The sequence below is a fragment of the Pongo abelii genome, chromosome 12, assembly GCF_028885655.2.
Source record: "Pongo abelii isolate AG06213 chromosome 12, NHGRI_mPonAbe1-v2.0_pri, whole genome shotgun sequence".
NCBI classification, from domain to species: domain Eukaryota; kingdom Metazoa; phylum Chordata; class Mammalia; order Primates; family Hominidae; genus Pongo; species Pongo abelii.
In genome coordinates this window covers 75,031,914-75,104,002 of record NC_071997.2, presented here as the reverse complement: position 1 = coordinate 75,104,002, position 72,089 = coordinate 75,031,914, and the positions used below count along the sequence as shown (strand labels likewise).

General features: G+C 34.4%; 1 long non-coding RNA gene across 1 annotated transcript; it reads right to left on the bottom strand.

Annotated features, from left to right (window-relative positions):
* Positions 1–19,360: 19,360 nt before the first annotated feature.
* On the bottom strand, positions 19,361–61,025 carry LOC134759664 (uncharacterized). The gene is made up of 3 exons (XR_010136215.1): positions 60,870–61,025; positions 59,985–60,138; positions 19,361–19,912 (listed from the first exon to the last, which is right to left on the bottom strand). It is a non-coding gene; the product is annotated as an uncharacterized LOC134759664 (long non-coding RNA).
* Between the last annotated feature and the right edge of the window lie 11,064 nt (positions 61,026–72,089).

Genomic DNA, 72,089 nt, shown 5'->3' with positions numbered 1-72,089 from the left:
GACAAACCTGAGAAAAGCAAGCAATGGGGAAACGATTCACTATTTCATAAATGGTGCTGGGAAAACTGGCTAGCCATATGTAGAAAGCTGAAACTGGATCCCTTCCTTACACCTTATACAAAAATTAATTCAAGATGGATTAAAGACTTAAACGTTAGACCTAAAACCATAAAAACCCTAGAAGAAAACCTAGGCATTACCATTCAGGACATAGGCATGGGCAAGGACTTCATGTCTAAAACACCAAAAGCAATGGCAACAAAAGCCAAAATTGACAAATGGGATCTAATTAAACTAAAGAGCTTCTGCACAGCAAAAGAAACTACCATCAGAGTGAACAGGCAACCTACAAAATGGGAGAAAATTTTTGCAACCTACTCATCTGACAAAGGGCTAATATCCAGAATCTACAATGAACTACAACAAATTTACAACAAAAAAAACAACAGCCCCATCAAAAAGTGGGCAAAGGATATGAACAGACACTTCTCAAAAGAAGACATTTATGCAGCCAAAAGACACATGAAAAAATGTGCATCATCACTGGCCATCAGAGAAATGCAAATCAAAACCACAGTGAGATACCATCTCACACCAGTTAGAATGGCAATCATTAAAAAGTCAGGAAACAACAGGTGCTGGAGAGGATGTGGAGAAATAGGAACACTTTTACACTGTTGGTGGGACTGTAAATGAGTTCAACCATTGTGGAAGTCAGTGTGGCGATTCTTCAGGGATCTGGAACTAGAAATACCATTTGACCCAGCCATCCCATTACTGGGTATGTACCCAAAGGACTATAAATCATGCTGCTATAAAGACACATGCACACGTATGTTTATTGAGGCACTATTCACAATAGCAAAGACTTGGAACCAACCCAAATGTCCAACAATGATAGACTGGATTAAGAAAATGTGGCACATATACACCATGGAATTCTATGCAGCCATAAAAAATGATGAGTTCATGTCCTTTGTAGGGACATGGATGAAGTTGGAAATCATCATTCTCAGTAAACTATCGCAAGAAGAAAAAAGCAAACACCACATGTTCTCACTCACAGATGGGAATTGAATGATGAGAACATATGGACACAGGAAGGGGAACATCACACTCCGGGGACTGTTGTGGGGTGGGGGGAGGGGGGAGGGATAGCATTAGCAGATATACCTAATGCTAAATGGCAAGTTAATGGGTGTGGACACCAGCATGGCACATGTATACATACGTACCTAACCTGCACATTGTGCACATGCACCCTAAAACTTAAAGTATAGTAATAAAAAAATTAAATAAATAATAAATAAATAAATAAATAAAAAGAAAGATGAATAAAAGTATCAGTATAAGCACATAACGTATTCCAGTTTAGCGATGCAGGCGGCCTGAGCTTCTCCCTGCAGCTTAGGACACCAGACAGGAAGCAACCATCCCTAGACAGGTAGTATCACCAGGTGTACTCACAGACCCCCCACACTCACTCCGACTGGGACCATTAGATACTCCAATGAACTGAATGTGTATAACTTTGGAATGTCGGGGCAACCTGGGTACCCAGAAAAAAACCCATCCAGACATGGGGAAAACATGTCTACCCAGACAGTGAACCCTAGTGGGAATATATATATATACATATATATATTCTTTTTTTCTCATCAACGTTATAAGGAAACGATGTTGAATGAAATGACTGTTATTCAAAGACCTGCTGTACCTGAATCTGCAAACAGAGAATTCAATTTTGGAAACATTCAATCAAGCAGGATTGGCTACATTTGGAATCAACTGAATATATTCTGAAATATTCCTTTCTTTGTTCCTGATGATCTTATTTCAGAACTTCTCCTACTCATGTGCTGTGAGCAGAACTGATATGATATGATAGCTGTTCTATTTATATTGGTGATCTACACTAATGTAGTCTCATTGCTTGGAACCTTGTTTTGAGCCATCATAAATGTCCAAATTGATTCTGTCAAAGGATGCCTTTAGAGGACTTCATTGTGACCGCTACATAGAATGTGAAAGTTCACAAATATTATCCTTGTAAACCCCTAACATTATGGGGTTGGAATATATGTATCAGGTCTGTAGCGTAAGCAGCCACCTTGCATCCAGCAGTTTTGGTTGTTGTTTGGAAATGCAAATCTGCAAAAGACATAACAAGTACTTCAGTTTGTTTTTTTTTTTACGTGTTCTATAGAATTATTGAATGAAATATTAAAGTGATTTAGAAGAGTCTTGACAAATGATATTAACCTTTCAAAAATATTTTTTGAACTAATGAATAGCACCTTCTGAGCCTAAAGGCAGCATTAATTCAAACTTTGGTAATGAAAAAAATATATATAATAGAAGAAAAAGTCGACATTTATTGAGTGTATCCTGTGTGCCAAGAACTGTGACATTTGTTCTACAAATGTTGTTTTATTTTAACTCCACGATGACCTTAAAGCTAATACTATTTTATAAATAAGACAATCACGTCTTAGAGGCTAATAATATAATAAGTCACAAAAAGAACTGGAGTTCATGACTTCAATACAGGATTATGAGATGTTATAGTTTATGTCTCTTCTTATATAATACACGTACCTACAATTTTAATACAATTCATAAGCCCTTTATAATCAACTTTTTAAAAACTTAACAATATAGTGTATTTCATTTTTTCCTTATCTTTTTGTATTTTATGATCAAATTTAATTTGCTTATGAAACCTTCAGATACTAGAAAAAGGGGAAATACATCCCAACTGATCTGAAGACTTTTGTGTAGTAGTTATGCCAAATCAGTGATTAAAGTAAGATAAAGTTGTACATCAATCTAAGCATATACATAGAAAATTCTAAACAAAATATAATACTGTATATATCTTAAAAAATCAAGTTGAATTTATCTGAGAAATTCAAGGATGATTTTACATGAGCAAAACTAAAACTAAAACCCATGTAATCATCTACATAAATGCACAACAATGATTTAGTAAATGTCAACTTTAATTTGGGACAAAAATTGAAGAAAATCTAGGCAAATCATGAAGTCTTCTTAATCTGATAAAAATGATACTTAGAAAATAAACTTTGAGTAAGCATTATTCTAAATAGAAAATAACACAATATTACATTTAGAAACAGGAACCAATCAAGGTGCTCCCAAATCTACTTTTATTCCTAATATTATACAGGATATTTTGGCCATTATATTAAGGCAAAAATTAATTCAAAGAATAACTTTATTAAAAGAATAAATAAAATTATTACCTACAATGTGATTTTAAAATACCAAAGTTTTGAACAAGAAATTCTATTGCTGGGATTCTTTTCACTAGGTGCACTTGAATATCTGCAAATAAATATCTGATCAAAGATTATCATTTTAGCATTGCTCATAGTAGTGACAAATTGAGAAAAATATATTAATAAATTCTAATTAATAGAGAATTTGGAAAGTAATATTGTTTTATATTGAATAAGAAAAACAAATGAAAGGATTAAATGAGCAGGTTGCTTACAAAATAATTCACACAGTATCATCTTATCAAATGCATTCATGTGTGTTTATGTGTGCACACGTGCATGTATAAGATGGGGAATAGTTAAATACATTGAACAATATTAGCAGCAATTTTAACAATTAAGTAGCTCCAAATATAGTAACACAAAATGTCTCCAAGATATTAAGTCGGGAAGAAAACATAATATGCTTATAAAGCATGGACATAGTTATAGAAGAATGTTAACTAAAAATTGCCGATATTCAGATATGCTTACATGAATTTTTATGCACAGGAATACACTGCATCATCAGCAGTGTTTACTGCTAAAGGAGTAAGGAGTTGAGAGAGAATGATGTGTTTTAATAACTCTTTCCAGTATCAAAATTTATATTATTTAGTTTTATTAGCATTAGGGAAATGTAAAAAAACTAATTTAATTAAAATGTACTATATTATCTCTTACAGAATAAAATAACAGATATAGGAAAAAAGCTAAATTTTTATTGTTTTCTGGTTGAAAATACATAATTTTAAGAAGTCTTTGTTTTCCCATGAATCCAAATGTTTCCTTTCTTTAATATACCACGAAATTATTTTAACCTGTTTCCTCCACAGTTTGGCACTTCCATTTGGCATTAATCTCCTCTGTGTATGTCCTTCTTCAGCTTGAGAGGCTCCAAGGAGACTGAGAGAAAAGACTGTAACAGGCAGCTCAAGGCTTGTGCAGAGTTTGAGATTTTACCTTTCTGGAAGCCATGATATCCCTGGGTCAGAAATAAAGGACTACTACTCAAGCAATAGCAGTAGCATGTGAATTAACATCTGCTTGTGCCATTTCACTGTGTCCAACTTCTGTTTTGTTTTTTGTTTTTTGTTTTTGTTTTTTGAGACAGAGTTTTCCTCTTGTTGCCCAGGCTGGAGTGCAATGGCAAGATCTCAGCTCACTGCAATCTCCGCCTCCAGGGTTCAAGCGACTCTCCTGCCTGAGCCTCCCGAGTAGTTGGGATTATAGGCATGTGCCACCACACCCGGCTAATTTTGTATTTTTAGTAGAGACGGGGTTTCTCCATGTTGGTCAGGCTGGTCTCTAACTCCCGACCTCAAGTGATCCGTCCGCCTCAGCCTCCAAAAGTGCTGGGATTACAGGCATGAGCCACCGTGCCCAGCAGGCTATGTCCAACTTCCTATTGGGAAATGCAAACAGAGTCAAATGACATCTGAACATACAGTGAACTGCATTACAGGAGAGGAACTCTGAGCTCAGAATATAAATATGTTATAAAAGGTCAGTAAGCAAGCCTGAACATTGCTCCAGAGAGAAACACTATTTCTATCTGCCAAACTTGTTTATTACAAAACAAAAAGTCTGAAAAGATAGTCCAGAAATGAAAAACAAAATGAAACAAAACAACAGTCATTGCCTATGCTTGCAAGACAAACATGCCTAAATGCAAACTGTCAAAAGACATATAAAGGTTGTTTGGATAAGTCACTATTGAACACTGTTGGAAGGGTCTTTCATATAACTAATTTTTAGAGTCATATTTATCATAAGTAAATGCTGTATACTATTTAATTGGATGATCTTTGATAGTATGTTAATAGATGTTTAAGAATATATAGAGCAGAAACCTAATTGTGTAAAATCTTAGTGATAGGCAAGAAAAAAGTATTAAAATTTAAGATGAGGGACAGTCTACTTCTAGTAGAAATTGTCCAATAAAAAAATATTGTAAGACAATATTTCAAAATAGAAATAGAAAGATATTTGGGGAAAGTAGGTTATATTCCCCTGCATATTGTGAGACTACATTAAGAAATTAAGTTGAAAAGTGTTTAGTAAAATTAAACTAAAGATATTTTTAACTCATTTTTCCTTTCTCCTTGGAAATTCAGTTGATTTCAAGCATGTGCTTAAGGAGAGAGGTATTTTTTCCGTGGAGAAACCCAGAAGACACCAGCTTAACCAAGTGATCAAGGTTGAGGTCAATGCATCACTACTTATTGACATCAAGTAACTCCTATTGGACACACTAAGAAAGGCACATCACTTCTGTGGTATTCCTGCCAAAAAGGCATATGCTTTTTTTCATCTAATGATGAAAAAGCATCAGACGAATCTAAATTGGAGGACATTTCGCAAAACAACAGGCCAGTTTTCTTCAAAAGTGTCAAGGTCATGAAAGACAAGGAAAGATTCAGAAACTGTCACAAGTTGGAGAAAACTAGGTGGAAGCAATAATATGGAATGCTGGATTGGATCCGAAAAGAGAAAAATATATTAGTAGATAAGTTAGTGAATACTGAATAAAGCATGTATTTTAGTTAATAATATGCACTCATGTTTAATTCTTAGTTTTGTTAATTGTTTTGTGGCTAAATAAATGTCAACATTACAGGAAGTGGGTGAAAAGCATATAGGGACGCTTCTTAGTCTTTTTTTATGGTTTTTGTTTTCCTTTCTTCTGTAAGTCTAAAAAAAATTTAAACATGTGAAACCAAAAACAAAAATATGAAAAATAAACCATTTTTTACATATATACCAGTCTCACGTATACTGGGGCATTATAGTAGATTATTAATTTAATGGATGTCCCCAATGAGTCATACCTTCCTGTATCCATAGCTTTACACATTGACTAAGGTTTTGGCCATGTGATTTGCCTTGGCCAATGACAAATAAAAAAACATGAGGCAAGTAGAGAATTAATGAGCACCTGAGCATCAGGACTTGCTCTTCTAGAATGCTGTTACTGCTATATTCTCCTACAGGCTAACCTGCTGGATGGGCTAATAAAAGAAGAATAAGTCATCCAAAGAGCAGCCACAACTAACCACCAGAAATGTGAGTGAGACTTTTATGGGTCATCCAGCCCCAGTCAAGCTACCAGATAACTACAACTGTAAGAAAGACGAAAGACAAGACCAGCAGAAATACCAGCCAGATGATCCACTGACATTGCAAAAGTATGAGCAAATAACTTATTGTTTCAAACTGTAGGTACAGATGTTATTTCTTGTGAAAACTATTCAACTGTGTAACTACTTTGGTGTTTCTCTATGCTGAATAAAGTGAATGTAACAAGCAATATTTTCTCTTTAAATGGGTATGCATCAGTTGTAGTCTAACATAACTAATGTCAGAATAATGGCCATGGCCTCTTAAATAACTTGTATGCACAAGGATTTTCTATTCTCTACTTCTATCAAAAAGAAGGTGAGTAGTATCACTAAGCAATGGATTACTTCTCATAGGTGTCTGTTCATGTAGGAAGAAATAGTTTATCACTGTGAATGAGAAATGGACAGTGTCTGTTTGACTATTGTCTACTTGTACTGACAGATGCTGTACTTTATTCAGTACAAACCTCTAGCTATAAAAGGAATGGTAATTTAATGGAATATTCAAAGCTGTTGCTTAAAGATGTGACCTTTTACCAGGCACAGTGGCTCATGCCTGTAATCCCAGCACTTTGGGAGGTCAAGGTGGATGGATCACCTGAGGTCAGGAGTTTGAGACCAGCCTGACCAACATAGAGAAACCCCTTCTCTACCAAAAATACAAAATTGGCTGGGAGTGATGGTGCATGCCTGTAATCCCAGCTACTCGGGAGGCTGAGGCAAGAGAATCATTTGAACCCGGGAGGCGGAGGTTGCGGTGAGCTGAGATCATGCCATTGCACTCCAGCCCTGGCAACAAGAGCAAAACTCCATCTAAAAAAAAAAAAAAGAAAGAAAGAAAAAGATGTGGCCTTTTAAATAGAACAACAACAACAACAAAAGAACAGATTAAGGCATATCTGAATCTTTCGGTCAATTATTTTATCTGGATTTACAAAATCTCTGAAGCATAACACCTACCTAAAAGTGTTTCTGAAGTTTCAGTCTCTTCTTAGAATTGTCGTGCAAAATGCTTCTGACAGGCTCTGATTCAAGGTAATAATGATGTTTTGGAAAGGAAGCAGAGATAGCTCCTATCTTCTGCGTACAACTTTAAAGTATTCTTATTGTTGCTCTTTTAATCCCATGCCTTTATTGATCAATGTCAGTCTTCATTAGATCCTCTTTGCCAGGAACTCTTGGATTCCCCTGAAGCCCACAGCTCAAGAAGAAGACCGCAGGTGCTTCTGTCATCAGTCATTCTGCCTTCTCCTAAGGACACAGATAATTAAACATTGGACACTTTCTTGAGACATTCTTAATATGTATTTTTTAATTACCAGCTACTCTTCTTCCTTTCCTTTTAAATGTGTTTTTGCTTTGAGGAATACTGCCATGCTGATATAGATAATGAATTGTAAAGAATTCTCTTTTTTTCAAGGTGGTGTTTCAAATGCTTCACTCTTTTGATGAAAAAAATTGTTTGATAAAAATGTAAAAAGAAGTGAAAAATAAATTCATAATTGTTCACAGATGATATACCATATATTAAAAATTCCAAATAATCTATTGATACATTATTATAATTAAGATGAGAATTTATCAAAATTCTTAAGTGCAATATTAATATACATAAATATATCAACAGTATTTACTATAAACTATCAACAACAATTTGGTTAATGAAATACTAGATGATGCCATTTATAATAGCTTCAAAGATTATCAAATGCAAAGCAACAATGAAGCACTATTACATAAACATTATAATTTAGAAAAATATAAACATCAAATGTTGTTAAAGGTTAGGAACAACCAGAACTCTCATACATTTCTGGTTGGAGATAAAGTGTCAGAACTAATTGGGAAATAGTTTCGGCAAAGTCTTGTAAACTTAAATAGTCATCTTCTCCATTCCCTAATCTATCCACTTTTAAATACTTATCCAACAAAAATGAAAATATATGTCCACACAAAGACTTAGACTAGAATATTCATATCAACTTAATTCATCATAGAACACAATGGAAAACTACCCAAAATATTATAAACAGGAAAAAGCATAAACAAACAACAATTATTAATACAGTGGAATAGTGGTATATAATGAAAATGAAGGAGGTATTGGTAACCATGATGATATCAATAAAAATAGCAGAAATAACCAAACCAAAAGATTCCAGGAAGAAATGTGCCTACTGCATGAATGAGTCCATTTATATATAATATGCAAAATTAATCTGTGGATTAACTGAGAAGAGGCAGGGATAAATTTCTGGGGTAATGGAAATATTCCATATCTTGGTAGAATTATTTTTATACTAGTAAACGTAAAATTTATCTTTAAAAGGAGATGGCTAAAAAATCTTTGAACTCTAATTAGTAAATAATAGATTTTCTTTACAGAGTGGTATCAATCAGAAATTTTGAAACCCATGTTTTCTATAAATTTGATTTGATTCAATAAGGAAATATATTAAGGATAGAAGATAGGATTTAACTGTTGGAAAAGGGAGTTACACATATGGAAGGAGAAAGCATACACAATATATTTCCTTTTGCTCATAAATATTATTTTTCACTACAGGCAACCAAGATTCTTTGGAGAAATGCCTGATTCTAGGATGGAGCAGAGAAAATATAAAGTAAGCCTAGAACCCTAGTTTTACACTAGAAGCTAAGTGTAAAACTAGCTTCTCAAAGAGTAATGAGCTGTTTCAGAGGACTCAGGAACCAGCCTGAAATATTTTTCACTGACTACATCTGGGAAAATTTGAGTTTCAAAATAAATAATGATACAAATGGATTATAATTTTTTGATGAAATAACAATGCATAAATTCATATCAATGAAGGAAGGAAGGAAGGAGAAAGGAAAGGATAGAAAAGAAAAAAAAAAGAAAGAAAACGGTGACAGTAAATGCCACCTTGGCATTGAAGAGTTTGGAGGAAACTACTTTGCCCAACAATCTAACTTAGTCATATAAGAGCTAAAAAGAAATTATCTAGGCAGTCAGTGAAGGTAAGAGAGTCCTCGGTAAGGTTTTCCTTTTAATGAAAAGAATCATCGTGAGGCTATAGTTTTTAAGATGATATGGTATTGGTGAGAGAAAAGAAAAACAGAGTAGCAAAGACTCTAGAAACAAGTCCACTTATATATAGCCTTTAATTTTGCCAAAGGTGGCACTCAATTAAAAGGAGGAAATGATAATTTTATGAAAATGGTGCTGTAACAATTGGATATCCATAATGAAAAAATAACATCTTACAAAATACATAAAAATTAATTACAGGTAGATTGTCATCCTACATGTCAAAGGTAAAATAAAAGGCTGAGAAGAAAAATATAAGAAAATATATTCACTTCCTAGATTAGACAAATGTTTCTTGAACAGTGAGCAAAAAGCAACCACAAGTAAAAGAACAAAAAATTGAACTTTATTAAAATCAAAATATTTTCTTCTTCAAAAGCTTACCATCAGTAAAAGAGGTCAGTTAAAGGCTGGGAGATAATACTTGAAAAATATTTATCTTGCCAATAATTCAAATCAGTAATATATTTTTTGTGTACACATAGAGATAGGGTATGGAATATTAGACACTGGATACTTGGAAGCGTGGGCAGGTGGTGAGGAATGAGATATTACATAATGGGTATATGGGTACACTGTATACTATGTAGGTGATGGTTACACCAAAGCCCAGGCTTCACCACTATGCAATATATCCATGTAACGTAAATGCACTTAGACCCCTTACATTTATACAAATAAATAATAATAATGATACATTTTTAAGAATTCTCACAAATCAATGTAAAATTATTGGTTCAATTTAGAGTATTAAAAATATGTAATGGGAATTAAAAAATCCAAATGAAGATATGAAAAAACGTTCAACTTCTTTGTTCATTATTAAAGTGTGAGTTATAATTACAAAGAGATAGCTTTACACAACCACTAGGATATCTAAAATGCAGTTGAGTAACAATATCGAATAATGTTAACATAGTTGAAAACATTGATATTTTTATGATTAGGGATATACAATTAGATGCAACCACTTTGGAAATTCATTGGTCAATATTTAACAAAGTTGAACATAAATTATTTTATGACTCAGTAATTTTATCCCTGGAGATGAACCCAAGAGCAATACATGTTCATGAATGCAATGAAAGACATGTACAAGAATGTTCATAGAAACTTTCTGTAGCACTCATGAAGGTAGCAAACATAAATAGTTTCAGAGTAATGCAATTGAACCCTTCAGCAATGAATATTACAGATTTTTTTTGCACGCAACAGTGTTCTTCAATAAATGAAATCAGATATAGAAGAGTACATATTTGTTTTATAAGGTTTAGAATTTGGGAGACTATAGTAACAGAAGTTCGAGGCAGTGATTATCTTTGGTTAAGGACTAAGAGATGCATTAGAAATTTCAGCATCTCTTGTAAGTTTTGATTTTTATTTTGATGCTGGTTCATAGGCATTTTCCATTGTAAAAATTGCGTATACTGAATTTATAATCTGCAGACTTCTCTGTACAAGTTATACTTCAATATAACTAAGCTTACCTAAAAAATAAAACTTATACACCTCCCCACCACCATAAAAGATTTCTATTAATATTTAGAATGGTGCTCTTGTGCAGAAAAAAAGCTTCCAGGGATATTTCTCAGCAATATGAAACATAATAATTATTTTAAAAATAAGAAAGATGCTTTCTTGCATTAGAATACTCCAGAAATCAGTTTCTTGTTGAGTAAACAAACTTGCATATTTGCTCTACCACAAACAACAAATACTTCACTACATCTGAACATGGACTGGACCATCATTTTATAATGTGCACCTTCTTTCCATCTTCTCTCTGACATAGTGGTGTAAGAATGTTTTCGGGTTTAAACTCCCATTTCAGATTCCATCTCTTCCAAGCAGATTTATCTTACTCTGCCGGACAGAAGCAATCCTGATCTCCTGTGAAATCACTTAGATATTTAATTACACCTTTGTTGCCACATATTGTGCTATTTTCTTGAACTGCATTTTGCGTTTTTTGTAGATTAGTGTTTTACTTGTCTAAATATTGTACTATCAAATAGATAATGTCAATTACTAAAAGAAGGGGCTGCATGTGGTACTTGTCCATGTTCCCCATGGTACCTCATATTGGTAGGGTGTCATTCATAGGGTTCCTTGAAAGGATGTCAGGTGAATCTTTGACTATACAAAATATGAATTATTAACTAAGGAGGAGTACATGGTCACTGACTACACGATTTTAACTCCCTAGCTAATATAATCTAGCAGCAGTGTAAAGAAAAATGTTGCATCATATGACCAGGTTTTGAGACCTATAGATGCTGTGTGAAATTAGATTAATTCTCTTAGCTTTTCTGCATCTCTGAATCTTCATAGAAACAAGAAGATTATCAAATCTCAGACTGTGATAGTGATGATAAAATAAGGTAATGTTTATGAACTAAACGAAAAATCGCATTATTAGAAAAATGTAATAAAGATAAAAGTTATTGCTGATTGGGGTACATGGCACTGCTGTTTTACAGAGACTATATAGAGCTAATATAAAAATTTAAGTGTCAGAATCTTTTAACTTAAAAGAGTTAGTAATATTCATTAATTTTTATTATAATGCTCATTCAAATCACTTGGATAATTTGCTTCCCTTAATTCAAAGAAGCAATATATGACAAGAGAGGATACTGAGGAGAGCTGTTTATCAGGTTCCTTTTATCTATTAAGTCCACACAGGTCTTGGGGAAGTCTGACATTGCTGCACAACAATTTCAGCTTCTGTACAGTGAGATGGTTAGGCCAGACATCATCTCTTAATTTATTTCTTACTTAATATTTTTTGATATTGAGGAAAGAGCAGAGAGACACTAATCAATTTATTTTATGCCATTTTTTTCTCTTTAATTATCTCTGTGTTTCCTAACTCCCCTTCCCCCATACTAATGTAAATTACATTGGGTCCTGAATATTCCTTTTAGCACTGGTCATTTCTTCCACTCAATAGGGGAAAGAGTGGTCCCCACAGTCAGAATATAAGGAAGAGAAAATTGTGTTCCTAGTATTTAGAATTAGAAATATAATTATCATACAAATATAGTTTCCAACATTCTCATTATTTTCTAGTTGTAAGTACATTGTTAGAAGAAAGAGCTGTCATCCAGGAACTGGAAGACATTATGGTAAGCGAAATAAGCCAGGAACAGAAAGTTAAAAACAACATGTTCTCACTTGTATGTAGAAGCTAAAAAAAAGTTGATCTCATAGAAGTAAAAAGTAGAGCAGAAGATATGATACACTGGGAAGGGGAAGGGGAAGGTAGGGGATAGGGAGAGATTTGTTAAAAGTTATAAAATTACAACCAAATAGGAGGAATGAGTTATAGTGTTCTATACCATTAGAAGATGATCATAGTTAACAATAATATATAGTTTCTAATAGCTAGAAGGAGAATATTGAATGTTCCTAACACAAATAAATGACAAATGTTTGAGATGATGGATATGCTAATTGCCCTTATCAGATCAATATATATTACATTATTGAAACATCACTGTGTAACTCATGAATATGTACAATTATTATTTGTTAATTTAACAATTAAATTTTGAAACAGGAAATTAAAAAAAAAAGAAAAAACTGTCATCAATTTCCAAAACCCAAATTCTGCACCATTGTATGTGTGTGTAAATATATATAAATATATACACATATATATAGTTAAATACATTTATAATTTATATATTATATAGTATATGTTTATATATAAATATATACTTATATGTAATATGAAAATATATATGTACACTCATATAGGGAAATATATAATTATGTAGCCACACTCCTATAAGGAAATCATATTTTAGGTTGAAACCACTAATTAACAAATAAGTAATTTGCTCGGAAGTTCCCAGCTATATAAGCTACCATTGGCTTTCTGACAAACACAAAAATATACATAAAACAAACACAAAAAAGCAGCTTTATTGGTATTTTCTTACAAGCACTATTAAAGATGAACTAATACGCTGCTAGAATATGATGCTGTGAGTCAAATTTTTTTGTCAATTTCTTCTTGTCTGTTCACATTCAAAAATGAATTGAAACTCACACTATTTGCCAAAAAGTGGCAAATAAGAGAACAGCCCTTCACATAAGTAAATCGCACCCTAATGAATTTTAATAGATAAGTATATTTGAATACTAAGTATAAAAAAGTGTTTGTGATAACACATGTACTTTTCCTTCATGCATATAAGTTTGAAACAAATTTGAAGGCAAAAGTCCTTCTTCATGTATAGAAACTAGAACCTGTTAACTGGATACCTAATTTTTAACATTGTTTCTTTGTTTTACAGAGAAATATTTTATATACAAGATAGTTAAAGTAAATGGCTGGTGTCTATGTGACATCTCTCTGAAATTTCATCCACAAATGAAATTTGAATGTCCTTTTTGAATTAATCACTTGCTTTATTACCTTTTACTGTAAGACATAATTTGTTATTTAGTCACAGCCATTATTAAATATAATATGTGAGATTATCAAATATTCTTATAAGAGTACCAGACAGTGAAGGGGACCAAACAATAACTTGCTGAATGTTTGAATAAACGTTAAAGAAAGTATGCAATTATTTTATCTAAGAACAGAGAAGAGACACTCAGGAAATGAATATTATTACTTGTTATTTAATTAGTGCATCATTGTTATTTACATCCTGAGAGAGGCTTTGTTTATCGATATTTGTCTGCTTCTGAGTCCAGAAATTTTGTATAATAATGTAAAAACTTTTAAATATTTCTATCTTGTCAAAAATACAAAACTGAGTTCACCTGGCTGAGATAATTTTCCCTCTTCTCTCTTTCAAGTGATAGACTCAATTCTTTATTCCCTTTTTTTCAGAGAATCATACACTTTTGTTAGCCTTGAAGGTGATAAAACTACATTTATTGCATGCTAATAGAGACATCAGAAAATCCTACATACAATCATGCTTCTCATCAGTTTTTACTCTTGCTTTGCCCTTTGCCTTTTGATGTTGTTTGTTTGGTCTATTTTTGTTTCCCCCAACTCACCCCAGTTGCCATATTGCCCAGTGGATCTTTCAAAAAGAAATAACGTTATATTCTGGGTAATAAAATTTTTACACATGTAGTACTTTAATATTAAAAAGTTTACTCTCGCCGGGCATGGTGGCTCACGCCTGTAATCCCAGCACTTTGGGAGGCCGAGGCAGGTGGATCACAAGGTCAGGAGATTGAGACCATCCTGGCTAACACGGTGAAACCTTGTCTCTACTAAAAATACAAAAACACTAGCCGGGCATGGTGGCAGGTGCCTGTAATCGCAGCTACTCGGGAGGCTGAGGGAGGAGAATGGCATGAACCTGGGAGGTAGAACTTGCAGTGAGCCAAGATCACCCCACTGCACTCCAGCCTGGGCAACAGAGCGAGACTCCAACTCAAAAAATAAAAAAAACACTTTTATTGCCTTTAAAGTAAATCGCTGAAGTTTGATGCATTCCAGAGTTTTCTAAATATTTCATATTATGGAGACTGTGAAATTATTCTCAAGTTTTCCAGGAAATGTACAAGGGAATGGTTTCTCAGTGATGCTTTTTTTTTTCTTTTTTTTGGCTAGTGATATTCAGACAAATTTAACTAATATATTTTCCTAATAGTATAAAATAGTTAATAAAATTAGAATTTCATGATATTTTGTTTGTTTTTTGAGACGGAGTCTCAATCCATCGCCCGGGCTGGAGGGCAGTGGCGCAATCTCATCTCACTGCAACCTCCGCCTCCCAGGTTCAAGCAATTCTCCTGTATCAGCATCCTGAGTAGCTGGTACTACAGATACGCACTGCCACATCCAGCTAATTTTTGTATTTTAGCAGAGACAGGGTTTCACCTTGTTGGTCAGTCTGGTCTTGAACTCCTGACCTCAGGTGATCCACTTGCCTCGGCCTCCCAAAGTGCTGGGATTACACGCATGATCCACTATACCCAGCCAGAATCTATGTGATATACTTTTATATTGTAGATATCAAATGTTCCTGATTCATTAATCTGTCACTTATATGCCTCTGAAATTTTGCAAAAACCTACTTCTTCCATGTCTTCATGTATTCGTACATGCATTCGTTTGTTCATTCACTAAGTGCTTATTAGCCAATTACAGAATTGCAGGCTCTGAGCTGGTGTCTAGAGATCAAATAATAAACAGCAAAGTGTATTATTTTCAATGGTAAAATAAGTCTTTATTTATATAAGATATGATATTTATATAACACATGATATAAAAACATTTTGCTTTTATATTTGTGTGTTTTCTCTGTGCAAATAAACTAGAAAATCTAGAAGAAATGGATAAATTCCTCAACACATACATCCTCCAAAGACTAAACCAAGAAGAAGTTGAATCTCTGAATAGACAAATAACAGGCTCTGAAATTGAGGTAATAATCAATAGCTTACCAACCAAAAAAACTCCAGGACCAGATGGATTCATAGCCGAATTCTATGAGAGGTACAAAGAGGAGCTGGTACCATTCCTTCTGAAACTATTCCAATCAATAGAAAAAGAGGGAATCCTCCCTAACTCATTTTATGAGGCCAGCATCATCCTGATACCAAAGCCTGGGAGAGACACAACAAAAAAAGAGAATTTTAGACCAATATTCTTGATGAACGTTGATGCAAAAATCCTCAGTAAAATACTGGCAAACCGAATCCAGCAGCACATCAAAAAGCTTATCCACCATGATCAAGTGGGCTTCATCCCTGGGATGCAAGGCTGGTTCAACATACGTAAATCAATAAATGTAATCCAACATATAAACAGAACCAAAGACAAAAACCACATGATTATCTCAATAGATGCAGAAAAGGCCTTTGACAAAATTCAACAACCCGTCACGCTAAAAACTCTCAAGAAATTAGGTACTGATGGGATGTATCTCAAAATAACAAGTGCTATCTATGACAAACCCACAGCCATTATCATACTGAATGGACAAAAGCTGGAAGCATTCCCTTTGAAAACTGGCACAAGACAGGGATGTCCTCTCTCACCACTCCTATTCAATATAGTGTTGGAAGTTCTGGCCAGGGCAATCAGGCAGGAGAAGGAAATAAAGGGTATTCAATTAGGAAAAGAGGAAGTCAAATTGTCCCTGTTTGCAGATGACATTATTGTATATCTAGAAAACCCCACTGTCTCAGCCCAAAATCTCCTTAAGCTGATAAGCAACTTCAGCAAAGTCTCAGGATATAAAATCAATGTGCAAAAATCACAAGCATTCTTATACACCAATAACAGACAGAGAGCCAAATCAAGAGTGAACTCCCATTCACAATTGCTTCAAAGAGAATAAAAACCTAGGAATCCAACTTACAAGGGATGTGAAGGACCTCTTCAAGGAGAACTACAAACCACTGCTCAATGAAATAAAAGAGAATACAAACAAATGGAAGAACATTCCATGCTCATGGGTAGGAAGAATCAATATCATGAAAATGGCCATACTGCCCAAGGTAATTTATAGATTCAATGCCATCCCCATCAAGCTACCAATGACTTTCTTCACAGAATTGGAAAAAATACTTTAAAGTTCATATGGAACCAAAAAAAGCCCGCATCACCAAGTCAATCCTAAGCCAAAAGAACAAAGCTGGAGGCATCATGCTACCTGACTTCAAACTATACTACAAGCCTCCAGTAACGAAAACAGCATGGTACTGGTACCAAAACAGAGATATAGATCAATGGAACAGAACAGAGCCCTCAGAAATAATGCTGCATATCTACAACCATCTGATCTTTGACAAACCTGAGAAAAACAAGCAATGGGGAAAGGATTCCCTATTTAATAAATGGTACTGGGAAAACTGGCTAGCCGTATGTAGAAAGCTGAAACTGGATCCCTTCCTTACACCTTATACAAAAATTAATTCAATATGAATTAAAGACTTACATGTTAGACCTAAAACCATAAAAACCCTAGAAGAAAACCTAGGCAATACCATTCAGGACATAGGCATGGGCAAGGACTTCATGTCTAAAACACCAAAAGCAATGGCAACAAAAGCCAAAATTGACAAATGGGATCTCATTAAACTAAAGAGCTTCTGCACAGCCAAAGAAACTACCATCAGAGTGAACAGGCAACCTACAAAATGGGAGAAAATTTTCACAACCTACTCATCTGACAAAGGGCTAATATCCAGAATCTACAATGAACTCCAACAAATTTACAAGAAAAAACCGAACAACCCCATCAAAAAGTGGGCGAAGGATATGAACAGACACTTCTCAAAAGAAGACATTTATGCAGCCAAAAAACACATGAAAAAATGCTCATCATCACTGGCCATCAGAGAAATGCAAATCAAAACCACAATGAGATACCATCTCATGCCAGTTAGAATGGTGATCATTAAAAAGTCAGGAAACAACAGGTGCTGGAGAGGATGTGGAGAAATAGGAACACTTTTACACTGTTGGTGGGACTGTAAACGAGTTCAACCATTGTGGAAGTCAGTGTGGCGATTCCTCAGGGATCTAGAACTAGAAATACCATTTGACCCAGCCATCCCATTACTGGGTATATACCCAAAGGACTATAAATCATGCTGCTATAAAGACACATGCACACGTATGTTTATTGAGGCACTATTCACAATAGCAAAGACTTGGAACCAACCCAAATGTCCAACAATGATAGACTGGATTAAGAAAATGTGGCACATATACACCATGGAATACTATGCAGCCATAAAAAATGATGAGTTCATGTCCTTTGTAGGGACATGGATGAAACTGGAAACCATCATTCCCAGCAAACTATCGCAAGGACAAAAAACCAAACACCGCATATTCTCACTCATAGGTGGGAATTGAACAATGAGAACACATGGACACAGGAAGGGGAACAACACACTCCGGGGACTGTTGTGGGGTGGGGGGAGGGGGGAGGGATAGCATTAGGATATACCTGATGCTAAATGAGGAGTTAATGGGTGCAGCGCACCAACATGGCGCATGTATACATATGTAACAAACCTGCACGTTGTGCACATGTACCCTAAAACTTAAAGTATAATAATAATAAAATAAAAAAATAAAAAAATAAAAAAAAGAAATGAAAAACACAGTAAAAGTGATGAAGCATGCCTTCAACAAGCTCATCAACGAACTCAACACAACTGAGTAAAGAACGAGCAAACTTATTCCTTAAGATCAGGATCAAGGCAATGATGATCTCTCTCACTAGTTTCGAAAGTCCCTAATAAGTGAAATAAAACAAGACAAAGAAATAAAAGTCATGGAAAATAAAAATGGTAAAATAAGTCTATTTATATAAGCAAGATATTTGCATATGAATTCACAGTCTTTAGATCTATAACAAAATCTCCAGATTTAGTAAAATAATTTTGGAATGTTCCAGGGTACTAGGTCAATTACATGTTTGCATAATGGGCATGAACAAATGGAAATTAATTTTTTTAAATTTTAACTTAATTGAATTTTTAGAGGTGGGGTTCTGTGTTGCCCAGGCTAGACTCAAACCCCCTCCTGGGCCCAACTGAGTCTTTTGCCTCAGTCTCCCAAGAAGTTGGGACTATAGGCACATGGATATTAAATTTTAAAGTAACAGTTACAATAGCGTCAGGAAAAATAAAATATGTAGGTATAAAGTTAACAAAAATAGATACAGGATTTGCATGTTACCTATGAATGCTGAATAAGAAATCAAGAATGTCTTAGTAAATGAATAAATATATTGAGTTCATAGATTGGAATATTCACTATTTTTATAATATTCAATATTCTCCTAATCTATAGAATGATGCAAACCCAATCTAATTTGCTGTATATATTTTTGCTGTATTGACTAGCTTATGCTAATTGTATGTAGAAAGGGACAGCATAGATAATTACCAAAACAAATGGAACAAAGTAAAACAAAGTTGGAGGATTTACTAAAATCTGTTGTATTGGGAATGGTAGTACCTATCCTAGGTTTAGATTTAGTGAGAAAGTATCTTTCTCTGTTTCAGACTCAATGAGTACATCTTCGTTCTGCTTAAGCATTGTGTTTCAATGGCCCTCAGGCATGCCCCTAGTTTTTGATATTTCAGACTTCATGGAGGAGGTGTCAGGGTCCTTCTACTGCAGCACTAGTTGGGTGCTCATAAGCCAGTTTCCCTGCATTGTCTTTCAGGAGGGACCATGGTGACAGATGTCCACTACTGAAACAGATCTTGCTTTGCATCTTTTTGTGAGTAAAGTAATTTTCCACCAAGTACTTGACTTGTGTTTTTTTTTTGGTGACTCCAATACTAACAGACAGTGGACAGAAGTATCTGGACTTCTATTCCTGGTGGCTGGTATTGTGATGAACTTCATTATCCTCCGTATAGTGATAGTCCTCTTCTGGCATTAGTAACTGGTGCACAGTGCTCTGCTCTACATGTGTTATCGTGTTCTGGGCAAAAGAATAACATAGAACAGATTAGAGAGCACATAAATATACACATAACATACAGTCTGCTATTCATTAATAACAATGCAAAAGAAATTCACTGGAGAAAGTTTTGTTCACTCAACTAGTGGTGCTTAACTAACTGGAACTTCAATACATACAACTAAACTTATGCAAACAGTAAATCAATATGAACCATAGACTGAAATCTAAAATGTAAAACTATAATTCATTAATTATATAATATAGAGAGAAAGTATTCATAGCCATATATTAGAAAAAAGGTTTCTTTTGTGCCACAGTACCCATTACAAGAAAAATATAGATAAATTGGACTTATTCAAAATTAGAACCTGTTTTTTCATGAATAAGTGAACTAAATCCTCTTAAGTGAATGAAAAGACAAACCATGCATTGTCTAGTAAAAGGAATCAGAGATTCTTGAAGTGGTTGATTCACCTGATGATTAGGAGCATCTTCTGCTGTCGGAGAATAAGGAAATATCCAAAAAAAGTCTGGAGATATGCCTAAATGGAACAGAAAACAACCTAAAAAAGCTCCTAAGGGCTAACATTAGAAAATTTTAAGTAAAAATAAGTAAATAAATAAATAAATACATTGGATTATGACCCAGAAATGTTCATTAAATAGTGAATGAAAAAACAAATTGTAGAATACCTAAACAATAAAATATTACTCAAAAATCAAAACAATGGGCAACTAATACATAGATAAGGTGGTTAACTGACAACCAATGAAATTGAATTGGGGAAAGCTTGATGTCAACAGCCCTATACCATTACAAGAGCCGCTGATAAAACAAAGATATCTGTGTATAGAATTGCATAAAAATAAAACATAACAAGTGAATCATACTGTTTGGTTCTTGCTCTAAATGCAAAATTTAGCAGTGTCTAACCCAGCTAGGGTCTGGATTATTCAAACCCTCTCCATAGTTAAATGAAATAGGAACTGATGGAGCATAATAATAGTAATTGATTTTTTAATAAAATTATCTTGTAATTTATTGGAAAAATGAACAGAATTTAAATTATATTGCACAGCTCTTGGATAATATATTTACTATAGGTCCATCCAAGTGTTATTAATTGACCATTAAGTGTTCAAATATTAATTGAGCTTCTATTTTGTCTCAGGCATTTTGTAAATTTTTGAGGATATAACAGTAAACAAGACATATTTCCTTAACTTTGCAAGCTTCCTATTTAATTAGAAAGACATAACAGTTTTTCTGTCAACCTCACCCCCTTCTTTCTCCCTCACACACACATACACAAACACAAAGATATAATTTTTAACAACCTCTATTTGAATTTGAGGAATTCCAAACTCTAATCAAAGTCTCAGCATCTTCTTATCTTCTGAAACACAACTTTGACCTATACATCTTGAACTTTCTAAGGTTCCTACATGTCCTGTAATGATGCATGAATAAAAATAAAAGTACCCATCTCCCCTTTCATTGCCTAATGAATTCAACACATTCAACAACCAGATTTTTGAGGAAGATAAATTAGGTGCAGCTATAAGTTCATTTCAGGGCTGACTGTTGATTGAAACATGAAGGATACTTTTTCAAACTCAGTACTGAGAGAGAATTGATTTATGTTACTTCATCAAAAGATAAACAAGGTGAAATTTTACTCATTAATACAAAATGGGTTTAATCTCTTTTCTACTTGAGCTGCAAACTATTTCTAGGTCTTAATGAAACTAGTTTAATGATATTTTTAGGATTGCAAATGTATTTACACTACCAGGATCTAAGTTAAAGAAAACCTATCTTGAAAATATGATTTTCTAAAATCTTGCAATTTCTGGAATTTAGATCTAGTTTATATACATATATACGTATCTATATCTGTATGTGTGTGTGTATATATATCTGTATATGTGTGTATACACACAGATACACACACACATATAATGTATATGCATGTATAAACAATAAAGAATATATTGACCTTCCAACTTCTTTTAGTTTTTCTTCCTCCAGCAAAGAGAAAGCTGACACATATTAGTCACTATGACTACTCATTAATTATAGTATATAACTGGAACTCATCAATTGTTTTCCCCATTTATTTACCCAAATGGCTAAAATACTGGACTCTCTGATTCCTTGCAGATCAAATCTAAATTTGATCTTGGATTATTTTTACAAAGTAGTCACAGAGCTCAATAGGATAGCAAAAACTTGCTGAATTTTATATGGACTCTGGTTTATAGGATATCCTGGCCCAGCATTAAAATATCTTGTGGATAGTAATTAAAACTACACAACTTTCTTAGTTTGGAGTTCCAAAATACGCTTGATTGATAGTATCTTAGCAGAATATGTGCCTTTTAATTTAATATCTGATTTAACCTGATAATCAAAAATGTCCCAATTTTTCAAAATATTACTGAGATAAATACCTTGACAGTCCAATAGGAACCCATGGACTCAATTTCAAGTATTAAAAACGTAATATATAACTGAGAATCTTATAGAAGTTAATCTCATTTATCATTCAGTATAATATTTCCTTCTACACAATTCTTCAAGATGGTTTTGCATTCGTATAAGCTCCTTACCTACCCTGACTGCAGGGTAGCTTTTAAGTTGAGTATCTGTCCCAGATAGTCTAGGATTATCTACCTCCTACTACCCTGAAACACAGTAATTTGCTTTGATCTAGTCTTCCTCGTTTTTGTCTTGTGCCATGCATCTGAATTCTATATCTTTACCAGTCCTTTTCAGGATCATATCTTATTTGGACTCTTCACATGGCCTGTATTCATTTTTATTAATATATACCTGTAATAAATAAGTTTAGAATATCAACTTGACTAGATTAAGGGATGCCTAGATATCTGATAAAGCAGTATTAGCAGGTGTGTCTTGTAAGAGTGTTTCCACAGGAGATGGCATGTGAGTTGGTGGACTGAGTGGGGAATATCCCACCTCAGTATGGGCCAGGAACCATCCAATAGGCTGGGAGCCCTGATAGAACAAAAAGACAGTGGAAAGGAGAATTCACTACTTGTTTTCTGAAGTTGGGAAAGCCCTCTTCTCTGGCCTTTGGATATGGGCACCAGAATGCCAGGTTTTTGTTCTTTGGACTCCTGGACTTGTACCAGCATGCCCTCACCTCCTGCTCCTACCACATTCACAGGCTTTTGGCCTTGGGCTCAGAGTTACACAATTATTTCTCTGATTCTAAGGGTTTTGGTCTTGAACAGCCATGCTACTAGCTTCCCTGGCTTCCCAGTTTTCAGACAACATGCTATGGGACTTCTTAGCCTACACAGTCATGTGAACAAATTCCCTTAATCAATCTCCTCTCTATGATCTATGTATCTATCTATTTACCTATCTATCTAACTACCTATCTATCTATGTATCAATCTGTTTACATATCTATATCCTATTCATTTGGTCTTTCTGGAAAATCCTGAATAATAAATTGATTACAAATTTTACCAATATAAACAATATGTAGTATACAATTTACAGATGATAAAATATTTAGTACTGCTTCTTGCAAATTTTACATAGCCAGTTGATTCTACCAGAATTATTATATTACTTTTCCAGCTTGAATGAGGTATAATTGACAAATAAAGGTTGTATTCATTTAAGATATACAATTTTATGATCTGATATACATGTACATTGTGAAATAATCACCACAATCAAGCTAATTCAAGCTAATTAACATGTACATTACTTCACATCATTGCTATTCTCTTCTTGTTGTTGTTCTTCTCTGTGTGTGTGTCTGTGGGTGGAAAGAATATTTAATAGCTACATAAATTTTAAATCAACTCAGTACCTTCATTTTATATTACATCCAGATTCATGCTCTGCAGCTTGGCATAAACTCTACCTCACAACTGCATGCCCTCAAAATCTGTCCCCCAAATAATCATCCTCTTCTTGGCTTTTAAAAACTTATTTAAGTAGCTATTGTATCTTCATTTAGCTCTTTCTTCTACAGATAAAATATCCACAGTAGCATCAATGATTCCTCATAAGCCACATAATATAGTGCAATGGTTTCAAACCGTATTGAAAAGATGTCTAGGAGTCATGCAGATCTAATTTTCCATCACCCAGGAGTAGAATGGTGAGGGTTTGGCAGAGTCAGAATATATGTGGCTCTGTGCTCTGCATTTTTACTTCAAGCACAGGTTGCACAGCTCTGACAGTATTTGTTTTAAATACAATATACCTATTAGGCATGTTTGAAGAGTTCATTAAACAAATAGGTAGGCTATAAACTACTCCCAAACAATAAGCTTAAATTTTAAAAGAATAGATTTTGGTGTCTGACAGACCTGAATTTAAAACACAGCTCAACATTTACTAACCACTTACCTTGTATTACCTTAGATAGTTTAAGCCCATAGACACTCAAGTTTTTTAACTGTACCATTGGGAAAGCAATCCATAATTTATATGTTGTAGGGACTAGGAAATTTATTTGTGTTTTTAACACACTGATAAAAAACATTTTCATATAATAAATACTTGAACAATTATTACTTGAAATTAAGGTTTTGGCCATACTGAATCAATGAGTGTCTCACTTATGCTATAAAAATTTATAAAACTGAACAAAATCTATGAAGAAACACTTTTCAAGTATTGAACAACATATCATGCAGTGGTTTGATCATTCAAAAAACTAAAACACATTAGAAGAGCTATACACTACTTACCTTACTATTGGACAGGGGAAAAATTCAAAACTAAGTACAGGGAAGTCAAGCTCAAATGAAGGGATCAGTGGTTTTACTAGTTGGAGAAAAAGAAATCAATTTTCATGACTGCTGAGGTGATTGGAATTTGCAGTTGCAGCCATTGGAATGGAGGAATATTCACAGGGAAGGAGTTTCAGATGTGTACCTTTAGTTGTTTTTCGCTCAGCCAAATACTAATCTAACAGAGCAAAAGACCATGTTAGAGCACCATAGTGGAAAAGCTGAGGTGAGACACAAGAGGTTGCAAAATGCTAGTAGTCTTTGAAGTTCTGACAAGAGTGGAGTTGATTTTGTGACTGATAATAATTTGAAGAGCCAAACATAACACAGATGTTGAAATTAATAGCCAAGACACTTAAGCAACTATTATAAATACTTACAAGATACTCAAGCAAAAGACAGACATAAATTGTTGAAAAAACAGACTTTGAGGAGTAAAATTGAAACAAAAAAGTCACAAGTGAAATTATAAATGCTTAAACACAATGTCTGAAATTAAAAATGCACTGGATTTTACTAAAATCAGATTGTAGAGTGACACTACATCTGCATATAGGGCAATAGACACTATTCTAAATACGACATGGAGAGAATAAAGATTTTAAAGAAATTGACAATATTTTTAATTGTGTTTATTTGGATCTTCTCTCTTTTTTTCTATATTGTTATAGGTAGCAGTCCATCTATCTTTTTAATTCTTTCAAAGAACTAGCTCCTGGAATAATTGATCTCATGTGTGGTTTTTCATGTCTCAATTTCCTTCAGTTCAGCTTTGATTTTGATTATTTCTTGTCTTCTACTAGGTTCCTCTAGATGTGATGTTAGGCTGTTCATTTGAGATCTTCGAACTTTTTGATGTGGGCATTTAGTGCTATTATAGTCCCCCTTAACACTGCTTTGGCTGTGTCCCAGAGATTCTGATATGTTGTATCTTTTATTCTCATTCGTTTCAAAGAACTTCTTAATTTCTACCTCAATTTTATTAGTTACCCAGAAGTCATTCAGAAGAAGATTGCTTAATTTCCATTTAATTTTATGGTTTTAAGTTATTTTTCTAGCATTGATTCCTATTTTTATTGCTTTGTGGTCCAAGAGTATTGTTGGTATTTTTTTTTGTTTTAATTTGTGGAGGGTTGTTTTATGCCCCATTGTGTGGACAATTTTAGAGTATGTGGCATGTGTCAATGAAAAGAATGTATATTCTGTTGTTTGGGGGTGGAAAGTTTTGTAGATGTCTATTAGGTCCATTTGTCAAGTGTTAAGGTCCTGAATATCTTAGTTTTCTGCCTCAATATTCTGCTAATACTTTCATTAGGGTGTTAAAGTCTTCCACTATTATTGTGTGGTTATCTAAATCTCTTCATAGATCTCCAAGAGGTTGCTTTATGTATCCGGAATGACAAAGGGGACATTACCACTCACCCCACAGAAATATAAAAAACCCTCAGAGACTATTACAAATAGCTTTTTGCACCCAAGCTAGAAAACCCAGAAGAAATGGATAAATTCCTGGTAAAACACAATCTTCCAAGATTGATCAGGAAAAGATCGAATCCCTAAGGAGACCAATAATGAGTTCTGATATTGAATCAGTAATAAGAAGCCTACCAACCAAAAAAAAAAAAAAAAAAAAGCCCAGAACCAGACAGATTCACAGCTGAATTATACCAGATGTATACGGAAAAGCTGCTAACATTCCTACTGAAACTATTCTAAAAAATTCAGGAGAAGGGACTCCTTCCTCATTCTCTGAAGCCAGAATCTTCCTGATAGCAAAGCCTGGAAGAGACACATCAAAAAAAGAAAATTTCAGGCCAGTAGCTTTGAAGAACGTAGATGTAAATATATTCAACAAAATACAAGAAAATTACAGAAGTACTTCAAAAAGCTAGCCCATCACAATCAAGTAGGCTTTATCCTTGAGATGCAAGGTTGGTGCAATAAATGTTATTCACCATATAAACAGAACTACAAACAAAAACCACCTGATCATCTCAATAGATGCAGAAAAGGCTTTTGATAAAATTTAACGTTCCTCTATGTTAAAACCCTCCAAAAAACTAGGCATTGAAGAAATATACTTCAAAATAATAAGAGCCATCTATGAAAAACCCATGGCCAACATCATATTGAGTGGGTAAAAGCTGGAAGCATTCCTCTTGTAAACCAGAACAAGACAATAATGTCCTCTCTCATCACGCCTATTAAAAATAATATTAGAAGTCTTAGCTAGAGCAATCAGGCAAGAGAAAGAAATAAAAGACATCCAAATAGGAAGAGAGAAAGTCAAACAATCCCTGTTTGCAGATGATATTATTCTATACCTAGAAAACCCCATAGTCTCTGCTCAAAATCTCCTTGGTCTGATAAACACCTACAGCAAAGTTTCAGGATACAAAATCAGTGTACAAAAATCAGTAGCATTCCTACGCACCAACAACATCCAAGCTGAGAGCCAAATCAAGAACACAATCCCATTCATAATAGCAACAACAACAAAAAATACCTAGGAATACAGCTAACCAAGAGGGGTAAGCCCTCTACAACAAGAATTACAAAACACTGTTCAAATAAATCAGAGATGCCACAAATGGCAAAGCATTCCATGGTCATAGATAGCAAGAATCAATATTGTCAAAATAGTCATATTGCCCAAAGCAATTTATAGATATAATGCTATTCCTATCAAACTACCAATGACATTCTTCACAGAATTAGAAAAACTCTCTCTCTCTCTATCTCTCTCTCTCTATATATGTGTGTATATATATATATGAGATATATATATGATATATGTATATCTAATATATATATTAGATATATATGATATATACATATATATACACGTATATATACATATATAATATATATATGATATATACATATATATATACATATATATACATATATATATGTATATATATATATGTATATGGCAATCCTAAACAAAAAGAACAATGCTGGAGGCATCACATGGCCATACTTCAAACTATACCACAAGGCTACAGTAACCAAAACAAATATGGCGTGGCATATGTGTCAGGTATGAAAACAGATACATAGACAAACGGAACTGAATAGAGAGCCCAGAAATAAGGCTGTGCACCTACAACCATCTAATCTTCCACAAAATCAACATAAACAAGCAGTGAGGAAAGGATTCCCTGCTCAATACATGGTGGCCACATGCAGAAGATTGAAACTGGACCATTTTTTTATACCATATACAAAAATCTATTCAAGATGGATTAAACACTTAAATCTGAAACCAAAACCTACACAAACCTTGGAAGATAACCTAGGAAATACCATTCTGGACCTAGGACTTGGCGAATACTTCACCACAAACGTGCCAAAAACAATTGAAACACAAACAAATATTGACAAATGGGGTCTAATTAAAGAGTTTCTGTGCAGAAAAAGAAACCATCAACAGAGTAAACAGACAATCTACAGAATGGGAGAAAATATTTTCAAACTGTACACCCATCAAAGGTCTAATATCCAGAATCTATATGGAATTTAAACAAATTTACAAGCAAAAACACACAATCCCCTTATAAAGTGGGCAAAGGATATGAACAGACACTTCTCAAAAATGGACATTCATGTAGCCAACAAGCATGTAAAAATTTCTCAACATCACTAATCATTACAGAAATGAATGTCAGAACCACAATGAGTTTCTCACACCAGTCAGAATGGCTATTATTATGAAGTCAAAAAATTACAGGTGCTGGCAAGGTTGTGGAGAACAAGAAATGCTTATTTACTGCTGATGGGAGTGTAAACTAGTTCAGCAAGTGTCAAAAGCAGTTTGGCAATTTATGAAAGAATTTAAAATAGAATTACCATTTGACCTAGCAATCCAAATATTGGGTATATACTCAAAGGGACATAAATCATTCTACTATAAAGACACATGTATACATGTATTTATCATAGCACTATTTACAAAAGCAAAAGCATGGAATCAATCTAAATGCCCATTAATAGTAGACTAGATAAAGAAAATATGGTGCATATACACCACGGAATGCTATGCAGCTATGAAAAAGAATGAGATCATGTCCTTTGCGGCAACACAGATGAAGCTGGAGTCCATGATCCTAAGCAAACTGATGTAGGAACAGAAAACCAAATACTGCATATTCTCACTTATAAGTGGGAGCTAAACATTGAGTAAATATGAATATAAAGAAGGGAACAACTGACCCTGGGACCTACCTGAGGGTGGAACATGAGAGGAGGATAACAGTCAAAAAACTACCTATTAGGTACTATGTTTATTACCTGGGTGAAAAAATTGTACATTAAACCCCCATGCAATTCACCTATATAACAAACCTGCACATATACCTCTGAAAATAAAAGTAAAACAAAAAGAAATTGACATAGCCTCATTGACTTGTAGGGAAAATATTAAGTAGCCAAATATGCATGAGAATCTCAAAAAAGAGAAAAGATATGAAGACCATAAAAAAAGAAATTTCCAAATTTGATGGGAAATAGCAATCCACATATTTACAATACTTATAAATCTCAGGCAGGATAAATGCATACATACAAATAGACAAATGAAAGTAAGGACATCATAGTAAAATTGTGGAAAACAAAACACAGTCAGGGGATAGTGGGAGGTGGGGGTGTTTAACAGGTACAAAAAATATAAAGAGTGAATAAGACCTAGTATTTGATAGCACAACAGGGTAACTACAGTAAAGAATAATTTAATGGCACATTTAAAAACAACCAAAAGAGTATAATTGAATTGTTTGTAACACAAAGAATAAATGCCTGAAGGGATGAATACCCCATTTTCCATGATGTGATTATTATACATTGCATACCTGCATCAAAATATCTCATGTACCTCATAAATATATACACCTACTATGTACCCACAAAAATTAGAATTTAAAACAATCTTAAAATGAGTAAGAAAAGATTGAAAAATCACACAGATATCTATATGAATATAGATCAGAATAACTGCCCATGACTTTGCTATTGTAAATAGTACTGCAATAAACATACGTGTGCATGTGTCTTTATAGTAGAATGATTTATATTCCTTTGAGTATATACCCAGTAATGGGATTGCTGGGTCAAATGGTATTTCTAGTTCTAGATCCTTGAGGAATCTCCATACTGTCTTCCACAATGGTTGAACTAATTTACATTCCCACCAACAATGTAAAAACATTCCTATTTCTCCACAGTCTCGCCAGCAGCTACTGTTCTTAACTTTTTAATAATCACTGTTCTGACTAGTGTGAGATGATATCTCATTGTGGTTTTGACTTGCATTTCTTTAATGATCAGTGATGCTGAGCTTTTTTTACATATGTTTGTTGGCCACTTAAATGTCTTCTTTTGAGAAGTGTCTGTTCATATCCTTTGCCTACTTTTTGATGGGGTTGTTTGTTTTTTTCTTGTAAATTTGTTTAAGTTCTTCGTAAATTTTGGATATTAGACTTTGTCAGATGTATAGATTGCAGAATTTTTCTCCCATTCTGCAGGTTGCCTCCCCTGTTCACTCTGATGTTAGTTTCTTTTGCTGTGCAGAAGAAGCTCTTTAGTTTAATTAGATCCCATTTGTCAATTTTGGATTTTGTTGCAGTTGCTTTGGTGTTTTCATCATGAAGTCTCTGCCCATGCCTATGTCCTGAATGGTATTGCCTAGGTTTTCTTCTAGCGTTCCAACCCGTATGCCTATCAGTGATAGACTGGATAAAGAAAATGTGGTACATATACACCATGGAATAATCTGCAGCCATTAAAAAATGAGACCATGTGCTTTTTAGGGACATGGATGAAGCTGGAAGCCATCATCCTCAGCAAACTAACACAGGAAAACAAACAAACACCACATGTTCTCACTCATAAGTGGGAGGTGAACAATGAGAACACAGGAACACAGGGAGGGGAACAACACACACCAGGCCATGTTGAGGGGTGGGACACACCAGGCCATGTTGAGGGGTGCAACAAACCACCATGGTACACGTATACCTAGGTAACAAACCTGCACGTTCTGCACATGTGTCCAGAACTTAACGTAAAAATAGAAAAAAAGAAAAAAAATTGTGAAAAATTATAGAACTGTGACACGCAATAGAAACATATTAATTTAAGATACTATGATTTTACATTAAATGTCCAGTATTCTTTTCTTTTCCAGTCTTTTTATGATCTCTAGCTCAATTTCTCAAAGGCCTTATGAGTTTACAGATCTAAATTAAGAATTACTCATTTGTCCATTAAATCTTTGAAAGCTGCATTGTTCAGGTTTCAGTTGAAGTAATGTTACATAAAAATAATCCAAATTTAGTGGTTTGCCACAATACGCATTTATTTCCTTCTCATGGATGTGCAAGTAGGCTATAGTTCTGTTAGGCTTGGCTGTAATCAGCTGAAGTCATCTTCTGGATGACATTTGGGTTCAAAACTGCTTCGTGTGTCTACCTATAATTTTTATTACTTAACCTGCTGTACTTGCTGTTTCTCTTGTATAATATTAAATAGAAGTGGTGATAGCAAGTTATCTTTGCATGATTCACTATCTCAGAGGGATAAAATTACTTTTTTTGCCATTAAGTATAACATCTTTTGTAGGAACTCTTTATCAGTATAAACAAGTTCCTTTCCTGCTTAGTTTGCTAGAGTTTCTATTACAGATGCTGAAATAGATGATGAGCTTTATGACGTATGTTGAAATGGTTTCATCATTTGTTTTCTGCTGATAATATAGTGAATTGTATTATGTATTATTATTTTTTGATGTTGGACCAAACTAGCACTCATGGAATAACTCAAATGTTCGTATTTTATATAAATTATAAAATTCAATTTACTATCATTTGAAGTAGAATTTGTGTTAATAATGGGAGATTAGTCTGAAATTTTTGCTTCTTTTCATGTTATTGTCAGATTTTGACATCAAATACATGCAGGCCACATGAAATGAGTTGGAAAGTATTGTCTTTCTTCAATGTGTGTATAGTAAGCTCTTATTAAAAATATGTGTATATACATGTATATATATTCTGAGGTTTCAGAAGGTGGACATTACTTAATTTTAAAAACCTTGGAAGTACCTAAAACACAGGCATCTGAGCCTTATGATCTATTTGTAAAAACATTTTAAATGCAATTTTGATTTATTTAATAAAATGGGCTTAGATTTTCTTCTAAAAAAAGAATAACTGTCAATTTCTCATCAGAAAAAAATTACAAACCACAAAGAAATAGAATGGCACTTTAAAGTACTGAAAGAAGAAAAATATCAATTTAAAATTTTATAACTACCAAATCTATCTTTCTAAAATAGAGCCGAAATAAATAAAGCTTTAAAAATGAACAAAAGCTTTCCATAGTCAAACCATAACCTTTAAAAAAGAAAAAAAAAAAAAAGAACAAGAACTAAGAGGACTCATTGCCAGAAAAATTCTGCCCTACCCAATATTTTAAACATTATTTAAAATAAGAGGAAATACTATCAAATGGAAACATAGGCCTACATGATGAAAAGAATTGTATATTTTAGATATTGAATATCTAAAAATATACAATATATAAGAGAAATATCTTTTAGATATTGTATATCTAAAAGATCATTTTATTTTCTTACTTATTTTAAAATATATATGGCTGTTTAATGCAAAATAATGGCAACATATTATGGAGTTTATAAAATACATTGAACTTAAATATGTGATAATAATAGCACAAAAGGTGGAAGCAGAATAAATCAATGTATGCTGTTTTAAGTTTCTTAAATTTTGTTGTAATTTCTAAAAATGCTATATTAACTTGGTGAAAAATTAAGGATGGACACTATTGATATTTTGAGCTAACAATAAAAATATAAACCAAACACCAGTCAGCTAAAATGTTAGTAAATGAGATAGAATTATAAAAATAAATGCTTCATTTAATAAAAAGATGACAAAAAATATGAAAAATTAAAGAACACATAGAACAATAAAAATAGCAAGATTGTACACTTAAACCAACAGTATCAATAATTATTTGAAATACAAATAAACTAAAACTCTCCCACCCCCAAAAACACAGCAGAGATTGACAAGTCAAATAAAAAGCAAGACTCATCTATGCTGTTTCTGAGAGATAAGCTATAAATACAGCACTAAATAGTAAGATATAAAGGAGACAAAAAGATGTACTGTGAAAACTCTAGTCGGATTTTAAAATGACAGGTTTAAATAATTTCAACCATTTGTGTTTTAGAGCAGAAAAAATTACCATAGATAAAGGCATTCATAAAATAATAAAATAACCAACTAATCAAGAAAACATAACTGTCCTAAATGTACATAAATGTAATAACAAAGAACTGAATTATACAATACAAAAACTGAAAGGACTAAAGGAAGAATTAAATCACAAGAACGTGGGAGATGTAATAAATTCTCTTAGTAACTGACAAAACAATTATTTTTATAAAAATCAGTACCTGGTGTCTGTGTGTGTATCAACCTTTATAGAACATTAGATCATAGAAATGCCATGACAAAACAGAGATTTTTTCCAATCCAATGTACATAGAAGATTCATCAAGGTAGTTCATATGCCAGCCTATAAATTAAGCTTGATTACATTTTTTTCAAAACGGAAATACATACCAAATGTTCTTTCAGGAAAAAATGTAATTAAATTTGAAATCAATAAAAAAATAAGACACCCGAAAAATCTCCCAATATGTGGATTAAGCAACACACCTACAAACTGTGTGAATCAGGGAAAAGCATTCTACCTTCACTTCACACTATGAACAAAAATTAATTTTATATAGTTTATAGATTAAATGTAAGGACCAAACATATAAAGCTTCTAGGGAGAAACAACCAGGGTAGACAGAAACAGCTTTTACAGAACAGAGAAAAGAAAACTCACAAGAGAAGCGATCGATAAATTTGTCTTCTTCTGTCTCAGAGAAGAACAATAATTGACAGAGTGAAAAATTTGGCTTCTTCTGAGAGAGAAGAGGTATATCCTATATATATATACACACACACATATATATGTGTGTGTGTGTATGTATAAAATATATGAGCTATATATCTCTCTCTCATAGATGTATATAGATTATCTAATATATATATGAGATATATATGTCTCATATACATAAGATATATATGAGGTATATAAAGCAGATTAGAGTCAAGAAGGTACAATTACATATATATCTCCTATATGAGATATATTTCACATATATGCATATCTCATATTTATATCTCATATATGTATATCTCATATACTAAAAATATATCTCATATATATGTCCTATGTCATATATCTCATATCTCATATACATATGTCCTATGTTAAATATATGTATAAATATATGACAACTTGTGTTGACACTTTTAGGCATCAAAGAAATGCAAATTAAAACTAAAGCAATATTATTATAAACCCATTCCATATGTATGAATACTAGAATGCCTAAAATGTAAAGACGGGCATGACCAAATGCCAACAGTGATATGGAACAAAGTACATTTCTTGTGAGTGTAAAATTTTGGAATCACTTGGGAAAACAGCTTGGCAGTAATTCATAAATTTAAAGGTATGACTACCCTGTGTTTGTGATATAGCAATTTCACTTCTAGATCTATAGTTAGAAAATTAAATAAAATACAGTTCACAAAAAAGACTTTTGACAAAAATCTTCCTAACAGTTTAATTAACATAGACTCAAAATGGAAATAGTTCATCAATTGGAAAATGTATAAACACATTGTTGAAAATTCTAATAATAGCATATTATTACTTAGCAGTGAACAGAATAAAGAAAAGAATAAACTGAATTAATGAGATATTCATAAGTGATAAAATATATCATGGAAATTTCACAGATGTGCTAATCCAAGAAGCAACATATAAAAGAATACATACTATATGATACATTTATATGAACTTCTAGAAAAGACACAACTAATCTTTGGTGATAGAAATCAGAGCGCTGGTTGCTTCCAAGAAAGTGGGATGTAAACAGTGAAGGGGTAGATTACTTTCTTAAGTTAAATGTTTCATATCTTAATATACTTCTGGATGACACGTGTTCAAATTTGTCAAAACTTACAAAAACTGTATAATTAAACTCTGTGCATTTATTTAACTGTGTGAATATTACAGAAGGAAGAGGAGCAGGAGGAAGAGGAGAAGAAGAAATGGTTATCTTTCTTTTGCTTTCCCCTTCGCCCTTCAATTTCCTGGTTGTATTCCTTTAAATCTTTCTCTCCCATGAACTCTACTTAATTCTTGGGCTTTTAAAAATGTGACCTAGAACTTGCCTTTTAAAAGAATAAAATGCTCTTTTTTTCCTCCCAGACATGATTATAGATTTAGAATTGATACCTATGTAATATTTACATATTTTTTGTAAATATGCTTAATATGCCATTTTATTTTTTAACAAATACAAGGATTGCCTGTTCACTCTGATGGTGGTTTCTTTTGCTGTGCAGAAGCTCTTTAGTTTCATTAGATCCCATTTGTCAATTTTGGCTTTTGTTGCCATTGCTTTTGGTGTTTTAGACATGAAGTCCTTGCCCATGCCTATGTCCTGAATGGTATTGCCTAGGTTTTCTTCTAGGGTTTTTATGGTTTTAGGTCTAACGTTTAAGTCTTTAATCCAGCTTGAATTAATTTTTGTATAAGGTGTAAGGAAGGGATCCAGTTTTAGCTTTCTACCTATGGCTAGCAAGTTTTCCCAGCACCATTTATTAAATAGGGAATCCTTTCCCCATTGCTTGTTTTTCTCAGGTTTGTCAAAGATCAGATAGTTGTAGATATGCGGCATAATTTCTGAGGGCTCTGTTCTATTCCATTGATCTATATCTTTGTTTTGGTAACAGTACCATGCTGTTTTGGTTACTGTAGCCTTCTAGTACAGTTTGAAGTCAGGTAATGGGATGCCTCCAGCTTTGTTCTTTTGGCTTAGGATCGACTTGGCGATGCGGGCTCTTTTTTGGTTCCATATGAACTTTAAAGTAGTTTTTTCCAACTCTGTGAAGAAAGTCATTGGTAGCTTGATGGGGATGGCATTGAATCTATAAATTACCTTGGGCAGTATGGCCATTTTCACGATATTGATTCTTCCTACCCATGAGCATGGAATGTTCTTCCATTTGTTTGTATTCTCTTTTATTTCATTGAGCAGTGGTTTGTAGTTCTCCTTGAAGAGGTCCTTCACATCCCTTGTAAGTTGGATTCCTAGGTTTTTATTCTCTTTGAAGCAATTGTGAATGGGAGTTCACTCATGATTTGGCTCTCTGTTTGTCTGTTATTGGTGTATAAGAATACTTCTGGGTTTTGTACATTGATTTTATATCCTGAGACTTTGCTGAAGTTGCTTATCAGCTTAAGGAGATTTTGGGCTGAGACAATGGGGATTTCTAGATATACAATCATGTCGTCTGCAAACAGGGACAATTTGATTTCCTCTTTTCCTAATTGAATATCCTTATTTCCTTCTCCTGCCTGATTTCCCTGGCCAGAACTTCCAACACTATGTTGAATAGGAGTGGTGAGAGAGGACATCCCTGTCTTGTGCCAGTTTTCAGAGGGAATGCTTCCAGTTTGTGTCCATTCAGTATGATATTGGCTGTGGGTTTGTCATAGATAGCTCTTATTATTTTGAGATATGTCCCATCAATACCTAATTTATTGAGACTTTTTAGCATGAAGGGTTGTTGAGAAAATTTTCGCAACCTACTCATCTGACAAAGGGCTAATATCGAGAATCTACAATGAACTCAAACAAATTTACAAGAAAAAAACAAACAAACCCATCAAAAAGTGGGTGAAGGATATGAACAGACACTTCTCAAAAGAAGACATTTATGCAGCCAAAAGACACATGAAAAAATGCTCATCATCACTGGCCATCAGAGAAATGCAAATCAAAACCACAATGAGATACCATCTCACACCAGTTAGAATGGTGATCATTAAAAAGTCAGGAAACAACAGGTGCTGGAGAGGATGTGGAGAAATAGGAACACTTTTACACTGTTGGTGGGACTGTAAACTAGTTCAACCATTGTGGAAGACAGTGTGGTGATTCCTCAGGGATCTAGAAATACCATTTGACCCAGCCATCCCATTACTGGGTATATACCCAAAGGACTATAAATCATGCTGCTATAAAGACACATGCACACGTATGTTTATTGCGGCACTATTCACAATAGCAAAGACTTGGAACCAACCCAAATGTCCAACAACGATAGACTGCATTAAGAAAATGTGGCACATATACACCATGGAATATTATGCAGCCATAAAAAATGATGAGTTCATGTCCTTTGTAGGGACATGGATGAAATTGGAAATCATCATTCTCAGTAAACTGTCACAAGGACAAAAAACCAAACACCGCATGTTCTCACTCATAGAGGAGAATTGAACAATGAGAACACATGGACACAGGAAGGGGAACATCACACTCTGGGGACTGTTGTGGGGTGGGGGGAGGGGGGAGGGATAGCATTAGGAGATATACCTAAAGCTAAATGGCGAGTTAATGGGTGCAGCACACCAGCATGGCACATGTATACATATGTAACTAACCGCACATTGTGCACATGTACCCTAAAACTTAAAGTATAATAATAACAACAACAAAAAATAAAAAGAAATGACAAAAACAAACAAATACAAGGATTTACACAGACATATTTCTTTAACTTCAATCAGAATGTTTACTCGAATTTTAATTTTAATGTTAACTTTTTAATGTGATTCTAAAAAAAGTAAATAAAAGTCCTCAGCTGGAGGCATCATGCTACCTGACTTCAAACTATACTACAAGGCTACAGTAACCAAAACAGCATGGTACTGGTACCAAAACAGAGACATAGACCAATGGAACAGAACAGAGCTCTCAGAAATAATAACACACATCTACAACCATCTGATCTTTGACAAACCTGACAAAAACAAGAAATGGGGAAATGATTCCCTATTTAATAAATGGTGCTGGGAAAACTGGCTAGCTATATGTAGAAAGCTGAAACTGGATCCCCTCCTTATACGTTATACAAAAATTAATTGAAAATGTATTAAAGACTTAAATGTTAGACCTAAAACCATAAAAACCTTAGAAGAAAACCTAGGCAATACCATTCAGGACATAGGCATGGGCAAGGACTTCATGTCTAAAACACCAAAAGCAATGGCAACAAAAGCCAAAATTGACAAATGGGATCTCATTAAACTAAAGAGCTTCTGCACAGCAAAATAAACTACTGTCAGAGTGAACAGGCCACCTACAGAATGGGAGAAAATTTTTGCAATCTACTCATCTGACAAAGGGCTAATATCCAGAATCTACAAAGAACTCAAACAAATTTACAAAAAAAAAAAAAAACAAACCCATCAACAAGTGGGTGAAGGATATGAACAGACACTTCTCAAAAGAAGACATTTTTGCAGCCAACAGACACATGAAAAAATGCTCACCATCACTGGCCATCAGAGAAATGCAAATCAAAACCACAATGAGATACCATCTCACACCAGTTAGAATGGCAATCATTAAAAAGTCAGGAAATAACAGGTGCTGGAGAGGATGTGGAGAAATAGGAACAGTTTTACACTGTTGGTGGGACTGTAAACGAGTTCAACCATTGTGGAAGACAGTGGTGATTCCTCAGGGATCTAGAAGTAGAAATACCATTTGACCCAGCCATCCCATTACTGGGTATATACCCAAAGGATTATAAATCATGCTGCTATGAAGACACATGCACATGTATGTTTATTGCGGCACTATTCACAATAGCAAAGACTTGGAACCAACCCAAATGTCCATCAATGATAGACTGGATTAAGAAAATGTGGCACATAGACACCATGGAATACTATGCAGCCATAAAAAAGGATGAATTCATGTACTTTTTAGGGTCATGGATGAAGCCGGAAACCATCATTCTCAGCAAACTATCACAAGGACAGAAAACCAAACACCGCATGTTTTCACTCATAGGTGGGAATTGAACAATGAGAACACTTGGACACAGGAAGGGGAACATCACACACCGGGGCCTGTCGTGGGGTGGGGGAATGAGGGAGGGATAGCATTAGGAGATATACCTAATGTAAATGATGAGTTAATGGGTGCAGCACACCAACATGGCACATGTATACATATGTAACAAAACTGCATGCTGTGCACATGTACCCTAGAATTTAAGTATGATAAATAAATAAATAAATAAATAAATAAAGTCCTTTGACATTCTGTCCAGATTATATTTTAAACCCACAAAAGAAAATCTGTCTCATAATGAAATAGTAATATGTTGATTTTAATAGAAAGTGCTATTGTGGTATTAGAGCCCCATATTAATTATTAGAACTTTCAAGCCATTGTTTTTTTTTCTTTGTTTTATAATATCCATCAATCAAGTCCACCCTAAAAGCAGAAGGATTTCCTGCGTCAGGTAGCCAGACACTAGATGGGCTGTGACTGTGTTAGGGGGAAAGAGATGCAGATTACTTATTTCCTTTATACACAGAGACACACAAACACATTTCTAAAATAGGGCTAATTATAAAGCTATATTTAGACAGCAAATGATGCATTGGAAGTAGACTAAAGCATTACTGAATTTGTAGCAAATATATTTACAAATGTAAGTCAAGTATCTTTTAGTTTAGAATCAAGAAGGTGTAATTCAACAAAGTATTATGTAAAATATTATGTGAAAGACATGCACTTACAATAACTTAACCCTCATGTAAGGACAAATACATATTAAACAAGAAAAATAAATTTTAATATTCTCAGATTAAAAAAGAGTGAAAGAGACTCTCCCCTCATTTCTTAGAGTGCTTGTTTTAGAAAATCAGTAATTGTATATATTCTTCCTCTATCCATTTGAGATACCTATAAATATTTTAAAAAGCTAAGTAAGCATCTTGTGAGCTTTACAAAGTAGGGCTGTGTTTTTCCAGGACCCAGGAACTATTTCTTTGAACTACAGTCATCAAGAAAGGTAGTAACCCTATCTCCCAATTTGCGTGAGAGGACAAGAGCCTAGTTTCAGCTGGTGCCTGATTTCAAGCTGCAAACCCATCTTCATTCATAGACATAATAAAGTTATTCTTCCTTTAGATACAAGAAATTAGCAAACACAGGTAGTTATCCTAATTACCAAGTGAACTGAGGATGAACTATGTGTGAAAAATTATGCTGTCAAGTCCTCTTATTTGAGGACTAGTTATTGTTTATCTTAAGAAATGTATGCAATGGGTTGTATATGCTTGACTATGTGAAACAGTAAGTTTTCCTTCTGTCTTTGGAAACTCTTTAGCAGATTTCCAATGATGTGCATCACATTCTGGTTTAATGCTTATTCAGTAATAAAACTGTTTTCTTTCTTTGTTACTTTTGCACAGAGGTTTTCTGGTTGGCAGATATTTTGTTTTTACTCATACTTCCTCAACACTCTCCACCCCAGATTTCTGTACTTCTCACAATATTGTGGGCTAAAGGTATCCAGCAGAATTGGAGTTTACATATGTAAGGTGTAGAGATAAATTGAAATTTTCTGTAAGCCTCTAAGTTCCAATCCCAGATTCCCAGGTAAGAATCAATGTCTTGCAAAATGTTTTTACTTCATGATCACTCTCTTGATTTTATACAGATAAATTAAGTTTCAGGATGCTTAAATAATGACTCTATGGATACTTTAGAATTTCATGGAAATAAGTGAAATACTAAGCATACTTTATATTTTTTAACGATTTGGCACAAATCCATTGCAGTTTTAAATGTTTTATATAAAAGCATTTCAATGTGTCTCTAAAGGCTATGATTCCTCATTAGAAATATGATTATTTGCCTATAGTTCTAGTGACAGACTTTTCAGTCTGACACATATTAAATCATCTAAATCTGAAGGTTTTCTTTCAGAGTTAAATTTTATTCCGTGAATAAACTGTACCATAATAATATTGTTTCACAGAACATTATAGAAAACTTTATGCTTTGTCTGAGAGTACTCTCAGGAATGAATAAACTTGGTTTATCAGAGGCATATAGATAGAAAGTGAATGATAAGTTCACATCCAAAAGCACCCATGACCTCTTTCAGCTAACACCAGAAGATGACATGAATCCTAAAATTTTATACTTTAAGAAAGTCTTAGAAATAATATATTTTTGTTTGGCTGAAAATCTGGGGCTCAACATGGTTAAATTCTGTAAGAAAAAACAGCCTTAAATTTATAGAAGCAATTTTTCTAGACTTGGTTTACAAAATATTTCTCTGCATCACCTCCCTGCCAAGATTTTTTTGAAGTTATATAACTAAATGGCAGTATCTCCAAGCTAAAGAATATAATTTGTATCCATAGATGGCAAAATCACATAGCAAAAAATATCAGTGAACTTGATTTCAGAAGTCATGTACCTGTTCTGCCTTTATGACTAAGAATTATTGTGGCCCTATGAAGGTAATTTCATCTCATGCATCTTTATTACTTCATGTGTAAAATAAAACATTGCACCAGAAGTACTTTCCAACTGTATGTTTTTAAAAGCATCCTTGAGATGTTCCAAATTAGTAGAATATCAAAGATTGGGAGAAAACAGCTTAAAGTGATGGAAATATAAGCATAAACTGTAGTGTGATGACTCTTTGTCCAAGTACCATTTCTGGCTAATCAAAGGAATGCTAATTTTCCTTTGACTGTTCTGTTATTGTTTCACCCACTCAGATACTAATCTAAGAATCTAATTATGAGTCTTTTTACAAAATTTTTAATATATTTGACCTTTGCAATTTTTTTCTACCTTAATTTTTCAAGAGAAAGTCACTGAATTTATAAATTAGCACAAGGACACGTGCAATTGAATGTGCTTTTCCATTTTCAATGACCTTTTTTTGGCGAGTGCATTAAAATACGTTGTCTGTGATAGCCCAGGAGCTGCTCAAGAGAGTTAGTGAGTCTAGGGATTTCTGAAAGGTCATAAATTGTATTGCTATTCATTTGAGAGCCTTTTCTTTCTTACTTTAAATCTGCTCCATAAAAGTCATTATTACTAGATGCTTAGTCAATAGATTCATTTAAACAGATTAGGATCTTCGGATCCAAATTATTTACCATTGTAATTGAAATCATTTTATCATTAAGATTATTTGAGAAGGTTCATTTCAAGTTAAGGAAAATAATCCCAATAAGGGAAGACATATCCAGGAGAGTACAGTTGAAACAAGTCAACTGTACTAACTATACTCTAAACAAGTTGACTTGTTTCAACTGTACTCTCACTGGATCTAATCCTTTTTGTATTTTGCCTAATACAACCCAAAGGTATTAATTTGATTGTGCTTCTTTTTATTTAAATTGACTGCTTGATTGGGTTATCTACAGTTTTAAAGACTAACGCACCATAGAATACTTACTCAAGTATCAGTTGCCAAGGGAGGTGCTATAACATTAATGTCATACTTTACATACTTGCTCCATGACATCATAGTATGCTGGACTCATTTACTTCTTTGTAAACTAAAATGTCAACTGTGGTTACTTTTGGGTAGGGGACGTGTGAAGATTCAATTTCTTGTTTTTATTTTTCTTATTATTTTATTTATTTTACAATGCAAACATACTACTGTTGTTTGTGCATACGTGTGTGAGTGTGTGCATGTGTGCACAGTGTGCCAATTGGGTAAGAACTTTGTCTCCTTAACTCTCCTGATCCTATAGGGTGAGATGGCATTTCCTTACAAGTAAAAGAATTGGAATCCATGTGTCTGCAAAACTACTGTTTACTAAAGCAGGTGTTTTTAGTCCTCAGAAACCTTTCCTAAAAAACTATTCAAAATGGCACAAAAAAGTTGAAAAGAAACCTAAAGAGTATTAATTTGTGCTCCATCTTTGAGGAATGTATTAAGGAGTTTATTTCTGGCATAAGCAATCTGTCCCTGCACAACTTCTATTAACAAAGTGCTGTTTAAGAGTATTCCTAATAGTTTCCCATCGTAAGAAGACACTAAGGTAACACAAATTTCCAAAAAGAATATGTATTAATTTTACATATTTTATTAATTCTATTCTTTGGTGGGAAGGCAAATCTTCATTGTTTAAAAATATATTCAGTCAACAAAGCCATTCTTAGGAATAAAATGACCACTAAGTAGTGAAAAAAATGTGAAAGGTGTGTGACTCAGTTTCCTGGATGTATTCCCCAGATCCTTATGATTTTATTCCTCTGAAAGTCTGAAAGTTAGCATGAGGCTTAGCCACAGACAGAAACATCATTTCAATGACCAAAACCAGCTTTTTGCTACATAAATAAATTTAAATAAATACTTTACATGTGAATGGAAAATTACACACTCCAGAGCTTGTCACCAATGAAAGAGTTATTGCTGTCACAGTGGATCACTCTCAAAAGGGTAGTTATTGTATGATGGATCAATTCAGAACTTCGAAAAACCTATCTTAAAATTTATAAAAACAGTCTGCTTATAGTATCATTTTCCTAAACTGGTATGTCTTCCTAAATATCTGCATTGTAGGAATAGAAAAATAATACCTATTTGATTATTTAGAACTTACATGTAAAGAGTCTTTTCCATATTGATATCCTTTTGCCAAATTAAAGGCAGAATTCAGAAAAAATATGTATATTATTTGTTTATATTGTGAAATTGTGCATATATATGCACTGTCTTTTCATGATAAATATGGAAATGAATTAAATGTATTTAAAGATATGAAATCCTAGAAAATGTGCTTCAGGAACTTTGAAGATGAAGATTTTTCATGATTGTGTGCATTCATTCCTAGGGAAAATAATTTATATACGTAATCAGGAAGAAAATAGGAATATATACAAATTATACACACTAAATAGTGCTTTTCAGAGGAAGGAAGAACAATAAATATTTGATAAAAATGCAAATATAAAGCCAGGCAAAGTGCAATTTCAAAATAATTTTTATACTATGTAGTTCACCTCAAGAATTAGCCTTTTAGCAACCCATCCTCCCATTAGAAATGGGGGTAGCTGTGGAGGAATGTTATGAGTGGGGAGAAATGAAATAGATTAAAAGAAATTATTTATTTATGAAAAGTGAGTTACTTTCTGCATTCTCCCCCTCCAAAATAATCCTGCGGGTTAGATTTCTGCTGTTTTAGTGCAGAAGAGAATGCCTGATAATTTCAATTGTGTATTAAGTACAATGTTGCAACGAATGCTACATTATTTAACTAATTACTCCTGACACAAACAAGTTTTGAATGCTAATTATGTTTTTATTTTAATAGTGCTTTTGAATTGAAAATAGCGATCTTTGTTTAGCTCAGACTCAATGGGTGATGGGAGAGATCATGCATTGTATTTTAAGGCAATGTTGCAATGACCATATGTAATGTCTAAGATATAGTGGGTGAGTTTCCTTATGTTTGGTTTTGTTTCAATACTATTAAACCATTAAATTATAATGATGAGTATGGTAGATGCAAGTTAAATGTTCACACATGATTAAGTTCCATGTCAAACTATGTCAGTAAATACCTGGTCCGGTAGAAAATGTCAAATATTTCAATTTTAATGAATTTATTTATTTTTTTTTTCAGAATTTTATTTTTTTATTTTTTTATTTTTTCCTTTTTTTTTCCTTTATTATTATTATACTTTAGACTCTATGGTACATGTGCGCAACGTGCAGGTAAGTTACATATGTATACATGTGCCATGCTGGTGCGCTGCACCCACCAACTCGTCATCTAGCATTAGGTATATCTCCCAATGCTATCCCTCCCCCCTCCCCCCACCCCACAACAGTCCCCGAAGTGTGATGTTCCCCTTCCTGTGTCCATGTGTTCTCATTGTTCAATTCCCACCTATGAGTGAGAATATGCGGTGTTTGGTTTTTTGTTCTTGCGATAGTTTACTGAGAATGATGATTTCCAATTTCATCCATGTCCCTACAAAGGACATGAACTCATCATTTTTTATGGCTGCATAGTATTCCATGGTGTATATGTGCCACATTTTCTTAATCCAGTCTATCATTGTTGGACATTTGGGTTGGTTCCAAGTCTTTGCTATTGTGAATAATGCTGCAATAAACATACGTGTGCATGTGTCTTTATAGCAGCATGATTTATATTCCTTTGGGTATATACCCAGTAATGGGATGGCTGGGTCAAATGGAAATTCCATTTGACTCAGCCATTTTAATGAATTTAAGTCCTGAATTTTAAGCTGATATTCTCTTGCCCACTCTCACATTACAAGCCTTACACATGTTTGCTTTAGAACTGCTTTGGGAGAAAGTGCAAACTTAGCTTCTTTAGACTCTGCCATTTCATTTATTGCCCTTATTTTCTCCTCCCCATACATTGCTGGCTCTCTCTCTCTCTCTCTTTCTCTGCCTCTATCTGTCTCTCTCTCTTCCTCTTTCTCTCCCTACCCCTTCTACATATCATCTTTTTGGTCTTGAATACAGATGTTAATATACATTTGCTAAAGAGTATTATCATTACTTTGTAATATCTTAAAAAACTATTTCATGGAAAATTTTAAAGTCATACAAGACAACATATATCTAAAATATATCTAAAGATGTATTTATCTAATGGTAAAGCTGAGATTTAAGAAGACATTTGGTTAGCAACTTTATAATAGAAAAAATACATCTTTAATAGAGAAAACATAATATTTTAAAATTTTATTCATACATTATTTAAAATTAAATATTGGTATATCGTGTTGAGATTAGGATTGTTATTACATTTGGTTTTTAATGAATTCCTTGGATGGAAAAATATTCATTAACTAGTACAGAGAACAGAGAAGATGAATAAATGTTTTTTTTTTAATGATGATGTAATCTCAAAGTTTTGTGAGGTAATTTAAAATTGAGTCATCTTCACAAGTATTTAAACATAGCCTGAGTTAATGTTAAGCTAAATATATATGTATTTGATTAAGATGATTTTGTAAGATAGCTGAGTTCTGAATAATACTCTTTAAGACCTACCCAGTCAAGTGCAGTACTTTTTAAAAATTCTCTACATAAGAAAATTTAATGAACATTATTAAAATACAAATAAGCTACACTGGTCAGAAGATCGAGACCATCCTGGCCACCATGGTGAAACCCTGTCTCTACTAAAAATACAAAAGTTAACTGGGTCTGATGGCACGTGCCTGTAATCCCACCTACTCAGGAGGCCGAGGCAGGAGGATGGCTTGAACCTGGGAGGTGGAGACTGCAGTGAGCCAAGATCGTGCCACTGCACTCCAGCCTGGTGACGGAATGAGACTCCGTCTCAAAAAATAAATAAATAAATAAAAATAAAAGAAATTACAAAAAAGCTATGCTAATCACCCAGTATAAAACAAATGCTCAATAATTATTTAAAGTTTAGTTATTTTAAAATACTGTAGGAAAAATATTATAGAGATTATAGTTTCTATAGTCAAGATTAAAAAAAAGCTGTCATCACTGAGAGTGCAGTTATTACAGAGAAAATATAAGAAATTAATAATTACTTAACTTTTAAAAAATGTTTATATTTATTTATTTCAAGTATCTGGTCACTTTCCATGTGTAATAAAATGTTTTAAAAATTAAATTAGTTTTTTTAACTTTTTTTTTTTGTCCCCCAGGCTGGAGTGCAATGGCGTGATCTCGGCTCATTGCAACCTCCGCCTCCCGGGTTCAAGCGATTCTCCTGCCTCAGCCTCCTGAGTAGCTGGGATTACAGGTGTCTGCCACCATGCCCGGCTAATTTTTGTATTTTTAGTAGAAATGGGTTTTCACCATGTTGGCCAGGCTGGTCTTGAATTCCTGACTTCAGGTGATCCACCCACCTTGGCCTCCCAAAGTGCTGGAATTACAGGCGTGAGCTACCACACCCAGCCTTAAATTAAGTTCTTATGCAAACTTGATATTTTTTAATTTTGTATAAACATTTGTTTTCTTGGTCAATGTCTTTTCATTTAGAGAATATATATAAATGGAACTATTCATATATCACTAATTACATTACTAATACATAAAATAATTTTATTGCCTTTTATTTTTAAATAGAAATTCATCCCAGTTAGGTAGGGCTCACCTGTAGCCCCAGCTACTCAGAAGACTGAAGCTCACTTGAGCCCAGCAATTTGAGTCAAGCCTGGGCAATATATAGCAAGACCCCATCCCTACAAAACACTAAAAATTAAAAAAATATCAATCTTGGTGATATTTGTATGGTATATTATTTTAAAACAACATCAGTGTTATGTGGGTTATTTAATAAGATTTCATAGGTGGTAATAATTATTAAACCTTATTATAAAAAAAAAACATGCAATGTATCAAAACTAAAACAAGTGTAATCCTCAAATATTCTCAGTACAGTAAGGAGACAAAGACATGAGAGTTAAAATAACGGACTGTGATGTACCTAGCACTTCTCAGTGTTCCTTGTTTCTCTCAGATCTGTAAAATCTAGAAATTTGGAGATGCTGAAGTTACTAATAATTTTAACTTCGAATTCTTTTACCTTCCATGCCAAATTATTGAGTCAAGATAACAACAGCAATGAGCATGGCTAATGATTATTGAGTGCTTATCTAGCTAATCTAGTGGGGAGGTGGAGAACTTTTGTGTCTAGCTCAGGGACTGTAAACGCACCAATCAGCACCCTGTCAAAATGGACCAATCAGCTCTCTGTAAAATGGACCAATCGGCTCTCTGTAAAATGGACCAATCAGCAGGATGTGGGTGGGGCCAGATAAGAGAATAAAAGCAGGCTGCCTGAGCCAGCAGTGGCAACCCGCTGGGGTCCCCTTCCACACTATGGAAGGTTTGTTCTTTCACTCTTCACAATAAATCTTGCTGCTGCTCACTCTTTGGGTCCACACTGCCTTTATGAGCTGTAACACTCACCGCGAAGGTCTGCAGCTTCACTCCAGAAGCCAGCGAGACCACAAACCCACCAGGAGGAACGAAAAACTCCAGATGCGCCGCCTTAAGAGCTGTAACACTCAGGGCGAAGGTCTGCAGCTTCACTCCTGAGCCAGCGAGACCACGAACCCACCAGAAGGAAGGAACTCCTAACACATCCGAACATCAGAAGGAACAAACTCTGGACACGCCGCCTTTAAGAACTGTAACACTCACCGCGAGGGTCCGCGGCTTCATTCTTGAGGTCACTGAGACCAAGAACCCACCAATTCTGGACACAACATGACTTAATTGATTTAATCCCCCAAATACTCCTATTCTTAGATATTATTATTTTATGGATTAGAAAACTAAGGTACAAAATTATTTTAAATAAATTTTTATTTACACACGATGTGTAGTAATTGTATATACTTATGGGGTAAATATGATGTTTCAATGTGTGTGTACATAGCATAACAATCAAATCAGGATAGTTACTGTATCCATACATTTCAGTCCATTTGTGTTTCTATAAAGGAATACCTGAGGCTTGGTAATTTATAAGGAAAAAAGGCTTATTTGACTTCCAAGTCTGATGTCTGCAAATGTTAAGATTGGACATCTGCATCTGGCAAGGGCCTCAGGCTGCTTTCACCCTTGGTGGAAGGGGATGGAGAGCCAGAGCCACCGTCTGCAGAGATCCAATGGTGAGAGAGAAAGGGTGGTGGAGAAGGTGTCAAGCTCATTTTAACTATCTTACTAACAGAGCAAGAACTCACTTGTTACTTTCATGAAAGCACCAAGCCATTCTTGAGGCATTCACCCCCATACCTCCGAATATCTCTCATTAGGTTCCACGGAACTTCATCATTGGGGATCAAATTTCAACATGAGGTCTGGAGGGAGGGGTCAGAAAGTGGCACCATCATTTTAGACATTTATTATCTATCTGTGATGACAGCATTCAAAATGTTCTCTTCTGGCTACCTTGAGAGGGATGTGGCAAATTATGATTTACAGAAGTCCTACCAGAGACACTATTTTAGCCAGTGTTAAACTTGAATTTCAGAATTACTAGTTGTATGGAGTAGAGATCAGCAAACTATGGCCCGTTGGTTAAATCTGGTCTGCTGCCTGTGTTTGTACAATCCACGAATTAAAAACTGTTGAAAAATAAAAGGGAAATATCATATGCCATGGAAAAATTTTATGGAATTAATATTTCACTGTTTATAAAGACTATTCATTTATCTCTCACCTATGGCTTCTTTCACACTGTAACTGGAGTTGAATAGTTGCACCAGAAAATGTAATACCCACAAACTTAATATATTTACCATCTAGTTGTTCGCAGAAAAATGTTTAGTTACCCCAGCATAGAGAATGCATTAACAAAGATAACTTGGAATATATCAAAAATGTCTGGACCAGGTCCTGGCTCTTAAAGAATAATAACCTGAGATAATTAATGGCAAAATAAATGTGACAAATAGCAATGATATACATGGAGAAGTTAAACTCATAGAGAAAAACAGGATCCCTATGATAAGTTGAGAAATGAATGTGGAGATGTTACACATGGAGTGATGACTACGTGTATTGTCCTTTCCCCCTTTTCCAAACCTCCAAAATGTATGAGAGCATAAATCCATACAGACAAAAAGAATGAGAGAAGATAATAGCAGAAAAGAATCAACAAAATTTTTGTAAATGGAAAGTGAATGCATAAGTTTTACTTCCATAAAGCAGATCTATCACTCTGCAGCCAAAATCCTCTTTTGATAACTCAACTTTCAGAATTTATCTGGACAAACTGAACAGCCCTGGACAAGACCTATAGCTATTGACATCATTATTTACTAATGAATCACCCAGTGCCCATTCAGTCACCTGATAATGAAGCACACAGGTCAATAATCTTTGGATGGATGCTCTCCTCAGTCTGTCTGGGGTCTCATCCAGGCTGATTTTCTTCTTCCATCTCCACCACATAAATGTTTCTCTGCCCACTTTTGTGCTCCAATGCTCCACACGAGGCTCCCTCTTTGTGTGAATGCATTTCTGACTCTGATCAGGCTCTGATATCAAATTCTGACTAATTAAACTTGTTCTGAAGGAACTCCTCATGCTACATCCATGAAAAATCTGAGAAGGCACAAGCAAGGTGACCATATTTTAGCATGGTTATTGTTATGACATAACTTCACCTCTTCGGCCCTCACTGAGAATTTCCTAAGTAAGGTTACCTTAGAAGAAAAACATTATGAGTCTGACTGACTGATGAGGCTGCACAGTATGACAGCATCAGCTGAGAGTGAATTTTTAGAATTAGGATTTTAATGTCCTGAAAAATATCAGGGAGGAGTCCTCCCTGTGGGCATAAATCAAGTAGTAAGTCTCATTTTAATGGAAAGCAAGATAGCTTGAGTTAAGGACCTGTATTCATCAATGAACAGTGACAAAATTATTGGCTACATTGAGGGAGAACAGGATGGGGACTTGGAAGCAATGTAACCAGAAATTTGGGAAAAGGTTTTCTGAAGGGATGAGTATGGGCCCGGAGAATAGGAATATATATATCCCTTGTGAATAGTCATAAAAGGGCCTCATTTCAGATGATATTCCCTATAATCAAGAGGACATGGTGGTTTTCCGTTTATTATCTATAACCTTTAGTATCTTTACTGTCTACACCTCTTCTTGATTAAGGAGCTCGTGAATACAATGGCAATTATGGCATATCAGGTTGGACTTGCATGGGCTCAACATGTGATATGGTTTTGCTGTGTCCCCACTCCAATCTCATCTTGAATTGTGGTTCTCCTAAGCCACAGGTGTCATGGAAGAGGCCCTGTGGGAGGTAATTTATCATTGGGGTATTTACCATAATGCTGTTCTTGTGATAGTGAGTGAGTTCTCACAAGATTTGATGGTTTAATAAGGGGCTTTTTCCTCTTTTCGTGGGCATTTCTCCTTCCTGCTGCCCTGTGAAGAAGGATGTATTTGCTTCCCTTTCTGCCATGATTGTAAGTTTCATGAGGCCTCCCCGGCCATGCTGAACTGTGAGTCAATTAAACCTCTTTCCTTTATAAATTACCCAGTCTCCGGTATGACTTTATTAGCAGCATGAGAATGGTGCTAATACAGTAAATTGGTACTGGGTAGTGGGGTGCTGCTGCAAAGATACCCGAAAATGTAGAAGTGACTTTGGAACTGGGTAACAGGCAGAGATTGGAACAGTTTGGAGGGCTCAGAAGACAACAGGAAGATGTGGGAAAGTGTGGAACTTCCTAGAGACTTGTTGAATGGCTTTGACCAAAGTGCTGATAGTGATGTGGACAATGAAATCCAGGGTGAGGTGATCTCAGATGGAGATGAGGAACTTGTTGCAAACTAAAATAAAGGTGATTTTTGCTATGTTTTAACAAAGAGACTGGTGGCATATTGCCCCTGCCCTAGAAATCTTTGGTGCTTTGAACTTGAGAGACATGATTTAGGGTACTGGGTAGAAGAAATTTCTAAGCGGCAAAGCGTTCAAAATGAAGCAGATCATACAAGTTTGGAAAATTTGCAGGCTGATGATGTGATAGAAAAGAAAAACCCATATCCTGAGGAGAAATGCTAGCCAGCTGCATCATAAGTTATGAGGAGCCAAATGTTAATCACCAAGACAATGGGGAAAATGTCTCCAGGGCATGTCAGAGTCCTTCATGGGAGCCCCTCTCATCACAGGCCTGGAGGCCTAGAAGGGAAAATTGGTTGTGTGGGCCTGGCCCAGGGCCCCCCTAATGTGTGCAGCCTAGGGACTTGGTGCCCTGGATCCCAGCTGCTTCAGTTCCAGCCATGGCTAAAAGGGGCTAATGTAAGGCTCAGGCCATTGCTTCAGAGGGTACAAACCCCAAGCCCTGGTGGTTTTCACGTGGTGTTGAGACTGTGGGTGCACAGAGGTCAAGAAGTGAGGTTTGGGAACGCCTGCCTAGATTTCAGAGGATGTACAGAAATGCCTGAATGTCCAGGCAGAAGTTTGTTGCAGGGGCAGAGCCCTCCTAGAGAATCTCTGCTAGGGCATTGCAGAAGGGAAATGTGAAGTCAGAAGAGCTATATAGAGTCCCCACTGGGGCACTGCCTGGTGAAGCTGTGAGAAGAGGGTCACTATCCTCCAGATCCCAGAATGCTGGATCACTGACAGCTTGCACCATGGGCCTGGGAAAACCACAGACACTCAATGCCAGCCCATGAAAGCAGCTGGGATGGGGCTATATCCTGCAAAGCCACAGGGGCAGAGCTGTCCAAAGGCTGTGAGAGCCCAGTTCTTGCATTTGCGTAACCTGGATGTGAGACATGGAGTCAAAGGAGGTCATTTTGGAACTTTAAGGTTTAATGACTGTCCCACTGGATTTTGACTTGCATGGGGCCTGTAGCCCCTTTGTTTTAATGAATTTCTCCCATTTGGAAGGAGTGCATTTACCCAATGCCTGTACCCACATTGTATCTAGGAAGTTATTAGTTTGCTTTTGATTTTACAGGCTCATAGGCAGAGGGACTTGCCTTGTCTCAGATGAGACTTCGGACTTGGACTTTTGAGTTAATGCTGGAATGAGTTAAAATTTTGGGGGACTGTTGGAAGGGCATAATTGTGTTTTGAAATGTGAGAGCATGAGATTAGGGAGGGACCAGGGGTGGAATTATATGGTTTGGCTGTGTCTCCACCCAAATCTCTTCTTGAATTGTAGTTCCTATAATCCCCACGTGTTATGGGAGAGACAGAGTGGGAGGTAATTTAATCATGGGGGCAGTTACCCTCATGTTGTTCTCAAGATAATGAGTGAGTTCTCATGAGATCTGATGGTTTTATAAGGGACTTTTCCCCCTTTTGCTTGGCACTTCTTCCTGCTGCCTTGTGAAGAAGGACACGTTTGCTTCCCCTACTGCCATGATTGTAAGTTTCCTGAGGCCTCCCCAGCCTTGCTGAACTGTGAGTCAACTAAACCTCTTTCCTTTGTAAATTACCCAGTCTTGGGTATGTCTTTATTAATACTGTGAGAATGGACTAATATACAACATGAAACTTTCTTGTCACAGAAGTGTCCTGTTTAATGCCCCTGCTGAGACCTCAATTTGATAGAACTAGTAAATACTGACCTTGAGTTCTTCTATCATGACTCAAGAGATCACTCGATTACTAAATACCTCATAAAGCATCATTGTATCACAAAATATTTCTTCTGACCAAAGGAATTCACTTGTCAGAGAAAGAATAAGCAGGAGTTCAACATGGTATGCTTTGGTCCTATCATTCTAGGACCTAGCCTAGCCCATCTCTCTACCCCATTATCCAGAAGCCAATAATACATACTCCATTAGGGGGTCATGTCTGAGCCAATACTTTTTAAGGCTGGGACTTTGATTTGGGGTCTTACAAATGTTATCCAGAAACTTTTACTTCCAGGCATATCAAAAGGGCCCAGGATTTTAAAGTGTAGAAACATGAAGAGCAATTGTCACTATTCACATAATGATTAATTCACAAAAATTTTTGTTGTCAGTTTGTCATTTTTTTTACTTTGTGCTGTACTTATTCAAAGAAATTAATATTAAGAAAAATTCTACCACCAAACAAAGTAGGTCCACTGAATTGAAAGCTGAAATTCATGCCTTACATTTTGTGTGCTTTATGACAGTGGGTTAAACTATTAGAAAATGTTTGTGTATTGGTTTTCAGTGATTATCACTACAATCAAGATGAAATCATGTGTCTGAAGCATAATGGAGAATAAAGGGGTAGGATGGCACCCCAGGAAACTATTTGAAAGTCCATGTGCAGCGTTAAGGATAAACAAAGACTCAGATTTCTCAATCATGAAGATTTGACTCTACACTATGAACACAGAGCCCTCAAGATGGGGGTACTAGACAAATGCAAAATAAATACCAAATGGATATTTCAGGATGGTAATCATAAATACCAAATATGGCCTCTAAACATTTTCAGAAGTAAGCATTTTAGGCTAACCTTGCGCTTTTTCACTCCTTGGTGAAATTTTTAAATGTCTAGTTGTTTTAACTAGTTGCCTTATTATTTCTTCATTCATTTTCCCCCAACCTAATAGATAATATGCATATATTTATGACTAAATATTTAAAGATAAGTTAAGAATGAAAAATATGTAATATGTTTTATTCTTTTTGTTTTGTTTTGTTTTTTGTTTTTTTGAGACAGAGTCTCACTCTTGTTGTCCAGGCTGGAGTGCAATGGCACGATCTCGGCTCACTGCAACTTCCACCTCCCAGGTTCAAGTGATTCTTCTGCCTCAGCCTCCCAGGTAGCTAGGATTACAGGCATATGCCACCATGCCCAGCTAATTTTAGTATTTTTAGTAGATACAGGGTTTCACTAGGTTGGCCAGGCTGATCTCGAACTCCTGACCTAAAGATCCACCCACCTTGGCTTCCCAAAATGCTGGGATTAAAGGCATGAGCCACCATGCCCAGCCACGTTTCATTCTTAGTCTATCAGTTTAAAAATATTGTCATGGCTGCAGTAGAAGCAGAGGAAGAATGTCTATCACTCAGAGATGGAGGACATGGATTGCCTGTCTTTGCAGAGTCGAAGAGTGTTTTCTAAGATGCATACACAGTAGCTATACTGTATTACATGGGAGAAATTTCAGAAATGTTTACAGCAGAAAATGACGTGTGGCTCTTAGGCTACCAAAGGCATAGACTAGTGTTGGCATTGTTTTTTTAGCTACTTAGCATGCTGCCTTCTATTCTAACCGCACCTCAATTTTCTTTTATTGAGACAGAGTCTCCCACAGTTGTCCAGGCTGGAGTGGAGTGATACTATCTTGGCTCACTGCAACCTCTGCCTCCCGGGTTCAAGCAGTTCTCTTGCCTCAGCCTCTCAAATAGCTGGGATTACAGGCATGCACCACCTTGCCCAGCTAATTTCTCTACTTTTAGTAGAGATGGGGATTCACCATGTTGGCAAGCCTGGTCTGGAACTCCTGGCCTCAAGTAATCTGCCTGCCTCAGCCTCCCAATGTGATGGGATTTCAGGCAAGAGTCACTGCACCCAGCCTCAGTTTTCTATTATAGCATTATATCTGAACACTACAAAGTGATTCATACCAGTCAATTGTCTTTATGTAAAATGAATTTCTTTCTCATGAATTTATCTTTAAATGCGTATTTGTCGATCTTTGAATCTCCAGCACCTATTACAGTTTCTAGTATGCTGTACATACTTAAAGTTTGTTCAACTGAACTATATTTAATCATCCACATGATGACAGTTTAAATCTCTTATTTTAAAAATTAACTGTATTGTATTCAGAGAATGTGTGCTGTAATTGTTCCAAATTTTGAAAATGATAAAATTTGTTGTATCATAGAATATGAGAAATTTCTCTGAACATTTTATGTAAACTCAAAAAGAAGTTACTCTGTAGAATAGAAAATGTGTTAAGTAGCCATAATTCTACTTTATCATATATGAATATCATTAATGTCATTAAGTATTATTGTGCTTACATCATTTTTATACAATTTTCTTTGAATTTTTAATCTTTTCCGCTTTAAAATCTGTGGCTATGTTGTTCAGCACATACAACTTTTAAAATATTGTTTTCGTTATCAGTTATACATATAGGTACACCATGACTCCAAATCCCTTTATAATTTTACTTTTTTATTTGTTTTGTTTTTTTGAGACAGTCTCACTCTGTTGCCCAGGCTGAAGTGCCTGGGTTGATCTCAGCTCACTGAGATCTGCCTCTGGGTTCAAGTGATTCTCCCACATCAGCCTTCTGAGTAACTAGAATTGTAGGCACATGACACTTTGCCCAGCTAATATTTTGTATTTTTAGTAGAGATGGGTTTTCCCTGTGTTGCGCAGGCTGGTCTCAAACTCTTGCACTCAAGTGATCCACCAGCCTTGGCCTCTCAAAGTGTTGGAATTACAGGCATGAGCCACCATGCCTGACCTATAATTTTACTTTAAATTCTGTCTTACCTCACATAAAATACCAAGAGAAATGCTGTTTTGTGACCAGTCTGCAAAATTATTCTCACACTAAGTTAGTCTGTGAATCACTGAAAGTTTTGTTTCTACTGACATTATTGGAGTTGTACATTTCACTTCTAAGTTCTTAGTGAAGTCCTTCCTGAACAACTTGCTATTTGTATTACCTTCATTTTTTGAACTTTTTTGTTTTGGGGTAAGTTGTTTTATTATCCTTGCCATTTTCAACAAGTTATATTTTTCAAGTGATTTCTTTCTCACTACAGTAAGATGCCTCTCTTTCCTTAAATATTTAACTGTGCATTTATCATAAAAATCAAATTTCCATTGAATTTTAATGGTTTCTGTATGTTGCACTTGTCCCTATCTTTCTAGTTTCTCCCCCAATTTTTTTTTTAACTTTTATTTTACGTTCAGAGGTGTAAGTGCAGGTTTGTTACATAGGTAAACTTGTGTCATGGAGGTTTGTTATAGAGATTATTTCGTTACCCAGGTATTAAGCCTAATACCCATTAGTTATTTTTTCTGTTAGTCTCCTTCCTTCCACCCTCCACCCTCCACCCTCCAAGAGGCCCTAGTATGTGTTGTTCCCCTCTATGTGTCTATGTATTCTCATCATTTATCTCCCACTTATAAGTGAGAACATATGGTATTCAGTTTTCTGTTCCTGTGTTAGTTTGCTGAGGGTAACGGCCTCCAGCTCCATCCATATCCCTGCAAAGAACAAAGAACATGATCTTGTTCCTTTTTTATGGCTGCATAGTATTCCACGGTGTATATGTACCATATTTTCTTTATCCAGCCTATCATTCATGAGCATCTAGGTTGGTTCTGTGTCTTTGCTCTTGTGAATAGTGTTGCAATGAACACATTTGTGCATGTGTCTTTATGATAGAATGATTTATATTCCTTTGGGAAAATACTAAGTAGTGGGATGAATAGGTGGAATGGTATTTCTGTCTTTATGTTTTTGAGGAATTGCCACACTGTCTTCCACAATGATTGAACTATTTATACTTCCACCAACAATGTATAAGCCATCCTTTTCTCCACAACCTTGCTAGCATATGTTGTTTCTTGATTTTTTAATAATAGTCATTCTGACTGGTGTAGATGGCATCTCACTGTGGCTTTGATTTGCATTTCTCTAATGATCAGTGATGTTGAGCTTTCTTTCATATGATTATTGGCCACATGTATGTCTTCTTATGAAAAGTGTCTGTTCATTTTCTTTGCCCAAGTTTTTATGTAGCTTTTGTTTATTTTCTTGTAAATTTGTATAAGTTCTTCATAGACTTTGGATATTAGACCTTTGTCAGATGAATAGATTGCACTCAAGTGATCCACCCGCCTTGGCCTCCCAAAGTGTTGGAATTACAAGCATGAGCCACCATGCCTGGCCTATAATTTTACTTTGAATTCTGTCTTACCTCACATAAAATACCAAGAGAAATGCTGTTTTGTGACCAGTCTTTCTATGTATGTTGCCTGTTTACTCTTATGATAATTTATTTTGCTGTGCAGAAGCTCTTTAATTCATCCCATTTGTCAATTTTTGCTTTTGTAACAATTGCTTTTGGCATCTTCATCATGATATCTTTGCCCATGCCTATGTCCTGAATGGCACTGCCTGGGCTGTCTTCCCAGGTTTTTACAGCTTTAGGTTTTACATTTACATTTATATTGAGTTATTTGTGTATATTGTATAAGGACGGGGTCCAGCTTCTGTTTTCTGAATATGGCTAGCCATTTATCCCAGTACCATTTATTAAATAGGGAATTTTTTCTCCATTGCATGTTTTTGTCAGGTTTGTCAAAGATCAGATCATTGTAAGTGTGTGGTCTTATTTCTGGGTTCTCTATTCTGTTCCATTGATCTATGTGTCTGTTTTTGTACCAGTACCATGGTGTTTTGGTTACTGCAGCCCTGTAGGATAGTTTAAAATCATGGTAGAGTGATACTTCCAGCTTTGTTCTTTTGCTTAGGATTGCCCTGTCTATTCAGGCTCTTTTTGTCTTCCACATAAATTTTAAAATAGTTTTCTGCAGTTCTGTGAAGAATGTCAATGACAGTTTAATATAAATAGCATTGAATTTATAAATTGCTTTGGGTTGTATAACTGACCATTTTAATAATATCGATTCTTCCTATCCATGAGCATGGAATGTTTTTCCATTTGTTTCTGTCATCTCTGATTTATTTGAGCAGTGGTTTGTAGTTCTTCTTGTAGAGATCTTTCACCTCCCTAGTTAGCTGTATTCCTAGGTGTTTTACTCTTTTTGTGTCAGTTGAGAATGTAGTTCATTTCTGATTTGGCTCTCAGCTTTACTGTTGTTGATGTATAGGAATGCTAGTGATTTTTGCACATTGATTTTTGTGCAAAATTTTTTGATCCTGATATTTTGCTGAAGTTGTTTATAAGCTTAAGAAGCTTTGGGGCTGAGACTATGAGGTTTATTAGATATCAGATCATGTCATCTGCAAACAGAAATAGTTTTACTTCCTCTCATGCCATTTGGATGCCCTTTATTTTTTCTTTTGCCTGATTGCCCTGGTCAGAACACCCAAAACTATTTTTGAATAGGAGTGGTGAGAGATTGCATCCTTATCTTGTGCTGATTTGGGAAGGAATCCTTCCAGATTTTACCCATTCAGTATGATGTTGGCTGTGGGTTTGTGATATATGGCTCTTATTATTTTGAGGTATGTTCCTTCAATACCTAGTTTATTGGGAGTTTTTAAGATGAATGGATATTGAATTTTATCAAAAGCCTTTTCTGCATCTATTGAGATAATCATGTGGTTTTTGTCTTAGTTCTGTTTATGTGATGAATTACATTTATTGATTTGCAATGTCAGACCAACTTGCAACCCCGAGATGAAGCATACTTGATCATGGTGGATAAGCTTTTTGATGTGCTGCTGGATTCGGTTTGCCATTATTTTGCTGAGGATTTTTGCATCGATGTTCATCAAGGATATTTTGGTCTTAAATTTTCTTTTTTGTTGTATCTCTGCCAGGTTTTTATATCAGGATGATGCTGGCCTCATAGAATGAGTTATCTCCTCCCTTTCTTAAAATAACTTTACATATATTAAAATTTCATTTTGTAGAATGGAAATCTAAATTTCACCCTAACATAGTTCTCTTATTAAATTCATTTCTTTCCCTTTACCATATGGTTTATGTAGTAAAGAAAATGAGAAGTGTTACAAAGTTAATAACTAAGAAGAAAAGTGAAAAATGTAAATAAATGCTAATCTCATTTGTATAAAATTATCAGTGCTTGTCTTCTTCATCCTGTATCCTCATTTTCTTGCTTCATCCTGTGCATAGCCTATTCCTCACTTTCAGTCAATTTATGTTTTCACAGGGTTATTCATCAAATAGACAAGTTAAAACTCCGGCAAGTCCCTAGTTTCTTTCTCCTCATTATATCAAAGTACTGCTTTCCCTATTTCTCTGAACTTTTCCCTTTAGACAGCTTCGTATTTCCTATTCCCTAATGTATAGATGTAGCTATAGATATATGGAAATAGATATATTTAAACAAGTCTGACTTCAAAGGATAATGCTGATTGGTGTCACCTTTCAAAGGTTAGAGTTCCACTTGGGAAGATCCTAATTGTGGCATTCATTTGATGCATCCTGGTAGTCCAACATCTGGTCTTCCAGAAACATCAAATAATACTTTCAATAAACATTTGCTAGGGAACCTCTAATGCCAGGAAAAGTACTAAACATTGATGATAAAAGCATGGGTAGTTGAACAATTCTTCTGATTTAACAAAGAATAGTCTGATCTCCAGTGTCCAGCCAAAATGCCATTCTAAAAGGAAGGAGAAAAGACCCACAGTGATCCTTCCAAAAATATTACTAAAAGCATGGCGGGGGGAGGAGTATAAAAATAACAGCGGGCAAACAATGAAGCTAAACACGACATTAGGTTGAAATAACAATGAAATATAGAAGTAAAATTTTGCATATAAAATTTCAAATCTCAGGTAATATAAATGTCAAAGAACAAAGGAAATGCAAACATGTTCTCATTCTTCCCCTTTTCAGGGGAATAATTTTGATGCTGAATATAAATATCTACTCCTAACTATTAATGTATGCATATCTAAATATGGTAAAGAATAACACAAATAGGAAGTAAATACTTAGCAAAAATACTTGTGTTTGCTAGGTGTGTGATGACTCACGCCTATAATTTCAGCACCTTGGGAGGCTGAGGGTGGATGGCTTAAGCCCAGGAGTTTGAGGCCAGCCTGGGTAACATGACAAAACTCTTGTCTCTACAAAAGATACAAAAATTAGCCTGGCATAAAGGCACGCACCTGTCATCCCAGCTACCCAAGAGGCTGAGGTGGAAAGACTGCTTGAGGCTGAAGTGGAAAGATTGCTTGAGCCTGGGAGGTTGAGACTGCAGTGAGTAGTGATTACACCACTACATTTCAGTGAGACAGTGTCACTCAGGGTGACAGTGAGACCCTGTCAAAAAAAAAAAAAGAAAAAACTGCGTTTATAAACTTAATTTAACAAAGTATAATTAATTAAATCAAAGGCAAAAAAGATACAAAAAAGAAAAATGCAGAGCATGATAAAGAGAAAATTTATTAAGATTGTAGGCATAAGTCCAACTGTATCAATAATCAGAAAAATGTGAATGTATTAAAACAAGGAAAAAGATACATTTACACAAAACAAGATAGTTAAAATTTAGAATCAACACTTCAATGTTGAAAATTTGAAACTGGTTGAAGTGGATGATTTTTCTAGAATAAATATAAACTACTAAATTTTACTCTTAAAAATTAGAAAAACTGAAAACCTAATATATCAAAAGCTATAGTGAGAAACATTAAAAGAAAGTAAAAGTTATAATTATCACCATCATTATCATCATTATCAAGCACAGTTTGTGTGTGTGTGTGTGTGTGTGTGTGTGTGTGTGTTGAGGTAGGTGAATTCTACCTATGTTTTTCCAAATTCTGATAATTTCCATTTTAAATAACTTTTTTCTAGACTATATAACTCCACAACTCAACAAGAGAAACTAACATAAATCTGATGACAAAATTGGCAAGTAAATCTCAGAAATCAAAACCTAGAAAAATAGATGCAATAACCATAAACAAAATATTGAAAGTTGACTACACCAGAATGGAGAGGAAATAAAAAGAGTAAGTTGTGTGTGAAGATGAGATGAGTTGGGATATTACCTGTTAGAGAGTCGCCTGTCATAGAGTAGAGATTCTTCCTCCGTGAAATTCCATGCAGGTTTAGGTTTGGTTGGAGGAGAGAACTTAGAACTCAAGTGTGATGGTTTCGGGGTTTTTTTGTTTGTTGTTTGTTTGTTTTTTGTTTGTTTTTGAGATGGAGTCTCTCTCTGTTGCCCAGGCTACAGTGGAGTGGTGAGATCTTGGCTCACTGCAGCCTCTGCCTCCCGGGTTCCAGTGATTCTCCTGCCTCATCCTCCTGGGTAGCTGGGGTTACAGGTGTGCACCACCACGCCCAGCTAATTTTTGTATTTTTAGTAGAGATGGGGTTTCACCATGTTGGCCAGGCTGGTTTCAACTCATGACCTCAGGTGATCCACCTGCCTCGGTTTCCCAAAGTGCTAGGATTACAGGCGTGAGCCACTGTGCCCAACCGATGGTTTCATTTTTTAATTTCAATGATGCGGGAAAACTGTATCAATCACTTAAGAGTTGGAAGGGGACTAAATATAACACACTAGAGAAAAGTCATATAATTGCTGGGCACTATTAGGGGGTCCATGTGAGGTTATAATCGTAAGTTTAAAGTGTTATTAATATCTTTTTGTGTTTTCTGGATTTAGTAATTTTCTTTTTATATTCACAATAGTTTTCTTGACCTGGCTTATTTATTTTTAAAAATGATTGATCAAATTTTATACATGCAAGTCTTAGTTGAAAACCTGAATCAGAACATTTTTCAATGTCTTTGTTGTTATTGCTGTAAATTTATTTCAGATAATTGGTTTTCTGCTTCTTCAGAGTCATCAGCTCCCAACTCCACTTTTTAAAACATCTATGTTAATTACAAATATGCTTGCAAATATATTGATTTTCTTTTGATCATTCTAATTTTTGGAGAGCTCTAGTCTCTCCAGTGTATATTAGTAGAACTCTTTTATCACCCAGTTAATTTTCTTTATTTAAATGTAAATTGTAGTTTCACTGGGCAGAAGAATGGTGAGTGTGCCCATTAGGATTTGTTTAATTCTGAGGCTTATATATTAGAAATTTTCTGAAAGAATTGTAATAATGTGGTTCTCTTAGTTCTAGCACTCATCTATTTTATTTCTGCTTTTACATTGATGTTAATTTTCTCAGAAATCTTATAGAAAAACTACACATTTATAATTAAATCCCATCATATAAATACATAGTCCAAATAGTTTTCTATTTATAAAGGTAAGTATTGGTGGGGTAGGTTGGGGGAGATGTACCTCCAGTTCTCTCTGTGATAAAGAAGACCTATTAAATGTCAATCTCATCACACATATTCCCCATATTCCATTCATACATATCCACATATAGATATCAAACAGGGGAGCAAATAAAACTCTTTATAACCTAAGCTCAAAGCATAAGTAGGAGACAAAATAATAACAACACAAACTTTGATACACATATAAGTAGAAAGTAAACATCAAAACCCAGCAGTCTTGAGTCGTCACCAAAACAGAAAGGTAGATGAAGACTGGTAGGAGACAGTGAAGAGGAAGAGGGCATCCATCAATGATGGAACACAGAAGAAATCTTTCTCACCCAAGAAAGTGTGACATGTACGCAAATTTAAGAATATTGAAAACAAGTCTGAAACATGAATAAGACCGCTGGCAACAAGGAAATCTTTTGAGGGAGAGATGAAAACATTTCAGGAGAATATGATCCTAGGATGCTTAGTGTTTAGCAGAAAAAAAGAAGGAAACCACAGTAAGGAATCACATTCCTGTGAAAGAATAAATCCTCCCCTAACCATAAAAGGGGTCCATTTGGTATAGTGACTGCACTTCACTTAACCAACAGAAAACCACACCTCTGAATGTTAGGAAACTATTAAACCCTGATCTCACACCATTCCTTTTACTGCTGGTGCTGAAAAATATGAAATATTTAGAAAGGTACTGAACACTAGACAATATTAATAAATAGCAGTAGTAGAAGAAAATAGACCATGAAAATTAAAACATTCTTCCTCACCTTCCAACTATGAAGCAGAAAAAGCTTTAGCATGACAATCCAACCTGACCTAAATATGCTTAAACACAAACATACTGATATAAAAGGCAACACATTTCAAAAAAATTTTTAAAAATCAAGATAACAAGTGAACAAAAAAGAAAGAAATTGAGAAAAAAATAAAATTATTTCAGAAATATTTAACTTAAAAGATTCATAAGAAAGGATGAATTTAATAGAAAATACTCAAAGCAATTTAGTATATGAATCAGTAGTTAAAAGTAAAAAAATTAAATAAAAAAAGTGCCAAGAAAAAATGATATCTATAGAAAGTAGGCAAAAGTTATCCAATATATATTTAATTAGAGATACTAAATAAAAATTAATGAAATCATGGAAAATACTAATATGTAAAACTTGTAATTAAAAAATTTCAAAAATAAAAGAAACCTCCCTTGACTTTTGGAAGTTCTGTGTACTTTGGAATAACTGAAATATTTCAGCCAAGTCTGAGAATGTTTTAAGTAACAGAAGTAAAAATAAAGAAATAATTATTTTGACTCTATAGATATATAACTAACTCACTATTAGAATATGCAACAATTTCAAATCACTCAAGAAAGCTTGAACTAAAATTATTACATTTGATCAATCTGTATCATATAAAGTCTACAAAAACATAGTTTTAGACATGAAAGGACTCAGGAACACTCTACCTTGAGCCTTCCTGAGGATTTTACCAGAGGGTGAGCTTGGTCCCATCACAAGTTACCTGGAGGTACTACCAAAATAAAAAAAAAAGTTGGGCAGGGAGGCTGATAATAAATGTTAAACTCTTAGAATTTTAAAAATTAGTCTTAATCAAAGTGGACTAAATGTAAATGTTGTGTGTTTTCTGTATAAATTAGAAATAATATAGCCCCCAAAATGGGGGAGAAATAAGACAGAAAGAAGGGAAAGTAGGATGAATTAATGGATATGGCAGACAGAGTAGTATACTGGAGTGGGCTCAGATGAGTTTGCAAGAAGTGATTATGCAAATCTGAGTTTCTTTCCCTGAATGCTTTTAGTGACATCATGTTGGTAGCTTCCCATTGGTAATAGTGGGAATATTTGCGTCACTGAAATAAACACACCAGAGCTTTTTCTCTCCCGACCCCTGTGGATGGCAGTTGATAAAGATTTACCAGCATGCCACTGTGCATAGATAATAAATAGGTAATAATAAAAAAAATTTAAAATTAATAAACCAAAAAACACATTCAAGTAAAAAAAAAAGAAGAAGAAAAGATAAAAGGAAGGAAGAGGAAAAGAAGGAAGAAAAGAAACAGAGAAAGACCAAGAGAAATAGAAAAGTCATTAATATAAAGGTAATCACTAGTTAAAACTACAAATCCTCCAAATTCCAAATTAAATGTCCAATTTAGCAAAAACAGAATCAAACACAATAAATATAACAAAATCTACATAGCTGTAGTACATAAATCTTAGCCCAAACACAATGGTCACACTACAAATACAAATAGGCTTATTAAATCTTATAACAGAAAAAGGTATTCAGATCTGGATACAAAGAGAAACCCAGCTCAAGCTCCATGCCATATAATTGCTACTGTAGATAAATGAAATAAATCTATTCAAAAAGATTTTGTAAAAGGTGTGGGGGGCAGGAGATTGGGGGGCAGTGACAGAAACAGTATACCAGGAAAATGCAAACATTAGGAAAAGAGTGGTTGTGATCCTGATAACAAAGAAAGAACAATTCAAGACAAAAAGCATGAAATGAGGCAACGAATGACATTTAATAATGATTAAGACAGGAAGGGGAACATCACACTTCGGGGACTGTTGTGGGGTGGGGGGAGGGGGGAGGGATAGCATTGGGAGATATACCTAATGCTAGATGACGAGTTGGTGGGTGCAGCGCACCAGCATGGCACATGTATACATATGTAACTTACCTGCACGTTGCGCACATGTACCATAGAGACTAAAGTATAATAATAATAATAATAACAATAATAAAAAGAAAAAAAAAAAAATAAAAAAAAAATAAAAATTTTAAAAAAAGAAAAAAAAAAAAAAGACTGCAATTCATAGTGGATGTATAAGAATTACCAATATCTATGTCTATGCAACAAATAGCACAGCAAACATACAAAGAAAAAATATTTTTTAAATCAGCGATTAATAAAAACAAAACCACAAATGTTAGAGATTGCAATACATTGCTCTCAGTTCAGGAAAGGTCAAGTGACCTCAAACAATATAACAAATAAAGTAGGTCTTGAATTTTATAACTTGGTAATAAATAACATGTCGTAAACATACTCTGAACATTTGCAAAACATGACAACCTCTAAAATATCTCTATAATTTCTGGGAATAAGAGAAAATGTCAATAATATTCTCCGATCTCAAAGCAATACAAGTTGAAGAAAAATCATAAATGAAATGGCCGTTCTTTGTGTAATATTTTAAAATCATTATTAAACAATCCTTGTATAAATGATGACTAAAATAAAATGTAGAGAATTTCTTAAAAGTAGTGATCTTGAAAACCTACAAATTAGAACATTTTTGTGGTAAAACTAAAGAAGTGATCACAGGAGAATCTGTAGCCTTAAATACTTACATAAATAAAAGCTAAATAAAATAACTGAAAAAATTTTCTGCTCAAAATGTGTAATACATGAACAACCAAATAGACTACAAAAAAGGCAAAAGTTGAGATAAACGATAAATACAGGAAAGAATGAGCTAAAAACCAGAAAAAAAGAGTAGAAATACAAACATAAAGGCAAAAAGGTAGTTTTTCAGTCAATAAATAGGCAAAAAAATTAATAAATAATTCAATCAAGAAAAAAACAAAGTACAAGTATAGTAAATAACTGTAGTAAAAAGTAAGAAATAATTAAGTAAAAGTAAAGGAAATAACTATTAAAGAAAGACAATTACAAATTATTACATAAGATAGATAGATCTGTTTCACAGAAATCTATATAAGTACATTCGAAAACATAGATAAAATGAATAATCTCTTAAAAAATACAGTTGTGAAAATTAACCCCAGGAGGCAACAATGGTAGATACATGAATTTATGCATTTGTAAGTGCCCATAGAACCACATATCACAATGAATGACTAAATACCCTGAATAATCACAAAACATGAAAATATTTAAGGACACCAAAAATACCTATATAATTTCTATAAATACGAGTTAAATAACAATAACATTCTCTGATCTCAAAGCAATAACACTAAAAGTAAAAATGTAAGGAAACTAAAAACCAAAATCTAGCATCATCAACCAAGATGTCTGGGATCCCAAGAATTGAATGCAAATTGCGATAAATTAATCTAACTGTGTTACAATATGACAAATGTATTACATATTACACAAAATGAGGTGAAAGGAAAAAAGAGGCTGAATTACACAATTCTGCAAAATGATGTCTGGAAACTGTAAGGCTAAAGATCAAAGGAACCACAAATAAGCATTATTCTCTGGTTGGCAAGGTTGTTTCTCATTTGGTTATAGGTAAGCCACTATGAAATTTTTTCTGCCTACTGAGATTGAACAGTGAAATAAATGGTGAAGGGTTGGAACCATATTTCTCCATGTTGGAATAGGATATTATAGATAAGCAGATGAGAAGGCTAGAATGAATCCTGTATTAGAGTTAGAAACATCAATATGAACTTATGTTTATCTGAATGTATTCACAGAATATAGATAGAGACACCTTTATATATGTGTGTGTATACAATGGCTAGTGATCATACATTTATTAACCAAATCTGTTCCTTGAGAGGGCCTATAAACAATGACACCCTAGTTGTAAAGAACATGGCCAATGCAGAGATCTAGAAAATACCAACCTCTAACAAAAGCAAGCAGGTCTTTTTAAATACATGAATAATTTTAGGGCTGAGGCTTGAAATACACATGATGTGCTTGCAATATCTGTAATGCCGGAAAGTAAGGAAGTTCTCTAAAAACAAAAGAATGGTGAAAAGAACAGGAGATTTGGAAGGCTGAGGTGGGTGGATCACTTGAGATCAGGACTTCGAGACCAGCCTGGCCAACATGTTGAAACCCTGATCTCTACCAAGAAAACACAAAAATACAAAAATTAGCCAGGCATGGTGGCACATACCTGTAGTCCCAGCTAATAGGGAAGCTGAGACATGAGAATTGCTTGAACCTGGGAGGCAGAGGTTGCAGTGAGTTGAGATTGTGCCACTTCACTCCAGCCTGGGCAACAGAGTGAGACCATGTCTAAAAAAAATGAACATAGCAGCCAACCTGAAAGGCGAAATAAATAATGCAGCATTAGATTATAACTCAAAGGATAAAATAAATATACCAGAATCAAATGAATATAAAAAAAGATTGAACAAATATATGAGGGAGAAGTAACAAATCTTCCATATATAAAAATTCCAAATAATACATGTAGAGTTCAGCAGTTCCCACCCCCCTTGAGAATAAACTAATCTTAGTGACTCACTGTCCGTGAATATAGTAGTTAAACAAACAAATAATAACTTTACAGATAAGAAACCTAGCAAATACTACCTTAACCAAATCATAAAATTAGCAACATCAGTGACATCAAGTGGACATCATGTATTACCTGAAATCCAAAATATATTACCCAGGTGGTAAAATACTTATACACTGAGAATTACAAAACTTTGATGAAAAAAATTAAAGGAGAGACAAATAAATGGAAAGACATCCTGTATTCATGAATAGGAAGACTTAATTTTGTTAACACTTCGTATACTACCCAAAGCTATCTATAGAATCAATGTGTTTCCTATCAAAATACCAACGACATTTTTCACAGTGATAGAAAAATAATCCTAAAACACATATGGAACCATAAAAGACCCTAAATAGCCAAAGCAATCTTGGGAAAGGAAAACAAAGCTGGAGGTATCACATTTCTGACTTCAAAATATACTACAAAGCAACACTAATTAAAGTAGTATGGTAACGGCAAAAAAAAAAAACAACAGACATATGGATCAATGGAACAGAACAGAACAGAGATATAAGAAATAAACCCACCCTTATACTATCAATTGATCTTTGACAAGGATGATGCTAAGAATACACAATGAGGAAAGATAGTATCTTCAACAAATGGCCACGGGAAAACCATATATCTACATGTAAAATAATGAAATTGGGCTGCTTTTTTGCATTATACACTAAAGTCAATGAAAAATTTATTAAAGATTTAAACAGAAAGCCTAAAAGTCTGAAAATGTTAGAATAAGAGAGAGGAAAAGCTTTATGGCATTGGTCCAGACAATAATTTCTTGATTATGACACAAAAAGAACAAGAAACTAAAGCAAGAAAAGACACTGGGACTGTATCAAACTAGAAGTCATCTGCAAAGCAAAGGAAACAATAAACAGAGTCAAAAGGCAACCGCCAGAGTGGGAGAAAATATTTGCAAGTCATATATCTGATAAAGAGTTAACATTTACAATTGCTACAAAGAGAATAAAATACCTAGGAATACAACTTACAAAGAACTTGAAGCACCTCTTTAAGGAGAACTACAAACCACTGCACAAGGAAATAAGAAAGGACACAAACAAATGGAAAAACATTCCATGCTCATGGATAGGAAGAATCAATACTGTGAAAATGGCCATACTGCCTAAAGTAATTTGTAGATTCAGTGCTGTTCCCTTCAAGCCGCTAGTGACTTTCTTTGCAAATTAGAAAAAATTACTTTAAATTTCATTTGGAACCAAAAAAGAGCCTGTATAGCCAAAACAATCCTAAGCAAAAAGAACAAACGTGGAGGCATCACACTACCTGACTTCAAACTACACTACAAGGCTACAGTAAACCAAACCACATGGTACTGGTACCAAAGCAGATATACAGACCCAATGGAACAGAACAGAGACCTCAGAAATAACACCACACATCTACAACCATCTGATCTTCAACGAACCTGAAAAAAACAAGCAATGGGAAAAGGATTACCTATTCAATAAATGGTGCTGGGAAAACTGGCTAGCCATATGCAGAACACTGAAACTGGACTCTTTCCTTATGTATTATACAAAAAATAACTCAAGATGTATTAAAGACTTAAATATACAACCCCAAACCACAAAAACCCTAAAAGAAAACCTAGGCAATACCATACAGGACATAGGCATGGGAAAATACTTCATGACAAAAACACCAAAAGCAATTTCAATGAAAGCCAAAATTTATGAATGGGATCTAATTAACCTAAAGAGGTTCTGCACAGCAAGGGAAACTGGCATCAGAGTGAACAGGCAACCTACAGAATGGGAGAACATTTTTGCAATCTACCCATCTGATAAAGTTCTAATACCTAGAATCTACTAGGAACTTAAACAAATTTACAAGAAAAAAACCAACAACCCCAACAAAAAGTGTGCAAAGGACATGAATAGACACTTCTCAAAAGAAGACATTTATGTGGCCAACAAACAAAAGAAAAGAAGCACATCATCACTGATCATTAGAGAAATGCAAATCAAAACCACAATGAGATACCATCTCATGCCGGTCAGAATGGTGATTATTAAAAATTCAGGAAACAATAGATGTTGGTGGGGCTGTGGAGAAATAGGAACGCTTTTACACTGTTGGTGGGAGTGTAAATTAGTTAAACCATTGTGGAAAACAGTGTGGCGATTCCTCAAGGATCTACAACCAGAAATACCATTTGACCTAGCAATCCCATTACTGAGTATATACCCAAAGGATTATAAATCATTCTACTATAAAGACACATGCACATGTATGATGAACAATGAGAAAACATGGACACAGGGAGGGAAACAACATATACCAGGGCCTGTCGGGGGGTAGGTGGAAAGGAGAGGGAGAGCATTAGGACAAATACTTAATGCATGCAGGGCATAAAACCTAGATCATGAGGAGAATCGCTTGAACCCAGGAGGCGGAGATTGCAGTGAGCCAAAATCTCGTGCCACTGCATTCCAGCCTAGCAACAGAGTGAGACTCCATCTCAAAAAAAGAGAAAAAAAAAAAAAAAAAAAAAACCACCTAGATGACGGGTTGATAGGTGCAGCAAACTACCATGGTGCATGTATACCTATGTAACAAACCTGCACATTCTGCACATGTACCCCAGAACTTAAAGTTTTTTTTTAAAGAGAGAAAAATGTATTAATATCCAAAATATATTAAAAACTATTACAACTAATAGCAAAAACAAACAAAAAAAATCCAATTAACTTAATTATAAAATGGGCAAAACATCTGAGTAGACATTTTTCCAAAGGCATACACGTGGTCAACAGATATGTGAAAAGATGCTCAACATAACTTATCATCAAGGAAATCCAAATCAAAACCACAATGATATATCACTTACACCTGTTAGGTTGGCCATTATAAAAGAAAATAAAAAGTATTTGTGAGGATGTGAAGAAATTGGAATCCTTGTACCTTGGTGGTTGAAATATAAAATGGTTCAGCAGCTATGGAAATAATATGGGGATCCCTCAAAAATTTTAAATAGAACTAACATAACCCAGCAATTTCACTTCTGAATATATATACAGAGGAATTCAAATCACTATATTGAACAGATATCTCTAATCTCATGCTCATTGCAGCGTTATTCACAATGGCCAAGATGTGGAAACAACCTAAATATCCATGATAGATGAATGGATATACTGTGGTGTATACATACAATGAAATATTATTCACCCTTAAAAATGAAATTCTGCCATTATTATAAGTAAAATTAGCCAGTCACAGAAGGACAAATATTGTATGATTTTGCTCATATGATGTATCTAAAATAATCAAACTCAGACACAGAGAGTAGAATGGTGGTTGTCAGGGCCTAAGTTGAAGGGCAAATGGGGATTTGCTCTTCAATATACAAAAGGATATAAAGGCATATATAGGATATAATATATACGATATATACATATGTGAAGGGTATATAAAGGATATAAAGAGATATAAAGTTTTAATCATACAAGGTGAATACATTCTAGAGATTTGCTGTACAATATTGTGTCTATGGTTAAAAATATTATATTGTGCACTTAAAAATGTCTTAGGAGGGTAGATCTTAAGTTAAGTATTCCTTCAACAATAAAAAGAAAAGAAGTTTATGTGGGAAAATAAGCTTCCAAGTATATGTATGAAAATTCAAAAGAAGAAAAACAATGAAGGAATAAGAGAACTAAATATAGTATATATAAACCCCCTATAATTAAAACGATATACTAATGCAGAAATACACAAAGAAACCAATTGAAAAGAATAGAAATTCCAAATATAGGCTAATGTGCATATGAAATTTTAGTACACGGTAAAGCAGGCATCTCATATCAGTTAGGTGTTTAGTAATTTTAAAATTCATAAAGTTTTAAAACCTAAAGGGTCAGTTGGACAACGTTAAGATTCACACCTGATATAATTCTATAGAACAATTTCCAAATAGATCTGAAATATAACCACCAAGCAAAACAGAAAAATTAATAATTTATTACTGTGATGGATGAAGGTGTTTTTTTTTTCTTAAAATCCACAAGCAATAAAAAACATATTGATAATTTAACCACTTGAAAAAATATTTTCATAGAAAAAAACATCGTAAGCAAAGCCAAAAGAAAAAAAAAGAGAAAATATTTCCCATAAATACTACATTAAAAGGAGAAAAAGGCTAACCTCCTTAATATATAATAAGCATTTAAAAATCTTTTAAAACAAAATTAAATGCATAAGTAGATCCCCAAATATACAAAATCATGAGGAAACAGTTTACAACATAAGATTTACATTAAAAAAAGCTTACATTTAAACATTTAAAAAACACTCAACTTTTCTCATAATAAAACATGAAGATTATATTTAGACTTAGATACCATTTCTCACTTACAAAATCAGCAAAAATTTTAAAGCTAAACAACATGCTTTGTTGGCAAGGCTATAAAGGAAATAGTCCTCTTATTTACTCTTGTAGGAATGAAAAGTTGGACCACACATATGAGAGGAAATTTGGCAATTAACACAAAATTACCCTTTCCTACTCCTAAAAATTTATGTTAGGTACTTCATACTATGAAACAACATATGTTCAAAGTTATTTGCAATGGTATTACATGTAAAAGCAAATATTAGAAAAACACTAATATTCGCCTGTAGGAGACTGAGTATAAATAGACAATT